Raw genomic sequence first — 72,089 nt, forward strand, 5'->3', positions numbered from 1 at the left:
AGAAAGATATGGGTGCCCGCTTTGAGGACATAGATAACACCACTGATAGCCTCAGCAACACTGTGCAGGCTCATGATCAAATACTCAATACCCACACTGTCATGCTGCAGCAACTCGCTTACCAACAAGACGACATCGAAAATAGAAATCGTCGCAATAATATACGCATTCGCGGGATCCCCGAAACGGTTGACCCCAAAAATCTGCCCACGGCTGTGACGGCGATTTTTAACCAATTGCTGCAGCGCCCCAAAGATGACCCCATTGAATTAGACCGTGTGCACAGAACCTCGGGGCCCCGGACCCCTGACCCCTCTTTTATACGGGACACATTATGCCGAGTTCACTTCTACAAGATCAAGGAGGAAATCATGAGAGCGGCTAGCTCACAGACCACTATCCTCTTCAACGATGCCCCTGTGATGCTTCTCCCGGATCTGTCTCGTCAGACCCTGACGATGAGGAAAGCCCTGAAGCCGCTTACACAGCTACTGCAAGCTAAACAGATAAAGTACCAATGGCGATTCCCCTTCCATCTCCGAGTACACCACAAGGGCAAAACCGCCATATTCCGCACCTTAGGAGATCTGCCTTCCTTCCTCAGCACACTGGAGCTTCCGCAGGTCCCTCTCCCAGATTGGCCATTTACTCCTACTACGCAGGGCCTCCCCTTTGCACCTCAATGGCAGAAACAGGGCCGCAAACGCAACCCCAAGCATACGCCTCAACACTCCGGATCCATGCCCCGGCAGGGCCCCAATGACTGAGTCCTGCTTTTCCGCACTGATTTCCCACTCCTACAGGGAACCCCCCTGTACTGCTGATGGCTAAGCATAAGTTGGATTCCTGATTTTTTACCCCCCCCCCCCCTTTTTTTTTTTTTCTCTTTCCTCTTTCCACATTTCCGTACGGGCTCTATTCCGGCCCTACGCAATAAATACTATACGCAATGGTTTCACAGTACTAACCCTCAGGCCAAATCCAAGGGGGTGTCCATTGGTTTTCATAAGTCCTTCAAACCTGAGATCTTAGATTCCTTTATCGATGTAGCTGGCCGTTTTATTTTTCTTAAGCTGAGACTAAATGATTTTCTCTTTACAGTGGCCAACATCTATGTACCTAACGTGGACCAGGCTCGGTTCCTCTCATCCATTCTCACCAGATTATCCTCGTTTGGGGGTCCCTGTCTTATCGTCGGTGGAGACTTCAACTTCGCTATGTCCCCATCTGCAGACACTTCCTCGGGTAAGTCTCCTGTTTCCTTCTCCTCTTTGACACGCATCAAATCCCTACTACATGCGTCTCGTCTGGTGGATGTTTGGCGTGTCCAGCATCCCACAGAGAGAGACTACAGTCACTACTCTGCAGCTCACAACTCTTACAGCAGGCTAGACCACTTCCTGATATCACAGTCTTTGTTAGATACTCCCCTCCAGGCCTCCCTAGGCCACCTACTAGGGTCTGACCATGCCCCGATCTATCTGACCTTAGCCCGCCCTCCAACATCTCGCGTCGGTACGCACTGGAGGCTCAATGACAATATACTGAGGGACACCGTCTGTGTGGCAGACATCTCCACAACCATTCGGAAATTCATCGCTGATCATTCCTCTGACTCTACTTCCCCCCTTATCCAATGGGATGCCCTGAAATGTGTGATCCGGGGAGTGCTCATACAGCACGGTTCCCGTCTCAAGCGGATGAGAACGGATGACATACGCCGTCTCCTCTCCACCATAGCGGACCTCGAATCCCTCCACAAACGGGACTTAGATCCCGCCGTGTTCGTACGACTCTCAAACGCGCGTAGGGATCTACTGCAACTCTTAGATACACATTCCTTGATAGCTCGGGACAGAGCGCGTAATCATTATTATTCTCTAGCCAACAAATGTAGCAAACACCTGGCAAAGATCCTCCATCCTAGACCGCCCCGAGGCTCCATCCCCTTCATTACCTGCCCTGATCAAACCAAGACGTTTAATACGAAAGGCATCTCCTCTGCCTTCAGGGATTACTACTCCCGGCTGTACAACCTCCCCCCCACAACCCCACCCGCCCGCACCACCCATTCTACTGACACTATGCAAGACTACATTAGGGAAACAGCATTGCCTACTATCCCCAAACTAAACTCCCTGGAACTAGACAAACCCCTGGCAGTGACCGAATTCCTAGGTGCCATTAAAGTCTTGAAAATAGGCAAGTGTCCAGGCCCAGATGGCTATACCCCCCGCTTTTACAAAACCTTTGCTCTCCAACTGGCGCCACTTTTAGCTAAGGCTTTTAACGCCATAGACGATCTCCATCTGCCTTCAAGAGATCTCCTATCCGCCAACATCTCTGTGATCCCTAAGCCAGGCAAGGATCCTTCCCAATGTACCAGCTATCGGCCGATATCCTTGCTCAATATTGACCTCAAACTGTTCGCCAAGGTGTTGGCCAATCGCTTGTCTCCTCTCCTCCCGAACGTGATTCATAATGACCAAGTGGGATTTGTCCCGGGCCGCGAGGCGCGAGACAACACCACTAAAACGATTCACCTTATATCCCTTGTCCAACGTACAAGCATGAAAGCCTGCCTCCTTTCCTTCGACGCCGAAAAAGCGTTCGACAGGGTCAATTGGGAGTTTCTTCAACTCTCACTGGAACAATTGGGGCTAGGTTCTACCTTTATCTCTAAAGTGCTGTCCTTGTACTCCCGGCCGTCTGCCTCGGTTCTGGTAAACGGCACAACCTCTGAGCCGTTTGACATTGCTAATGGCACCCGGCAGGGTTGCCCCCTCTCCCCTCTATTATTCGTTATTGTTATAGAACACTTGGCCTGTGCTATCCGGCAGAACGCCTCCATCCAGGGTATACAAACACCCTCCGCTCACCATAAGCTGTCCCTATATGCTGATGACCTCCTGGTTTATGTGCAACACCCCCATACCTCTCTACCATCCCTTGTCCATGAATTCCAAAGGTTTGGGTCTTTTAGTAACTTTAAGCTTAACGTCTCCAAGACCGAAGCTCTCAACATTTCTCTCCCTGCTCCTGTGATGTCCTCCCTACGGTCTAACTACTCATTCCAATGGAAGGCGAAGGGAGTGTCCTACTTGGGGGTTACAATACCCTCCAACCTTTCCAACCTGTTCTCCCTGAACTATATCCCTTTACTTTCTCGCATCCGGAAGGACTTGGAGGGATGGGGAGGTTCCCCCTTACCGTGGTTTGGAAGGATCAACACCCTTAAAATGGACACCCTCCCCAAATTATTATACCTCTTTCAGACGATCCCTGTTTTAGTCCCTAAAACCTTTTTTGCGGCCCTACGCTCACTAGCTATCAGATTTCTATGGAATAGGGGGATGCCCAGAGTGAGATACAAGTTACTCACACTCCCGAAGTCACAGGGTGGAGCAGGTCTACCCGACTTTGAGACTTATTACAAAGCCACTCATGTGGCACGCATTCTGGAATGGTTCCCCCGCCCTTTCCTAAAGGCTTCTGTCGCCATCGAACAAGACCTAACACCCGTGGATCTACGGGCCCTTCTCTGGGGATATGGGTCCAATTTTTCCCGCTTGCCGTCCCTCTCGCCATTGACGATTGCCTCTCTCAGACTATGGGTCCATAGGGGTCTATGCACCTCTTTGTCCTCCGACCCTTCCCCATTGTCCCCTTTGTTCGATAACCCCGTATTCCCCCAGGGCATAGGGGCGGCCACAATAGGGCCCTTTAGGCGTTCTGACTGGCCACAAGCACACTCTTTTGTGGACCCGCTGCGAGGGACTCCGGTCACATCGACGGGTCCCATAGACTGGCTTACCACCCTTCACCTCTCTACATTTGCACAGTGTCTACACAGTTCCTCCCAAATCCACCGCCCCTACACTGAATTTGAGCGACTGTGCTCCTTCTCTGAAACACCCAGACACCTTCTCTCTACCATATACTGTCTCCTTCAAGCTCTACTACATAGTGATTTGCCTCCTTACACGGGGAAGTGGTCTGCAGATCTGAAAGAAGACATATCCCGATCGGACTGGCAGACCTCGTTTCTGTTTACTCACAAATCAACGATATCCTGCTACTCCCAGGAAAAGAACTATAAGGTTTTGTCACGGTGGTACAGGGACCCCCTCACGTTACACAAATTGTTCCCGTCTACTCCAGCCACATGTTGGCGATGCACCTCTGCTACAGGGACCTATCTCCATATCTGGTGGGAATGCGAGAGGATCCGCCCCTTCTGGACTCAGGTATTTACTTGTTATAATAAAATTTATGATGACACATTGACACCCTCCCCCAAGATCGCCCTCCTTTCCATTCTCCCTGGGTCGGTTTCGTCTCAAAAGAAAAGTCTTCTCCGTTTCTTTATGTCCTCAGCGAGACAGCTCATTCCTTCATTTTGGAAAACGACTGTCACTCCCCCCTTGTCACGGTGGGTTTCAATCATGAACGATACCATGAGAATGGAGGAGATGCTGGCCCTTGACAATGACTCCTTTGATAAATTCAAGATGCTGTGGTCGACTTGGCTCCACTTCTCCGCCTCTGATACTCTCATTAACATGCTGCCACCCCCAACACGACCGCCCTGACCTATGACCCTATTTCTGGGCTGATCGAGGCGTATACCTCCGGATGTCCCTCCCCATTGCCCTCCTGTGACCCTACCCAGCAAATGTTTTCACAGCAGCCCTCGTGCCCTACCCCTACTGTTTCCTGCTCTTTTCTGCTCTTTCTTCTTTCCTTTTCTCTTTTTCCCTTTCCATGACCTCCTTTAGGTCGTTCGTTTCCTCTCTTTCTTCTTTTTTTATTTTACTTTGAATTTCTCATATGCTATCTGATCGGAAACAATGACACCCGCCTGATGGGAGTCGTTCTCTGCTCCTAAAGACGACCGATGACGTTCATTACTTCCTATAAGACATCAGGAGTTAAGCTGTGGGCGATAGCCATTGGGCTGACTCAAATTACATGTTTGATCACGATCGTCACTTTTATGTACCATTGATTATTGTTTCCTTTTGTATTATTCTTCTATTTTTATGTGTTGTTTATACGAAACCAATAAATACATTTTCAACTCTAAAACAGCCCGCTGAAATCCTGCCCGCTCGGACATGTTCGGTCGTCTGTACAGACCTACCGTACATGTCCGAGCGCCCGCCATCCCTCGCATGCGTCGAATGACTTCGACGCATGCGTGGAAGCATTGAACTGGCAGGGCGCGGACACGCCCCGCGTATTGTTTACGCGCGGATTTCTGTATGATGGTGAGTACAGCCACCATACAGAAATCCCCGGGCAGACATGTACGGTGAAAACGGTCCGGCTTCATCGTACATGTATGCTCGTCTGTACGCGGCCTTAGAATTAGAAAAAGGTTCCTGCAGTACTTTTGGTCCAACTTGCATTGACTTCTGTTAAAGAAGTCACATGCAAGTCGTGCCAAAGTTGCGCTGAGGTTCGTCTTCAACGTCACGTGGAAGTCGTAGTCAAAGTCACGTGTGAACCTGGGCTAAATCTCCCCGCGTGTCCAGGGTAGATTGATGCATGTCAAGTATCTACTGCATGTCCAATTACAAGCAAACAGCCGTGGGAACGGTCTGCTTTCTATAAGGCTTCCCACTCATATCTGTTCACATAACATGAAAGTGACACTTTAATAAAGTGGTCTCCAAACTGGCCCTTTGCTTGGTTTTATTCAGCCCTTGGGGTGCCATTTCATTCACTGAAAACCAACCATGGGGCATAATTCTCCCTACTAACGTCAATGAAGGGGGCACAATTCTTCCCAATGACACCAACAATGGGGCACGATTCCTCCTAATGACACCAATAATGGGGCACGATTACTCTCAGTGAAATAAACAATGGAGCATTTTTTCCCACCAACATCCAAACCTCCTAAAGTCTGAAAGACAGTAAACTGGCCCTTGCTTTAATACCATGTAGGATCAACTGATTGTGTCCCACGACTGACAGCTCAGTGTCATCTGATTGTGTCTCATGGGTGACAGCGCAGCATCCTTTTCCATTTGTCTATAGTCGTTCCTTCACAGACAAAAATATATACAGTAAAAGAAGTCAGGCAAATAAATGGCACCAGGACAGAAGAGGTTAAACAAAGTATATTCATTTAATTCTTCTCTGAAGAAAAGTGTGACACAAACAGTGAAATGGCTTTGCAATTATGAAGAAAGCAAAACAAAACATCACTATATAAATCTTCCAAACAAACACATTTTGCATAATTGCATTTTTTTTTCCTTTTACCGAAAATGTATTCCCTCCTTTTTTCTTTCCTGTGGAACCCCCAACCTGTCACCTTGATAATGCACTGCACATGAAAAGAGAAATGTGGACCATGTACCGTAGCTGTAGCGTTACAAATACATTTACATTAGTTTACTTTTTTTTTTTTTAAATGCCAACTTCAGGTTAGAATAAGGCAAGGCTTGGGCTGGACACCTGTATGACCCTTACTGTAGCTGTTAGTGACCCTGGCAAGGCTCTGCAATCCACCAGTCTCCTGTTCCCCACCAGCACAATAGTGGTCTCTATGTAGAAATGGGCAAACTAAGATGGCATTAAAGCTATGGATGGATCCAGGCATATATATTTTTGCATGGTCCACCATGGACCAATGTAAGTATGCATGTGTCATACCTGGTTGATCCCCATTGAAGCTGTAAATCATTGTACTAGACACCACTACTACAATGAATCCTGCTAGTGTCCGAGTCTAGTGGCAAGTGGCTTCTCTGCTGATTAGGTCCCTTTCACATTGGGGCTAAAGGTGCGGTGGCAGCATAGCGCCGCTATTCCGTCGGAATTGCGGCAGTATTCAGCCGCTAGCGGTGCGGTTTTAACCCCCCGCCAGCACCCGGAAAAGGGTCAATACCGCCGGCATTGCGCCTCTGCAGAGGCGCATTGCCGGCGGTATAGCCGCAGTTTCCTTTTGCTTTCAATGGGAAGGAGCGGTAAACACACCGCTCCAAAGATGCTGCTAGCAGGACTTTTGGAGCGGTCCTGCTAGCGCACCACTCCAGTGTGAAAGCCCTCGGGCTTTCGCACTGGAGAAACAGCAGCCTGCTGTTTGCAGGCGCTATTTTTAGCGCAATAGCGCCTGCAAACCGTCCAAGTGTGAAAGGGACCTTAGTGAACACAGGAGGTTGCTCGCTCGCTTGGCCCAGATGCCATTTAGAGAACACTTTGCATTCTCTTAGTTGTCGGATTGGTCAAGGTGAGAGGCAGGGTGGAAAAGTTATGGTGATGACAAATGCATACTTAAAATGATTTAAAAGCCAAACTTTTTTTTTCTTTCCCCTTAAAGCATTCCCTGCATTATGAGGGCTTTCACACTGCAGCACCGTGACGTTAGCGCTAAATCAATACTTGTTTTTGCGGCACATTAATGGTGTTTTAGCGGTGCTTTTTTGCCACTAGTGGGGTGGTTTTTACCTTAAGAAAAAAAAAAGGTAAAAAGTGAGGTTTCTACAGTGTTATATCCCCTTGTTTACCATCACCATGACAACACTCACTTCCAGACAGGCAGTAAGCCCCCATTCACATCTAGGCGTTTTTACGCCTGTAGTGCTACGCCGCTGCCGCCAGAGGGATGAGAACACATGTCCCTCTATGGAGATGGTTCACATCTCCACGCCGAACGCCTGACGCCTGAAAAAAGGTCCCAGACCTTTTTTTCAGGCGGCTTTCGGCGTTCGGCTAGGAGATGGGAAGCATCTCCATAGAGGGGGTCAATCTGGGGCACATCTAGGCGGACAATACCGGCGTTTTGTCGCCGCAAATCGCGGTACAAAACGCCGCTATTTGTACCGCGATTTGCGGCGACAAAACGCCGCAAATTTGTCTGCCTAGGTGTGAATGCAGCCTAAGGGGAACCAACAGCAACACAGAGGGAAATAAAACCGCTTTATTTTAAGAATAGGGGGGGGGGGGGCAAGCTATTTGTAAGGCCCTGTACACACGATCAGTCCAAACTGATGAAAACGGACTGAAGGTCCGTTTCATCGGTCCAAACTGATGGTGTGTAGGCGCCATCAGTCAGTTATCCTTCGGTCAAAAAAAATAGAACTTGCTTTAAAATTGAACTGATGGACTAATAACCGATGGTTAGTACGCAAAAGCATTGGTTAAAAACCTGCGCATGCTCAGAATCAAGTCGACACATGCTTGGAAGCATTGAACTTAGATTTTTTCAGCACGTCGTTGTGTTTTACGTCACCGCGTTGGACTCGATCGTTTTTTTAACTGATGGTGTGTAGGCACATCAGACAGCTTCATCGGTTAACCAATGAGAACGGTCCTTCAGTCCGTTTTCATCAGTTTGGATTGATCGTGTGTACAAGGCCTAAGAGTTCTATTTTTCCTTTGCTTGCTGTAGATTTTTTCCTTTTCCTCTAAGGAAGCTGTTTTTGCAGTAAAAACCTAACAGGGGTTTGTATGCTTCCCAAAACTATTCAAAACAAAAAACAGTTTTGGATGGACATTGCACATTAAAGCGGGGGTTCACCCTAAAAAAAAAAAATTCTTTATCTACCATCCCATCCAGCATACTAGCGTCAGCTACAGTATGCCTTTTTTTTGCGCTGTACTTACCGTTTAATCGTCCAGTTTCTTTTCAGACTCCGGCGGGGAAATAGGCGTTCCTATGAAGAGGGGAACATGATTGACGTCCGGCTATGGCACGTCACGCATTCCGAAAATAGCCGAAATAGGACTCGGATATATACGGCGCCTGCGCAGTCAGCTCCTAGTCTCTGCACGGCACCGTATAGCGCCGTGAAGAGCCGAGTCCTACTCTGTCTATTTTCGGAACGCGTGACGCGCCATAGCCGGACGTCAATCATGTTCCCCTCTTCATAGGAACGCCTACTCCCCGCGGGAGTCTGAAACGAAACTGAAGGATTAAACTGTAAGTACAGCGCAAAAAAATAAATAAAAAGGCATACTGTAGCTGACGCTAGTATGCTGGATGGAATGGTACAGTTGTTTTTTAGGGTGAACCTTCGCTTTAACAATAACAAAATAATAATAATAATAATAATGTGTTTGGCCAGCTGATGTCAGTTGTCACTTTAGAATCTGCAGAGAAATAAAAGTGATAGCTGCCATCAGAGGCTCCTGTGGACTGCACAGGCACTTCCTAAAACAACCATTGTGCAATATTCATAGCAGGCGGCAATTTATGAAGCTTCAGAAAGAAAACATTTGGATTCATCCCTTAAGGCAAAGACAGGAGAATATATTCATGAACCACCGATTGACCCGCTAATCTCAAGCATCGTACACACGACCGGTTTTCCCGTCAGGAAAACTGCCATGAGAGCTTTTGGCTGGGAAAACCAGCCGTGCGTATGCTCCATCGCAGTTTAAACGACAGGAAAACTGCCTCAAAAAAAAAAAAAGAGAACCAGCTCTCTATTTTCCCGCCGGTTTTTAACCCGGCAGTTTTTCTATGGGAAACACTGCGATGGAGCATACACACGGCCGGGATTCCCGACCAAAGCTCATATGGCAGTTTTACTGACATAAAACCTGGCCGTGTGTAGGGGGAAAAAGTTACCCAGCAGGTTCTCGGTTTTCCCCCTCTGGGTTCCCGGTGGTAAAAACCCGTACGTGTGTACGAGGCTTAAGGCTGGCCAATACGTTGTACAATTCTTCTTTATTTACCAAAACCATATAATATTCCACTACATAGTTGAAGGTAAATCTAGTAGAAAATTGAAGAAGAAAATTGTATAATGTATGGCCAGCTTAAAAGTGATGAGGTAAATCTGAATGTGCTGATCCCGTGTGCCATGGTGGGGATGGTGGACCTGGAGAATGCTGCGGTGCCGTTTCCCCAACTTTTCATGGTGGGCTGCTTGATGGAGATTCACTGGTGCAGTGTTAGGTCAGCTCGCTGGTGAGACAGAAAATAGAATTGATGATATCTAATTTCTATACAGAGCAATATGCAAAGTTCAGTAACCCCTGGCAACTACAGTTAAAGTGATATTAAAGGTTCATTTTTTAAAAACATTTTTAACTAACAAACGTATCATACTTGCCTCCGCTGTGCAGTTTGTTTTGCACAGAGTGGCCCCGATCCTCCTGTTCTGGGGTCCCTTAGCGGCTCCTCCCCGCAATAGATAATCCCCTCTGGGAAGCTCTCTCCCGAGGGGGTTACCTTGCGGGCGTGCTCCCGTGTCATACAATCGGCGTCCAATGAAGAGCCGAATAACGATGGGGAAAGTGACGTGGGATCTAGCCCATGGAAATTCCCGGCTCAGGTAAGTAAAACGGGGGCTCGGGGGGGCCGGACACAGCAAGGTGTTTTTTCACCTTCATGCATAGGATGTATGAAGGTGAAAAAACACTAGGGTTTACAACCCCTTTAAAGACCGACCTGTCCAATTTCAGGTTACTGTAGTCATATGTAAAAAGAGGAATTTTGATTTGTTATGATGGGTTACTAAAGTTTGCATATCACCCATTGCCCTTTGCTCCACTTTAATGATCAAGAGTTGTTAAAACTCAGAGTAAGGGTGAAGGCTGGTGGGTCCATTTTGTTTAGCGTTTTCACAGACACACAAAAAGGGTAGCACAGTAAGGTCGCATTCAAGCTTGCTGTGGTCTCTAGAGTCTGCAATCCACATTCGAATCGCTCTTCACCACCTGCTTTACCCCTTGAACGCTGCACTATGGTGCCTGAAGTAACAGGGGGGTATAACTTCTGCTGCTGCATGTGTACACTGCCGGAGTCTGCCTCAGCAGCTAATGGGGGCGTGCTCTAAAAAACGCAGTTCAACGATGAACAAACCCCAACACACAGGGTCTGCCATGCTGTCAGGTTAGCATAGCAGCACACGGCCCTAAACCTGTTGTGAACAGCATCTCACCTGGTGTTGTCACTGTAAACACCATACAAAGCCTTCATCAGAATTTGCTATGCAGAACTTGAGTAAACCCCGACTCCACCCTTACTAAAAACTATCCCCCCCCCCCCCCAACTTCACCCTTACCAAAAACTGCCCCCTGACTTCGCTCTCATCTAAAAACTGCCCCCTGACAATCATCAGAACTTATAGGGTTCCCTAATAAAATATTCTTTATTTATTAGCTACTTAACATTTTAAAGGCCACAATCCCTGATATGCAGTCAGTGTTTAGCTCTAAAATCATGTTGTGCAAGTATTTTCCATTAGCAACAATCCTCCACTGTGTGCCATAAATCTACATCAGGGGTAAAGGATCTGAACAAAGGAGCCAGAAGACCAATTAATTTGTGTAACAGTAATTAAGGAGCAACCCCAAGCTGTGGTGGGCTGTCCAGCAAACACAGAACCAATGGCAAACTTAGAAAGGTCATTTCATTTATCTTAATTTGGGTTCCATGTCATCTAACCAATCTAGATTCCGGGCCTACAACTTACATAATTCTGCACCATCTCATTCATTTCTGTGGTCAACTAAATCCTTGCCCAACCACTGCAAGCAAATCTGATATAAGTTCTGGCAAAGTTTAGGCAGTGTGTACACGCCAATAGAAAACATCAGAACAATCAGGCATGGGGACACAATCTCACTGGGGTTTCCCTGCACACCAAGCCATATTATAGGCTTACCTATAGGTAAATGTAAGCAGAGGAAGGTAAGTCCTCTTTAATATGTGTTAGTGCAGTAACTAGTTAATTTGGGCCATCTTGGCTCAGACAAACTATTTAAAAGGGATATTAAAAAGGTGGAGTTAGGCTTTAACACCATGGAGGAATTATAAAAAGGCAGCTACCATCAGGATCAGTTTCTTTTTTTATAGAGTACAGTGGAACCTCGGATTGCGAGTAACGCGGTTAACGAGCGTTTCACAAAAAGAGGACTTGCGAGTGTTGTCTCGTAAAACGAGCTGGATTCAGGCCAAAAGCGGTGTGCAGTACCGCGTTTGGCCTGAGGTGGGGGGGCGCCATTCGGAATTGCACGGAAAGGCCAAAGAGGACAGCTCGGCTGACCTCGGAGAGGCTTGGTAATGGAGTCTGAGTTTTGCCAAGGTCAGCCAAACTGTCCTCGGGCCTTTCCCGAGGCTCTCCGGCACCCCCCACCTCTGGCCACATGCGGTATTGCATGCCATTGAAGTCAATGCGGAACAAATTATTTTAATTTTTCATTGACTTCTATTGGGAAACTTGCTTCGATATGCGAGTGCTTTGGATTATGAGCATTCTCCTGGAAAGGATTATGCTCGTAATCCAAGGTTCCACTGTATATAGGTTTTCATGGTGGAGGGTTAATGGCATTTAAATTTAACTCACTTAGCATCCATTGCACCTGGTAGACCTACAAACAAAGTCCTTAAAGAAGCTGCTACTATTTGCTTACACTTCCCTGATTCTGACCACTCAAATGCATGCTAGCTATTAAAATACAGGTCAGTGTGCTCTCTCACTGCTTCCAACCCTACCTTCTGTTATCCTACTGTACCTTTCACCACATGCAGTTTGCATAGTGAATAGTCATGGCACAAAAGGCTGCAGTCCTACCCAGACGCACATCAAGATAAGCTAGATGGACCGACTTCAGCATGGTGGTAATGTTCTATGGATAGTATTTATTACATTGAACTGCAAGAGCCCTAATCGAGAGACTTTGTAAGGTAAGATTTAAAAACACCAATACCCTGCAAGATAGGAGGACCGTAATCTATACCAGTGTTTCTCAACTCCAGTTCTCGAAGCGCCCCAACAGGTCATGTTTTCCGCCTTGAGGACTGCAGTTGGGAGACACATGGATCTATACAGTAAACTCAAGCAGGCCGGGCATCCTACCTTGCCTTGACTCCAGCACCACGGCCTCTATGAAGGCATTTGCAGCATTCAACACTTCCAAGAGTGTAAGACTGGCCATACACCTATAGATTATCTGCAGATTTTCTATGGTCAGATGGAAAAAGTGGAACAGATTCTTCCATCCACACAGTTTAGCATAGATGGAGGAATCTCCCACTGGCCCAAGCTTCCATATCTTGCTAGTCGGCCCCACTGGCTCTTACAATACCTGAACATTCTGATTGGGTGCAAGCATTGTTTACGTTGAGAGCCAGCGGGGCCGACTAGCAAGATACTGAAGCTTGGCCCAGTGGGAGATTCCTCCATCCACACAGTTTAGCGTACATGGAGAAATCTGTTGCACTTTTTCCATCTAACCATAGAAAATCTGCAGATAATCTATAGGTGTATGGCCAGCTTTAGGTGCCTGCGTCCTCCCCTTTGTACCATGGCTCCATCCTCTATCCCATCTGTGACTACTAAATACTGTAGTGACATAGGGGTGTGAGGAAAGAGCCACAGGCATTAAACATTTTCAAGCGTGTTGGATGCCCGTCTCCTATCCTCTGTGCCTGGTTCAATCCTCCATCCCATCGGTCACTACTAAAGACTGTCATGACATAGGGGTGTTGGAGGAAAAAAACACAGGCAGCGGATACTTCTGGAAGTATAGAATGCTGAAGGAACTTAGAGGCAGCAGTGCCAGTAAGGAGGAACGGTAGAAGACATGCGCCGCTGTGTCTCCTAATGTAAACTACCAACATTTCTTTTTATACCTTTAGAAACATGCCAGGGTCCCTTTAGGTAAATTAGGATTAGGTGTACCAAAATCTCTTTCACAGCATCATCCTTGAAGAATGTGGATCTCTGAAGGTTTGAGTAAACTGAACTAGTAGTGTAGTAAACAAGACAAATATCTATGTTATAGGTTCACATACAGCTATTTTGTAACCAAGATGAATGAGGGAAACAAAAATATATTTAGTACGGAGTTTAGAAGTTTGTGCAAAAAAAAAAAAAAAACTCTGGATACTGAACATTACAATTCCAAAACTAAGAGCACAAAATTGAACAAAGGTACAAGTAAAATGGCGGTCACTGGCCGCTGCAAACTTCCATTCAGTGATACCATTTTGCAGAGCCGTATAAGAAAAATCACAACAGAAATTTTGCTTTTCTGCAAACAATTACACTTGGCAACCAAGCAGGCAATAAAATATACAAAATGTAAGTTTTCTCAACAAAAAAAACTAAATGTGAATCTGAACTTTTTAGGGCTCGTTCACATTAGATTCCTTTCTAAATGCATTGATCTCTGTGCAAAAACACATTGGGCTTTATACTCCTTTGCAGGAACTTCCTAGGCCAGTGGGCTGGGCTATGTCACAAGGTGTTAAGGAAATTGAAGCACAGCTCCAAGCAAGCAAGAAAAGCTCTCTATAACTAAGACCTAGTGGCCAGGGCGAAACGCGTCAGGACGTGGTTTGTTGAGTAGTGCTGGTTTGAGGCACCTTAACATAACTTCCTTGATGACTTAAAAGGGACACTAAAGTCAAAAAATGTTTGGTTTAAAAATAACAAACATGTTATACTTACCTCCGCTGTGCAGTTCGTTTTGCACAGAGTGGCCACGATCCGTGTCTTCTGGGGTCCCTCGGCGGCTGTCTCTGCTCCTCCTCGCAAAAGCTTTCCACATTCATGCGAGCTCCCTCGCATGGTGGAAAGCTTTTGCGAGCGCGCTCCCGTGATACAGCGGCGGCCATAGCCGCCGACTGTATCACTCGGCCCGCCCTCCGGCGCGCCGCGTTATCCGCTGTGATTGACAGCAGCGCCAGCCAATGGCTGCGCTGCTATCAATCCGCTCAGCCTAGCCAATCAACGACCAGGCTGGGAACCGAACAGGAGGACGAGAACGCGCACGGGACTTTCGAGGGGTGAGGTGAGTAAACCGGGGGCTTGGGGGGGGGGCGGTGCTGTCAGATGTTTTTTTACCTTAATGCATAGGATGCATCAAGGTAAAAAAACTTTTACCTTTACAACCCCTTTAAGCTGGCCATAGATGAATCGAAATTGGGGTGGTCCCTTCTGAACTGGCTGGATTTGCATCCATCAGTGGCTGTTCCCGCTCGACAGAAGTTGATCCAACCACAGACTTCTGTGAAACGGGAATATTTTTAAACTTTCATTCGATCAGCAGCTGCAGTACTGATTAATGTATTCTGGCACAGAAGTAGCTGACAGCTGATTAAAAAAAAAAAAAAATCAAATCATCTATGGCCCGCATTAGCCTCAGAGGTGCTTAGCAGATGAGTGTTACCAACTTTGTATGTGAAAGTGGACTTGAAAAGAGCCGTAGACAGAGGATCTGATTACATGGCCTATTTATGTCTATGGAGCGTGCACATGTGTTAGATAACGAGCTGGGGAGGGGGTTCGAGCAGTTTAGACAATGGATGAGCTACCTCTGAAAATCTCGGATATCAGTGCCCCGCCGTGTGCTGTTGAGTTCCATCCTTTGACCTATACGATCAACATGATCTGTAATAGTGCAGAGGTTGGAAGAAGCACAGGCACCACAAAGTCCAAAAAGTGTTGAATATTAAGGCTGGATTCACATATGAGCACGCATTGGCTCACAGTAGGAGTCCAGTGTGTCCTCATTCACCGTTTCAGGTCCGATTTTAGCCCGAATTTTGGGCTGGGCTGAAAGAGGACACAGGCCACCAAAAAGGTGGAAGGACGGCCCCCAGGGAGACAAGGAGAAGAGCTTTTCTATTGCATGGAACTGCCTTTTAGATTTTTTTTCTTTTTAGGCGACGAACATCATTACTTTAAAAATACAAATATATAGAGAATTTTTTTTTATTCTTCTCTTTCTAAAAATGCATCGGTGCTCAACATGTGGCCCTCCAGCTGTTGTGGAACTACAAGTCCCATGGTGCATTGCAAGGCTGACAGTTTCAAGCATGACTCCCAAAGGCTGAGGCACCATGGGACTTGCAGTTTCGCAACAGCTGGAGGGCCACAGGTTGAGCACCCTTGCTATGTCTGCCATGTTCGGTTAATGTAACCTGACATTTTTTACCTTTTTCTTGATTTAGAATCATTTTAATTGGGGATCAGAAACACAATTTGGATTTTAACTCTAAAGTGCAGAAAAATGCATCTAGTGTAGCTCTACTATGAACGAGCCCATGGGCGGGGGGCTGGTAGAAGTGGTGGTGGGGGGGGGGGGTCATAAGGATGTACAGTATAACATTTAAAATATAAAATGCAACAGGTTTATGTAAAGCTGCACATAAATACTGAGCACGTCAATGGATGCCGTTCCATGTGGCATAGCTCATTTCTTAACAGGCAAAAAATGTTTGGTCGCTCCAAGCTAAAAAGCTTATTACATGTCAAAATGACACGGGCAGCAAAATCTAGATTTATATTCCTAAAACAGTTATGATAGGCATATCAAACAAACAAACAAAAAAAAGGAAAAAATAGAACTAGTGGTCACCGTTGTTTGTTATTATAGACCTCCCTGCCTCACACAAAATAAGGTCTATGGATACAAAAAAAAGTGAAAAAAAAAAAGGGATAATTACGTCAGTAAAAATGTATTAAAATCTGAATTGTACAAGTTGTGTGCTGCCCACATCGCTTAAGTTGTATTTACAGCATAGTCCTGTCTGCAGTGTGGCTACTTTGGCACAGCATGCGATTTTGCTGCTCCTTCCCTGCAGAGACCATCGTGCGTCTTCTGTTATTGTACTCCGGAGCGTTCAGAAGAGAGGACTCCCAGGACTTTCACAGCAAAACTGGATGTCCACGTCTTTTCTTCTTTTCTATTCTACAGCCTATTTAAAAAGAAGAAAAAAATTAAAAATAAGACATTTTGATTTGCTAATTATTCAATTTAAAACAAAGCCCATTCAGAACGGAAAGCAACAGGTTTCCTTCAGTCCTCCCATTCCCAGCAGTATATCCTCAGTCTGTCCTTTGCTCCCCTGTTTAATGCAGAGAGCTGGGGAAAATGCTGGATGCTTCAAAAGCATAGAGAAGCATGTGACGTGGACAATCAGCGATGTCACATGGAAAAATCAACATACACTCCCAACAACTTTACACGGGGCTTTCCCTACACTTGAACAGAGGAGCGGAGGAGTGAAAAGTATGTATATGACTCTGTAGCTCCACAATACAGTGAACTTTTTTTAGTTGGAAGCCGGGTGCAATTTAAAGTGGATGTAAACCCAAAAATGTTTTTTTTTTTTTGATGTCACAATGTACATTATACGATTTCCTATCATCTGTGCCCAGTCTTGCCACACAGAGTTAATCCAGCTCTGAGCAATCCTCTTTTATTGTTCAGTGAAAATTAACAGACTTCCAGATAAAAACCTGTCTAAATAAAAAGTCCTTTCCGTCCCCTTGCTTCGAGTGACAGGGGTTTTTACATATCTCGTGCAGTAGCTTGGACACATGCACATTCCTGGATGTTTATCATAATATGGGGGGTGATCCACAGTTCATTGTGAAAGGTAATGTATGTCACTCAAAGCAAGGGGATGGAAAGGACTTTTTATTTGCGCATCGGTCTTTCAAATGCAATTTTTCTGAAAAAACAACGTTTTTTTTCCCCATAATGTGAAAGATTTTACGCCGCAAGAATCGTGTGAGAATCGTGATCTTTATTCTAAGCAAAAACAATTGTGATTCTCATTTTGGCCAGAATCGTGCAGCTCTAGTAGAAAGTAACAAATGTTTTTGTTTTTTTTTGCTTATAAACGCAAAAAAAAAAAAAACATCAAAAGAAAGCTCTACTTCTGGGGGGAAGGACAATTTTTCTGTGGGTACATCATCGAACAACCGTGCAATGGCCAGTTAAAGTAACACAGTGCCGTGTCGCAAACAATGGCCCGTCATTAGGGGGGGGGGGGGGGGTGTCAAGTGGTTAAGCCCTGAGGGGTGGGACAAAACGTGGTGGAGGCGTGGCTGCGATACATTGAACTTAGGCTGCTTCCTTTTTGTCTACAACACAGCCAGGTGAGGCAGTCAGGAATCTTTCATTTTGACTGTATATCTTAGGTCTAAGTGAAACTTTCCCCAGACTGCACCCTTCAAAAACAAGTGGCATCCTTCTTACTGGACTCCATAAGCCTGTGTGGGGACCCCTAAGCTTTAACCTTGGGTCAGAGCAAGAAAATAATGTGTTGAAATGTTACTTTTAGTTCCCAGGTCTGCACATCTACTATGACCTTTACAATGTGCATTAGACCGTGCCTCTTGGTGCATCGTTATAGAGAAGAATGGTGAATGAGGAAGCAAAGGTAAACTGAAAACACTGGCATAACAGAATTTGGCTTTTCAGTCTCCAAAAGTTAAAAGGCTTTTAGTGAGTAACACTACCTGTGAATATAGCTGCCGATAAAAGTCCCCACTGCAGTTCTCATGCCGCGTACACACGATCATTTTTCGGCTTGTAAAAAATTACATTTTTTAAAAATGTAATTTAAAAATGATCATGTGTGGGCTTCACATCATTTTTCGGGTTCTAAAAAAACGACAAAAAAAAAAATTCGAACATGCTGCATTTTTTAATGACGTTTTAAACAATGTCGTTTTTCGGGTTGTAAAAAAATTATCGTGTGTGGGCTAAAACAACGTGAAAAACCCGCGCATGCTCAGAAGCAAGTTATGAAACAGGAGGGCTCGTTCTGGTAAAATTACCGCTCGGAATGGAGTAAGCACATTCATCACGCTGTAACAGACAGAAAAGCGTGAATCGTCTTTTACTAACACGGAATCAGCTAAAGCAGCCCCAAGGGTGGCGTCATCCGCATGGAACTTCCCCTTTATAGTGCCGTTGTACGTGTTGTACGTCACCGTGCTTTGATAGAGCATTTTTTTTTTTTTTTTAATGATCGTGTGTGGGCAACGTCGTTTTAATGATGAAGTTGGAAAAAAAAATCGTTTTTTCTAGAGGCTGAAAAACATTGTTTTTTACAAGCCGAAAAATGATCGTGTGTACGCGGCATTAGATTAGCAGATGACCTTGATCAAGAGCACCAAAGTTGTCTGATCAGAACTCCCCCCAGCACTGCCACTCATCCCAACTCCCCCCCACCATGGAGTAAGAGAAGGAACAAGAAATTAGGATAGAGAGATAAAAGGGAAAGAAATTAGAACAGAGAGAGTGGTAAATCCTAAAATGTACCATGAAGGGTTTTAATACTGTACGAGTGGAAGGGACTCAGGGAGCGCTAAATGTCCGTGGGTTAGGAGCGCAAATTACTTGTTTTGCCTTGGGTGCTGACAACACTATGCTATGAAAATAATTTAACTGTTAGGGGTCCCCACAACTTCGGAAATTTTATCAAGGGGTCACGGCACTAGAAAGGTTGAGAACCACTGCACTAAGCGGTTATGAAAAATAGCTCATGTAAAAAATAAAAAAAAACTCTGTCAAAGTTTAATGTCGTCTGTCACAGTCACACCTGAGCATCGCATTTTGGAGTTTTGGTTTTTTTTTTTATTCATTTTTATTAGCCAATAGAGAAAAATAGCATCAGTTTCATCATTTGTTGCCATTTCAGCTTTTTCATCCACTTTTATTTATTAATTAATATAGTTTAACCTTTTTTTTGTTAGGGGGTTAATTTATTTTATTATTAATGTACCTATTATTTATTTACTTTAGGATTAGGGGTTAATACTTAAGGTTTAATTTATTTATGTATCATTATAATTAAATAACTTAATTATTGCATTTAGGAAAAAAATGCTCAAAAACACACATCAAAAAGCACAAAAAAAAATGCTCAATAATTTACAAATCGAGCATTTCCATGCATTTTTTTTTTTTTTTAAAGCAAACACACCAATCTGTGGATTTGAGCTACAAAAAAAAAAGCTCCAGAACTTTGAGCTTTAGGCGACTTGGGAGTCTCCATAGAGAGTAGTGGATTTTTCTCTCCTCCAGCTACAAAACGCTGAGGTGTGAATGGGGCCTTTGGGAGATTTGCTGCTCTATTTGTCCTGGTCACCACTTTCTCTAGATTTAGATTTTGAGCCATCACCAGAACAGAAATACAGTAGTACATTTCCAATGGTGACAATGATCTAAGAGGGGATCCCTGACTTTGTGTCTACAATTTTCGATTTAGGTATATTTTTAAAATTCAAATTTAAATAAATAAAAAAAAAACATATATGGGGAGAGAGAAGGTGATGATACAAGTAAGAATTTTATAGGCATTTACTTACTCGGCAATTCTCCTCCAATTTTGAAAGCCTGCGCTTGACGTGTTTTGGGGGCTCCCAATTGTCACTGTCATCAGATTCAATTTCTTCTTCGTCGTCGTCCAAATCATCAAACAGGTTTTCATCATCTTCCTCATCGTCTTCAAAGGGATCCAAACCTGCATCTTCTCTTTGCATCCGCACGGCAAACCACTCCCTCACCTGCTCATAACCCAACTGAGATTTTGAAACCAATTCATCCAAGTCCTCCTCAATGAGAAATTTATTCATTAAATAGTAGTCTTTCAGCAGTGCTTTTCCAGTCTTTTGCTTCACTGGTGGAGGTGGCCTCTCCCAACTGTTTGTCCTCTTTCTCTTTGGCCGACCTCTAGGCCTGCCTCGTCCTCTACCCCTGGGTCTGCCTCTCCCCCTTCTACGTGTATTACTCCGCCCGTTCATAACTCCCGAACTGGTCCTTTTGGATATTTGATACTCATAGACCCACCTCAGATTATTATGTTTAGCAGCATACCTGGTATCTCCAAACCACCCAATAATGTCACTTCTAGCCAGTCCAGTTTCCTGCGCGAGCTGGTCATATTCTACTCGAGTTGGCCATTGTGTACGAATAAAGGTATTTTTAAGTATTGCCAACTGCTCTGGGGTCTTTTTCGCCATTTTTGCTGCGACCAAAGCCTCATCCATTTCTTCTTTTATTTCTTGGTCTAGACTCTCATTTAAAGCACCTGGCTCCTCTTTTATTCCCATCGATTTTCTTTTTTCTGCAAACCAGGCATCAATTTCTCGCTTTGTAAGTTTAGTGACAACTCTTAACTTACTCAGCTCCTCGTCCGTCGGCACGGAGTTGCTAAGGAAGCTTTCCTCCAGAGTCTGCAATTGTTCCACAGTCTTTTCTTTGAATTTCTGGGGAGTAAAATCTGGAAATGGGTTCCAACTTGCCTGCCTTGGTTGAGAAGTTATTACTCCAGAGGTTGGGGATTCGCATATTTCATCACTAGAATCAATAATGATGGCACCACTAGGGTCACCGCTAAGATGCATACCATGACTGCCTTTGGCATTTCTTTGGTTATACCGAGTGTCACTAAACCACTTTTTAATCTCTCCTTTAGTTAAGCTTGTTAATCTAATAAGTCGTTCAATTTCACTATTGTGAGGATACTGGTTCCTCAGATAGCTCATTTTTAGAGCCGATAACTGTTCTTTTGACTTCTTTGTGCGTAGACCAAAAATATCGGCTATCAAGGTGGGCTCCTGCTTTGGGAGATGTGGACTTGGGATAGCGGCAATTCTTTTTGTTTCAGTCACCGGATGGGCCTGCGGAATTTGGCTTGCATGGAACTGCGCATTATTCGGGACACCAGCCACAGTCAGTGCTATTGGAGTAGATACCGGTAGTGCGTTTGTTCCTGTAACTTGGGTGAGAACAAGGCCAGGCTGTCCAACTATTTGGCACGCCTGCAGAATGGAAGGCAGGCCATTAGTGGCTGATGAAATCTGTGCAGGAATCACGGTTATAGTCTGAGGGACAGTATGCACCGTGCCATTAAACTGCTTCCTTCGTGCATCTTCTACTTCTTCTGGTGTCCAACTAACACCATGTTTTAGTCGCTGGGCTGAAAACCAGATTTTAATTTGCTCCTCTGTGCATTTCGTTTGAGCAGCAAGAAGTGATATCTCTGCAACGGTTGGGTATGGAAACTTGTTGTAGTTACTAAGCAAAAGAGAATTGTTGTCTAATGCTGCATTGTATGTTGGAATGCTGTTGACGGGTATTAAGACTTTTGAAAGAATATTTTGCTGCGCCTGGACAGCTGTGATAACCTGTGCCAGCCCAGGCTGAAGTACAGTAGCAGACGTTACAACCGGTTTTGGCAACTCCTGGGCTCTGGTAATTATTGTAGCATTTCTTTTTACAGGTTCTGTTAAAACTGGAGCAGTCTTGGGCTCTTCGGTTGGTTTCACCTTTGGCTCACTTTCTATATTTTCTTTCTCCTCTACTCGATCTTCTCCTGCATTCTGTGGTACACTGAATCTTTTCTTCTCAGATTTTTCCTTCATTATTTTCATTATTGGAGTTTTACTGATTGAAATCGCAGAAGAGTTAGACTCTGGCTGTTCCTGGTTCTTCTCTTGGACAAAACTGCCGTCAAAAGTCAGATCGTTAACAGTCTGTTCGAAAATCGTCTGGTTGTTGCGCTTAACCATGGTTAACTTAAAGTTCTCCTCCCCGGGATGGTGCTTCGTGTTGTGCTCTGAAAGCGAATCATACCGTTTAGTGAGAAAATTACACTCCACACAAAAATAGGAAGAATTTAGTACAACGTTGGGATGCTCAGAATCTACATGAAAGGTAAACATATTTAAGTCCGGAGTTCGAAATGAACAATATTTACATTCATAACCACCTTCAACTATTTTGCTTGGCTGATTGTCTGAATCATTAGGTTCAAGTGCCTCTCCATCCTTTGTCACCCCCTCAGGCACAGCGCTTTCCGGAGCGGGTTTTTCCACGCTTGCTACCAACGGCGGACCTTCCTCGGCATCGGAATTCATTTCTTCATCTGGGTCATGCTCACTTGCAAGCACCATGCAAGGAGTTGTTGATTTCCGTTTACTCGCCATCGTGCTGTAAAAAAACAATTACAAAGTCTTGTGTAGTTGTGGTGGTACAGCCGCCTGTAACCACCTCTTTGAAGTCCCAACGTTTCTCAAATCTTTTTTCTCCGAAGCATTTAATCAATGCTGTAGCATGTTGTTATTAAGTCATGTTCATAAAGGGCACCTGCAAAACATGATAAAACAAAAAGACAATTATTGAATGTAGGGAACCATCTGAACATTCAGTCAAATAGGTTGGAAAGTTACAAAAGGACAAGTCCACCTAAATGCGGTATTTCCGTTACAAGTAGCGTTTGGTTGGTCGAGTTACCCATGGGTCTTCCTATACCTCCCGAGGCTCGAACAGCGGAGCCTCCTCACTATAGTTCTCACTTCTGTTCCCCACCAATCTCTGGCGGCCCTCCCTTTTTTTTTTCCATTCTCAATAATGTAAAAAAAATAAAAAAAGAAGACTGGCATTCAGCGGAGGAGGCAGAAGAGCCAGCGAGGGCAGAAGAAGTCGGAAGAGACCCCCGGAGCTGCCTAATAAATTACTTTAAACAACGGTGCAGTGTGTTTTATTTTTGACACTTTTTTCCTAGGTGAATGGGTAGGGGTACCCATAGGGTGGGGGGCCGGGATCTGGGGGGGCTCCCAGATTCCGATAAGCCCCCCGCCCGCAGACCCAGACAACCAACGGCCAGGGTTGTCGGGAAGAGGCCCTTGTCCTCATCCACAAGGGGACAAGGTGCTTTGTGGTGGGGGGCACAATAGCCACCACTGCCCCAAAGCACCCACCCCCCATGTTAAGGGCATGCCGTCTGGTTTGGTTCAGGAGGGGAGAGGCGTTCCTAACCGTGCTCAGTTAAGGGTCTGGTATGGATTTTGGGAGGACCCCCACGCCGTTTTTTCAGTGTGGGTGTTCCCCTTAAAATCCATACCAGACCGAAGGGCCTGGTATACTCTTGAAGGGGGAACCCATGCCGATTTAAAAAAAAAAAAAAAAAGTGCAGGGACTACTTTGAAGTCGGTACGTCTTAAAGTTGTGCTAATATGAATGGTAGTCATTGAAAATCATGGAGAATGACTTGATATGCGATTTTGCAGTCCCAAATCGTGAGACAAGTGTGAAAAGGGCCTAAGGCTGGGTTCCCACTATTGCCAGATGTGGTTAGCAGCAGGAGTCCAGTGCGTCCCTGTTCTCCTTTTCAGGGACAAAATCAGGGCCAGATTTTTGCCTGAATTCGGCCCTGAAACAGAGCCAAAGACACACAGGACTTCTGTGCAAGCCGCTCTGCATCTGCAAAGGAGATATGTGATCCGGCTCCATAAAGAACCAATTCGCACTAGTGTGAAGCCAGCCTTAAATAAACATTATTATATAGCTTGGATAGAAGGACTGCTATGTGTAATGAGACAGAACCCCAGGGGGGCAATCAATGTACACAATAGCCAGACACAGAACAATGGAGCCGTCTGGAGCCTTAAGACAGGGCAGAAGACCCCCCCACTGTGTAACAGATTTCAAGGAGGAACACTTCCGCATTCCAAGGTCCATGACACTTCCCCTGGAAAACAGTCCAACAGCCACAGTGGGACGCTTACATTTTTTTTACAGGTTACCATTTTAGAGTTACAGAGGAGGTCTAGTGCTAGAATTGTTGCACATGCTCTAACGCACGCGGCGACACCTCACATGTGTGGTTTGAACGACGCTTACATACGTGGGCGGAACTTACGCGTGCTTTCACTTATAAGCGCGAGCTACCGGGGACAGGGGCGTTTTAATTTTTATTTTTTTACTTATTTATTTTTTACACTTACAACCCCCAAACCTTTACAACCCCTTTAAGGGATGTGATGGATTTTCTTTCCCTGCTTTGCAGGGAAAGAAAATCCATCACATTCCCTGCTGTAAGAATGGAGCTCTGTCTTGTTTACATAGGCAGAGCTCCATCCTGTGTTTCTTCTTGACAATCGGTGGGTGCCGGCTGACATCCACTGGTTGGCACCCACTGCTTGGCTTCTGCTGTGACAAATAGCAGCAGACGCAGCCCTGAAGTGCAGAATCACATATATACTTACCTCAGCCCAATCTCGATCCAGTGATGTGCACGAGAGCAGAAGCTCTCTCCATCTCCCAATTGGCTCCCACTGCTGTCAATCACAGCCATACCGGGCATTTTTAACCCTTTTTCGGCCACTAGCGGGGGTTAAAAGTGCCCTGCTAGCGGCCAAAAAGCGTCGCAAAAAAAAGACGGGAAAAATAGCAGCACTTTACCGCCAACGCCTAGCGCTGCTCAGTGTGAAAGCAGCCTAAAAGTCAGCAGCCATTGTTTTTGTAGTTGCGGACTTTAAATTTTTCAACAGTTCGTAGGATATTCTATTAACCGATTGCCGCCCGCAGATATACGTTTGCAGCATGGCAAGGACGTCCCCTTTAAAAAGCGTTTGTTGCGGGCGTGCGCCTGCCGCGATCTCCGTGAGTGTGCCCGCGGACTCGATTGCCGTAGGCATACCCGTGATCGTCTCACGGAGACATAGAAAGGGGAGATGTTAGTGTAGACGCAACATCTCCCCATTTTGCCTAACTGACACTGTCGCCGATCGTGTTCCCTGTCATCGGGAAAACGATCAATGACATGCCACAGCAAGCCACGCCCCCTCGCAGTCATGATAAAAATATCTGATCGTCACCATTACTAGTAAAAAAAAAAAAAATTATAAAAATGCTATAAAACTATCCCTGTTGTAGACGCTATAACTTTTGCGCAAACCGATCAATAAACGCTTATTGCGATTTTTTTTTACCAAAAATATGTAGAAGAATACGTATCGGCCTAAACTGAGGGAAAAAAATGTTTTTTTTTTTATATCTTTTTGGGGGATATTTATTATAGCAAAAAGTTAAAAATATAGATTTTTTTTCAAAATCGTCGCTCTATTTTTGTTTATAGCGCAAAAAATAAAAACCGCAGAGGTGATCACATCAAATACCACCAAAAGAAAGCTCTATTTGTGGGGAAAAAATAGACGTCAAATTTTATTTGGAAAACCACGTCACACGACTGCGCAATTGTCAGTTAAAGCGACGCAGTGCCGAATCGCAAAAAGTGGCCTGGTCATTTAGCAACAAAATGGTCAGGGGCTGAAGTGGTTAATAGTTTCCATTAACAAATGAGGGTATGCTTTGTGACAAACTATAATATAACAAATAACTACAAAAGGTCACAGTGACCCACCAAGGACTTGAGCGATCACATGATACCACAAGTGAATGCGTCTGTTGCTGGCTCCTGTGTTACAAGCATGGTAATTTCTTACAAAGTCTGCTCCAGATTACACTGATCACCGACTTCCGAAATCTTTTGGGTCCTCCAACAATAAAGTAGAACTGATGCAAAAAAATAAATTGTGAGCAGGCAGCTTTTTTTGTTGTTGCAGGGGACATGTTATGGGGTTGCTTTACTAAAACTGGAGAGTGCAAAATATGTTGCAGCTCTGCATGATAGCCACCCAGCATCTAACTTCAGCTTGTTCAATTGCATTAAAAAAAAAAAAACTGAAAGCTGATTGGTTTCTATGCAGAGCTGCACCGGATTTTGCACTCTCCAGGGTTATGAGCGGCTCACGCAGATATACTGCGGCAGAACGGCTCCCCTGGGCGAAATCCCGTATGGGTATGTCCATTCCTTTAGCGGCCACTAGAGGGCACGCGCCCGCTGCACAGTGGGGGACCCAATGTGCGTGGCTCGGCTGGCGCGATCGCGTAAACACACAAATCCCTGCGCTGTCAGGGAAGAGGAGCCATACTAAGTAGGAAAAACCATGGCCCGGATTCAGATAGCAGTTACGACGGCGTATCTCCGGATACGCCGTCGTAACTCTGAGTTGCGGGGTCGTATCTATGCGACTGATTCATAGAATCAGTTACGCATAGATTTCCCTAAGATCCGACCGGCGTAAGTCTCTTACGCCGTCGTATCTTAGTTGCATATTTACGCTGGCCGCTAGGTAGCGCTTTCGTCGATATACGCAAGGAATATGCAAATTAGGTAGATACGCCGATTCAGAAACGTACGTCCGCCCGGCGCATTTTTTTACATAGTTTACGTTAGGCTTTTTCCGGCGTAAAGTTACCCCTGATATATGAGAGGTATCCCATGTTAAGTATGGACGTCGGGCCAGCGTCGAATCTTACGTCGATTACGTCAGTCGTTTGCGGATAGGGCTGTACATAAGTTACGTTCACGTCTAAAGCAATGACGATTTGCAGTGTAATTTCGAGCATGCGCACTGGGATTCTTTCACGAACGTCGCATGCGCCGTTCGTAAAAAAACTTCAAATACGTGGGGTCACAATTAATTTAAATAAAACACGCCCACATCATCCACATTTGAATTCCGCGGGCTTACACTGGACCACATACGTTACGCCACCTTAACTTAGGGCGCAAGTTCTTTCTGAATACGGAACTTGCGCCCTAATTTACGGCGGCGTAGTGTATCTGAGATACGTTACGCCCACCGATAGATACACTATTGTATCTGAATCCGGGCCCATATGTCTGCTCTCCTAGTCAATCCTATCCCCCCACAGTTAGAACACACAATTAACCCCTTGATCGCCCCCTAGTGTTAACCCCTTTCCTGCCAGTGACATTGAAACAGTAATCAGTGCATTTTTATAGCACTGATCGCTGTATAAATGCCAATGGTCCCAAAAAGGTGCAAAAAAGGCATGGAAAGCCAAGACACCAGCTGAAATCCATCAGTAATTAGAAATCCTGTCCCTTGTCAGTGCAAATTAATATCAGCTGGTTCAGTCTCAACTGATGGCCTATAAAAAGGTGTCTCATTATCAAGGTGTCACACAAGAAACATCTCATGATTAGAGCTGGCCGATTTTCTCCAAAAAAAACAAAAAACAACCTTGATTCACGATTCGAAGCCGTGGCCTCGCCTAAAAACTCCTGAGCGCAGCTCCTCAGGGCCGATGCAGTGTCAGCGCCAGTCCTGTTAAAAAAATAATCGATTTGCTGAAAATCTGAATCGATTTGACATCTCAACTCGATGATGGCATTGGTTACAAAATTATTTCTAAACTTCTGAATATTCTAGTGAGCACTGTTGGGGCCATAATCCGGAAGTGAAAAGAACATAATTGAATCGAGATCACGATTGAATCGAGATCAGCTCTTCCTTGTGTAAGCTGGCGCCATCTGGTGGTGGCCGTTGGTATTACAAGTTAAGCATTACAAGTTAAACAGCAATTCTAATGTCATTTTTAACTATTTTCACTGCCATCTTCTTCCCTCTAATTAGAACCCCCAAACATTATATATATTTTTTATCCTAACACCCTAGAGAATAAAATGGCGATCGTTGCAATACTTTCTGTCGCGCCGTATTTGCGCAGCGGTCTTACAAGCGCACTTTTTTGGGAAAAAATTACACTTTTTTTAATTAAAAAAATAAGACAACAGTAAAATTATCCCCATTTTTTTGAATACTATGAAACATAATGTTACGCCGAGTAAATTCATACCCAACATGTCACGCTTCAAAACTGCGTCCGCTCGTGGAATGCCGACAAACTTTTACCCTTTAAAATCTTCATAGGCAACGTTTAAAAAATTCTACAGGTTGCATGTTTTGAGTTACAGAGGAGCTCTAGGGCTAGAATTATTGCTCTCGCTCTACCAATCGCGGCGATACCTCACATGTGTGGTTTGAACACCGTTTACATATGCGGGCGCTGCTCACGTATGTGTTCGCTTCTGCGCGCAAGCTCGTTGGGACGGGGTGCTGACTTTTAATAAATGGACACTTACCTGTCCTTGAGTCCAGCAATGTCGGCACCCGCAGCTGATGTTTCCTGTCAGGTGCTGCCGTCGCCATTGCTGGTAAGAGAACCCCGCAGTGCAGCATTACGGGTCCCTACTGTGCATGCGCGAGGCACTGCTGCACTCTCCTACTGGTCTGGCGGCAGGGAAAGGAGGAGTGAGCCGAGCTGCTGACGTAATTCACTGCAACCCAGTCTCCCAGAAGTGGGGACAGGATACCCATCAAAGACAGGTATGCCCCCCTCCGAAAGGTGCCAAATGTGGCATCGGAGTGGGGAAGGAGACAAATGAGCAGAAGTTCCACTTTAAAAGTAATAATGTGATTCATCAGACCAGGCCCCCTTCTTTCATTGCTTTGTGGTCCAGTTCTGATGCTCACATGCCCATTAAAGACGCTTTTAGCTGTAGACACGGGTCAGCATGAGCACCCTGACCGGTCTGCGGCTACACAGCCCCATACACATCAGACTGCGATTCTCTGTGTTCTGACACCTCCCTATCAGAACCAACATTAGCTTTTTTCAGCCATTTGAGCTCCAGTAGCTTTTCTATTGATTCAGACACAGGCCTTCACTCCCCACATAAATCAATGAGCCTTGGCTGCCCATGACTACCTCTCCGGTTTTCCTTCCTTTGACCGCTTGTGGTCGGTCCTGACTGGGAACTTCCCACAAGAGCTGCAGTTATGGAGTTGCTCTGACCCAGTTGTCTGGACATTACTATTGGGCCCTTGCGAGAGTCCCTCCAATCCTTATGCTTGCCCCTTTTTTCAACACATCAACTTCAGAGACAACGGCCCGGATTCACGTAGAATCGCGTATCTTTGTGCGGGGGTAACGTATCCTATTTACGTTACGCCTCCGCAACTTTGACAGGCAAGTGCCGTATTCTCAAACCAAAGTTGCGGCGGCGTAGCGTAAATAGGCCGGCGTAAGCCCGCCTAATTCAAATGTGGTAGATGTGGGCGTGTGTTATGTTAATTTAATGTGACCCCACGTAAATGAAGATTTTTACGAATGGTGCATGCGCCGTCCGTGAAAGTATCCCAGTGCGCATGCTCCAAATTAACCCGCAAGAAGCCAATGCTTTCGACCTGAACGTAAATGACGCCCAGCCCTATTCGCGAACGACTTACGCAAACAACGTAAAATTTTCTAAATTTGACGCGGGAACGACGTCCATACTTAACATTGGTACGCCGCATGTACGCCTCATATAGCAGGGGTAACTTTACGCACTTAGGGCTAGATTCACGTACATTTAGGCTGGCGTAGCGTATCTCCTATACGCTACGCTGCCGTAACTTTGAGATGCGAGTATGGTATTCTCAAAGATTTTGCGGCCAAAGTTACGGTGGCGTAGTGTATTAGGGCCGGCGTAAGCCCGACTAATTCAAATGTTGAAGCTGTGGGCGTGTTTTATGTATATTAAGTGTGACCCCACGTAAATGACGTTTCGATCACGTTGGCAAATCGTCAATGCTTTAGACGTGAACGTAACTTACGGCCAGCCCCATTCACGGACGAGTTACGCAAACAACGTAAAATTTGAAAAATTTGACGCGGTTCTGACGTCCATACTTAACATTGGCTGCACCATCTTTTTGGTGGTTTATCTTTACGCCTGAAAACCCTTTACGTAAATGGCGTATCTGTACTGCTTCAGCCGGGCGTACGTTCGTGAATTTGCGTATCTAGCTGATTTACATATTTCTAGGCGTAAATCAGCGTACACGCCCCTAGCGGCCAGCGTAAATATGCAGTTAAGATACGACGGTGTAAGAGACTTACGCCGGTCGGATCTAATACAAATCTATGCGTAACTGATTCCAAGAATCAGGCGCATAAATACGATGGCTCGGACTGGCGATACACCGGCGTAACTCGTACGTGAATCTGGGCCAACATGTTTAAAGGGGTTGTAAACTCTCACAGTTTTTCACCTTAATGCATTGAGGTGAAAAATCTCTTTTAGTGCACCAGGACCCCCCCTTACTTAGCTGTGCCCGATCGTTCTTGCGCCGGGGACGAGCACACGCGCTCCAGCCTGTGTTGTGTTTACCGATTGGATAGATTGATAGCAGCACAGCCATTGGCTCCCGCTACTGTCAATCAAATCCAATGACGTGCCAAGGGGTAGAGCGGAGTCCTGTTGTCTGTGTCAATGGACGCAGCAGCAGGACAAAGGAGTGCACGGGTGCCCCGAGGGAAAGCACTTTTCCAACAGGGCACTCGAAAAGAGGAGGAGCCAGGAGTGCCGCTGAGGGACCCCAGAAGGAGGAGGATGAGGGCCACTCTGTCCAAAACCAACTGCACAGAGGAGGCAAGTATGACATGTTTGTTTAAAGAAAAAAAACACACGGAACATTTACATATGCTTTAGCTTGCTGCACAATACATCCTACCCATTTTCAGATGCCATTGTCAATAGATAATCGATGTACGCACTGTACTTGTCAGTGGTCATAATGTTATGGCTGATTGTATAATTAAGGGGTATGTGTGAACACTAAAGTCACATTTTGTAGCTACTGCACAGTGAAATGGACCAGATGAATAGTGTCAGTAATTCACTTCTAAATAGGAGTAATCATTTCCATATTGCTTACAGACGCATGCAAACAGTTCTGCGTTTGCAGCAAAGGGACCAATCCTAATGAAGAGAACCAACATGGTTTCCATGGAAACGTGTCACATGCCGAATGCTGCCTTCTGGCAAAGCCAACAAAACTCTATCAGAGGGAAGTTTCTGTGGCCACCGAGCAGACAGAACACACACACACACACACACACACACCACACACACACACACACCACACACCACGTCAGCCTGAATTCACACCCGAGCAGACAGAACACACACACACACACCACACACACACCACACACACACCATACACACACCACGTCAGCCTGAATTCACACCCGAGCAGACAGAACACACACACACACACACACACACACACACCACACACACACACACACCACACACACACGTCAGCCTGAATTCACACCCGAGCAGACAGAACACACACACACACCACACACACACCACACACACACCACACACACACACACACACACACACACACCACACACACCACACACCACAGCCTGAATTCACACCTGAGCACAACATATTCCTGGGGATTTGAACTGTTTTTTTTCCCCAGATGCATTGCAGGCTATTTTGCACATATCAGGCTTTCTGGAGTCTATTTCCTGGGCTGGAAAAAGGGGGAGAGAAGCATTGCTTTACCAAAAAATGCCTATGTAGGTAAGGGGTGCCTGGAGAGAAAAGCAAACTGCGCAATTTATGCCTTGTACACACGGTTGGACTTTTGAGAAAAGTGCAAAAGTTTGCCGTGAGTCCGTCGGAAAAGAACAGGTTCTCTAAGGTTCGTTACACTCCCGAAATAAAAAGTCAGATGGAGGCTACACACGCAGGGCCGCCATCAGGGGGGTACAGGCATTACACCTGTATGGTCCCCAGGGCCCCTTACAGGCCCAGCCGCCCCACTCGCGTTTTTATTTTTTATTATCAATATAATTTTTGTTTAATTTTTTATTTATTTTTTGCATTACACCTGTAAGGGGCCCAATGGTCCCCACAGTCCCTTAAAGTTGTGTAAGGCCCTGTACACACAATAGGTTAACCAGAGGACAACGGTCTGATGGACCGTTTTCATCGGTCCAAACTGATCGTGTGTGGGCCCCATAGGTTATTTAAAGCAGTTGTAAACCCGCGATTATTATTTATTTATTTTCACCTGAAAGGCAAAAGCCATAATGAGCTAGTATGCACCGCATATTAGCTCATTATGAAATACTTACCTCGGAACGAGGTGAGAGGAACTTACCTGGTCCACGCCGAGCGAGATTTCATCTTGACTCGGCGTGTCTTCCGGGTATCGCCGCTCCAGCGCTGTGATTGGCTGGAGCGGCGATGACGTCACTCCCGCGCATGCGCCTTCAATTTGGCAGGGTCCGGCGGCTGCCGGTCCTTTATCCGAGGATCCCCGCTGCGCATGCGTCACTGCAATCAGCTGCGCATTGCGGGGGGAATATCTCCTAAACCGTACAGGTTTAGGAGATATTCTTTATACCTACAGGTAAGCCTTGTTATAGGCTTACCTGTAGGTAAAAGTCATAAAGTGGGGTTTACAACCACTTTAACCTTAGGTTAAAAAAAAGCCAACTTGCTTTAAATTTAACCGATGGATTCCTAACCGATGGGAAAAAAAACGATCGTTAGTAGGCACGACTATCGGTTAAAAATCCACACATGCTCAGAATCAAGTCGGCGCATGCTTGGAAGCATTGAACTTCGTTTTTTTTAGCACGTCGTCGTGTTTTACGTCACCGCGTTCTGACATGATCGTTTTTTTAACTGATGGTGTGTAGGCGCGACTGACCATCAGTCAGCTTCATAGGTTAACCTAAGACAACGGTCCTTCAGACCGTTCTCATCGGATGGACTGATCGTGTGTACAAGGCCTAAGGGGCCCCAAAATGTGTGATGGCTGCCCTGTACACACGGCCAGACTTTCCTAGAGAAAAAGCCTGTCAGACTTTTTCTCTCTGAGAATCTGTCCGGGTGTACAGGGCATTAGAGTGAGTCCCCTTTCACATCGGTGTGATTTGACAGATCAGATCATATTGCTGGCTGCTGTCATTTAGGTGACATTGTGGTATAGTTTACTTTTTCTAAAGCTGAACTAACCCTCTGAAGTTAAAAATAAAATAAAAAATGCGTCACTTTTTTTTACTTTAAAAAGAGCCGAGACAAAGAGTAAAAGTCACAGGGCCAGATTCATGAACAATGGTGCAGATTTGCACCGGCGTGGCGCATCATTTTTAGACTACACCGGTCCAGCGCGGAGAGGCAGTTAGGTGATTCAAGAAACTGTTTTTGTGTACGATGCCCCAGCGGGGCGGATTTTAGACGGCGTAAGGCCAACTGGGAGTCACCCTATGCTAATGAAGTGCCGACCGTGGCGCAGGGGTCACGCCGGGGCGCATCTTAGACCGCACATGCGCAGTGACATCCAGGGGTAAATGCCCCAATCTGCACATGCTCAGAACTGCGCCCCGGCGTGACCCCTGAGCTACGCCGGCCCACTACCAAAGCCCAGTCCATGAATCAGCCCAGACTTCCGCCCTGCAGGTGCAAATGTACTGAAGCTTTTTTTTTTCCAAGCTAGGTCGTTTGCATTGTGGTGGGGCAGTTATGACTGATGAGGAATCCTCAGGTGGGCGGATGACCAATTTCAGCCCAGAGGAGAGGGCTGTAATTATTGAGGGCCTCTCCCAACATGGGGACCGCCTCTATGGGCCACAGAGTGGCTGCCCCTGGCATGTTGGCACACAGATGTGTTGTCCAGCAAGTGTTGTTGCTCAGCTCGTCTGTAACGCTAGTGCTTTAGCTGCTCTCCAGCTGACCTCTGCAAGTTTGGTGCAAAGTTACCCCTGCTTTTATGAGGTGTAACTTGGCGCCGAAAATTTCAGCTCCGCGCACCGGGAGTAGCCTGCGGCGGTCAAGCTTAAGTTGATGAATCGTCCCAAAAACCTCATTTGCATATTTAAAACACAAAAACCATGGCCGCGCCAGATCCGACCAGCGTAAATCTGCGCCAACGCCGCGCCGGCGTGGAAAGGTTCTCTGGGTACAGCGCCGCGATCCGCCGGCGCAAATCTGCACTTACACCGCGCATCTACCAAAAAAACGGTGTAAGTGCTTCATGAATCTGGCCCACAGTGCTGAGAACAGTCCACGGGGCGGAAAACTCAAGACATCTACAACCAAAGCAGAAGTTGCAGCCATTATTTTCATGGTCAAAAATAAAGCGACATCGTGACGGAGGAGAGCAGAATTCATATTCTACATTCTGTGAACTCTGACAGATGAATATCATACACCTACTGTACTTTTAAATATTGCAAGTAAAAAGAAAAATACACGGTAGACTTCTTCACCCTGAAGCAAACCCACTTTTATCAACTTATCTCCTAAATTACTCAACCAGGTTAAACCATGTGATAAAATAACAGAGCGATCGACCTACAACTTCAACCCAGAACGACTATACAAATCTTCTACAATAATGGCCTTACCTATTAGCACTAGGCAACCAGTGGCCCATCTACTGTAGGAAAATACTTTAGCCTCTATATAAGTGGTTCTCAACCTGGGGGGGTCGAATGACGATTTGCCAGGGGTCACCGAATCCTGGGCTGTTCCTGAAGCCTGCACCGCTCTCCCAGCCTTTTTGCGGCCGCCCAGCAGGGCCGTTCCTGGAGCCCGCGGATGCCCACTCAGCCTCTTCACAGCCACCCATTCAGTTCACGGCATGGCTGGGGGGGAGGGGCTAGAGGTCAGCTGACTGGTGAGGAATGTGAAGTGGGAGGGGCTGACGGAGACCCCATCTCCTGATTTCGGCATAGGTATCACTGCTATGAGACACCACAAAGTCAGAGACACAGTGAAGCCGGAGACCTGTGATTATAGTTACCATTAAAAGTCCTCCCTACAGTTCACAGATCAGCAAATGACTTTGTTTAAGAGCACCTACGTTGGCTGATCAGAACTCCCCCTCAGCACTGCCACTTACCCCACCCCCCCACCCTCTTCACCAAGGAGTAAGAGAAGGAATAAAAATAGAGAATACATGGAAGGGAGAGGAAGGAGCGGGAGAAACAAAGAAAAAGGGAGAGAAAGAATAATGCCCCGTACACAATCGATCGGAAATTCCGACAAGCAAAGTCCGATGTGAGCTTTTGGTCGGAAATTTCGACCGTGTGTATGCTCCATCGGACTTTTGTTGTTGGAATTTCCGCCAACAAAAGATTGAGAGCAGGTTCTCCATTTTTCGACGGAAAAAGTTTATATCAGAAATTCCGATCGTCTGTAGCAATTCCAACACGCAAAATTCCTACGCATGCTCGGAAACAATCCAAACCATCCAAGGTTTTTCTGACGGAAATTCCATTCGTGTGTACACGGCATTAGAGAAAGAACAAGAAATACGGCTAGGGAGAGGGATGAGGGGAAAAATAACAGGGAAAGAAAGGAGAACAATGAGAGAGTGGTACATCCTAAAATGTATCATAAGGAGTTTTAATACTGTAGGAGTGGAAGGGACTCAGGGAGCGCTAAATGTCCGTGGGTTAGGGGGGGCAAATTACTTGTCTTGCGTTGGCTGCTGACAACCCACGCTACAAAAATAATTTTACTGTAAGGCCCCGTACACACGACCGGATCTATCCGCTGGGATTTATCCGCGGATCAGTTCCAGCAGATAGATCCGGTCGTGTGTACGGCCTAGCGGACATTTTCAGGCGGACATTTGTCCAGCCGACGGTTTTCACGCGGATAAAAATTTCTTAGCATGCTAAGAAATCTATCCACTTGAAACCTGTCCAGCGGACTTATCCGGTCGTCTGTACAGACTCACCGGATAAGTCCGTCCGATCCCATCCCTCGCATGCGTCGTAATGATTCGACGCATGCGTAGAAGTATTTACCTTCCAGGGTCGCGCACGTCGCCGCGTCATCGTCGCGGCCACGTCACCGCGGATGTATTCCGCGGGGATTTTGATATGATGGTGTGTACAGCCATCAGATCAAAATCCGCCAGAGGATTTATCCGGTGGAAACGGTCCGGCGGACCGTTTTCAGCGGACATCCTCTCGTGTGTACAAGGCCTTAGGGATCCCTACAACTTGGGAAATTTCATCAAGAGGTCACGGCACTGGAAAGGTTGAGAACCACTGCTCTATACTCTTTACACACTTAGGGGCAGATCCACATACATATGCGCCGGGCGAATCGTATGTCAGATACGCTACGCCGCTGTAACTTACTTGGCTTTGGTTTGAATCCTCAACGAATTTGCGCCGTAAGTTACGGCGGCGTAGTGTATCTCTCGCGGCGTAAGGGCGCAGAATTCAAAATCGGCGGGTAGGGGGCGCGTTAGTTAAATGAAGCGCGTCCCCGCGCCGAACGAACCGCCCATGCGCCGTCCGTAAAAACTCCCAGGGTGCATTGCTCCAAATGACGTTGCAAGGACGTCATTGTTTTCGACGTGAACGTAAATGGCGTCCAGCCCCATTCACGCAAACGACGTAAAATCTTCAAAATTATACGCGGGAACGACGGCCATACTTAACATTGAGTACGCCACCATATAGCAGCTTTTTTTAAATTTTTTTTTATTGTTTTTATTAAGGTATTTTCAGCGTTGTTGAAATACAAAACAGGGCCATAAGGGCATACCCCGGCCAAGCGTTGCACGTAGCAACGTGCATAAAAGTAACAATACAAAAGAACAGACAGAACACCATATAGCAGCTTTAACTATACGCCAGAAAAAGCCGAACGGAAACAACGTAACAAAATGCGACGGCCGCGCGTACGTTCGTGGATCGTCGGAAATAGCTAATTTGCATACTCGACGCGGAATACGACGGAAACTCCACCTAGCGGCCGTCGAAAAATTGCATCTAAGATCCGACGGCGTACGCCTGTCGGATCTAACCCAGATGCCGTCGTATCTTGTTTTGTGGATACCAAAACAAAGATACGACGCTGGAAATTTTAAATTACGCGGCGTATCAAGTAATTTCTTTGAGGATCTGCCCCTTAGTTGAAAAGAAACAATGTTGGATAAATCAGCAGTGTGGACTGGGAGACAAAGCTTGATATACAGAGTGATCAGTAGCGTGTACAGAGAAAGGATATAGAGGCTGAGAGATATCACTGGTGTAAATGCAAACACAGGTAGGCCCGACCAGTAGTGAGGAGATTGCAGGCTGCACACATCAGCAATGTAAAGGGAGAGGAGAGGCAGTTACATAGATAAGCAGTGAGAAGGGGGAGGAGACACAATGTTGGACATTGACAAGCACTTTGCAAATAGAGGAGCTCCAGGCTGGCTAGAGCCATACGGGTGTATAGGGACAGGCATACTGGTGTATAGGGACAGGCATACGGTTGTATAGGGACAGGCATTACGGGTGTATAGGGACAGGCATTACGGGTGTATAGGGACAGGCATTACGGGTGTATAGGGACAGGCATTACGGGTGTATAGGGACAGGCATTACGGGTGTATAGGGACAGGCATACGGGTGTACAGGGACAGGCATTACGGGTGTACAGGGACAGGCATTACGGGTGTACAGGGACAGGCATTACGGGTGTACAGGGACAGGCATTACGGGTGTACAGGGACAGGCATTACGGGTGTACAGGGACAGGCATTACGGGTGTACAGGGACAGGCATTACGGGTGTACAGGGACAGGCATTACGGGTGTATAGGCACAGGCATTACGGGTGTATAGGCACAGGCATTACGGGTGTATAAGGACAGGCATTACGGGTGTATAGGGACAGGCATACGGGTGTATAGGGACAGGCATACGGGTGTATAGGGACAGGCATTACGGGTGTATAGGGACAGGCATTACGGGTGTATAGGGACAGGCATTACGGGTGTATAGGGACAGGCATTACGGGTGTATAAGGACAGGCATTACGGGTGTATAGGGACAGGCATACGGGTGTATAGGGACAGGCATACGGGTGTATAGGGACAGGCATTACGGGTGTATAGGGACAGGCATTACGGGTGTATAGGGACAGGCATTACGGGTGTATAGGGACAGGCATTACGGGTGTATAGGGACAGACACAAGGTTGGATAGATATAGATTGCACATTGGGAGGAAGGGAACATGCAGGCTGGACAGACCACAACTGGGGAAGGGAGAGGAGATGAAGGATGGGCAGGTCAGCAGTGAGGAAGGGAAAGGAGGTGAGGGATGAAAAGTCCAGCACTGGGGACGGGAGAGGAGATGAAAGATGGAGCAATAGGGAATAGAAAGGAGAAGGATGGATAAGACAGCAGCAGGGAAGGAAGAGGAGATGAAAGATAAAACAGGTGAGTAGTGGGGAAGGGAGAAGAGATGGAGGATGGGGCGATGAAGAATAGAGAGAAGGATGAACAGGTCAGCAGTGGGGAAAGGAGAGGAAAAGGATGCACAGGATAGCAATGGGGAAGGGAGAGGAGCTGAAAGATAAAAAAAAACATGTGAGTAGTGGGGAAAGGAGAGGAGATGAAAGATAAAACACGTGAGTAGTGGGGAAGGGAGAGGAGATGGGGCGATGAAGAATAGAGAGAAGGATGAACAGGTCAGCAGTGGGGAAGGGAGAGGAGATGAAAGATAAACATGCGAGTAGTGGGGAAGGGAGAAGAGATGAGGGATGAACAGGTCAGCAGTGGGGAAAGGAGAGGAGAAGGATGGACAGGACAGCAATGGGGAAGGGAGAGGAGATGAAGGACGGATAAATCAACAGTGGGGAAGGGAGAGGAGATGGAGGACGGATAAATCAACAGTGGGGAAGGGAGAGGAGATGGAGGATGGGACGATGAGGAATAGAGATAAGGATGAACAGGTCAGCAGTGGGGAAGGGAGAGATGAAAGATGAACATGTGAGTAAATGGGGAACCTGTTTACCCCTCAGGTGAACAGGTCAGCAGTGGGGAAGGGAGAAGAGATGAGGATGGATAAATCAGCAGTGGGGGAGGAAGAGGAGATGAAGGATGGGGCAATGAGGAATAGAGAGAAGGATAAACAGGTGGGGAAAGGAGATGAGATGAAGGACAGAGCAGTGAGGAACAGAGAGAAACAGAGAGAAGAACGATGGACAGGACAGTGGTGGGGAGGGGAAAGGAGATAAAAGATGGACAGGCCAGCAGCTGGGAAGGAACAAGAGAGGCAGGAAGAATAGGTCAGCAGTCAGGAAGGGAGAGGAGATGAAGGATGGACAGGTAAGCAGTGAGGAGGGGAAAGGAGATGAGGGATGAAGAGATCAGCAATAGGGAAGGGAGAGGAGATGAAGAATGGATAAATCAGCAATGGGAAAGGGAGCGGAGATAAAGCAGTGAGGAATACAGAGGAGAAAAAGAAGGAAGAGAAGAGTAGGATGAACATGTGAGTAGCGGGGAAGGGAGAGGAGATGAGTGATGAACATGTGAGTAGTGGGGAAGGGAGAGGAGATGAGTGATGAACATGTTAGTAGTGGGGAAGGGAGAGGAGATGAGTGATGAACAGGTCAATGGTGAGTAAAGGAGAGGAGAAGCATGGACCGGACAGCAATTGGGAAGAGAGAGAAGATGAAGGATGGCTAAATCAGCAATGAGGGGAGAGGAGAGGAAGGATGGGGCAATGAGGAATAGAGAGACGGATGAACATGTCAGAAGTGGGGAAAGGAGATGAGATGAAGGATGGAGAAATGAGGAAAAAGTGAGGAACAGGGAGGAAGAGAAGAATGATGGACAGGACAGTGGTGGGGAAGGGAAAGGAGATGAAAGATGCACAAGCCACCCGTTTGGAAGAAACAAGAGATGCAGGAAGGACAGGTCAGCAGTGGGGAAGGGAGAGGAGATGAGGACTGGGCGGGTCAGCAGTGGGGAAGGGAGAGGAGGACTGGGCAGGTCAGCAGTGGGGAAGGGAGAGGAGGACTGGGCGGGTCAGCAGTGGGGAAGGGAGAGGAGGACTGGGAAGGTCAGCAGTGGGGAAGGGAGAGGAGATGTAGTGTGGACAGTTCAGATCAGCACTGTATACAGGGAGGTGATACAGCTCAGCAGCAGGAAGAAAGGAGGCACACTGCTGGACACAGCCAAGCAGAGGTGCTCCAGGCTGAATACAGAGAGGCAAGCTACAAAACACATGTGTAGGGTGTATGGGAGAGGAGGGAACACAAGGTTGCAGCAGTGGGGAAGGGAGAGGAGATACAGGTTGGATAGATCAGTAGTGAGAAAGGAGAGCATTTGAACAGACACAATATCAGTGTGTTCAGAAAAGAAACATTGGTTGCATACTAGAAGCTCAGTGAGGTCATAACAGAGATATGGATTGATTAGGTGGGAAGAGAAAAGAGATGCAGCCTGGACAGAAGAGCGGTGAGGAGGGAAATGTGACAGGTAGGTAGGTGTGCGTTTCTAGCAGAGATCCTGTTTGGACAGATCAGCGGTGTGAATAAACAGCAAAGGACAGATTGGAAAGAGATATAGCTAGATTCAGGTAGGGCGGCTTACTTTTGAGGCGGCGTAGCGTATCGCATATACGCTACGCCGCAAGTCAGAGAGGCAAGTGCTGTATTCACAAAGTACTTGCCTCCTAAGTTACGGCGGCGTAGCGTAAATGGGCCAGCCTAAGCGCGCCCAATTCAAATGTGGAACAGGGGGGCGTGTTTTATGTAAATGACTGGTGACCCGACGCGATTGACGTTTTTAACGAACGGTGCATGCGCCGTCCGTGGACATATCCCAGTGTGCATTGCTCCAAAGTACGCCGTTTCGACGTGAACGTAAATTACGTCCAGCCCGATTCGAGTACGACTTGCGCAAACGACGTAAAAAGATAGGCCTGTTCCGACGTCCATACCTTGCATGGGCTGCGCCACCTAGGGAGCAGCTTTATCTTTACGCTGGCGCATCTCTAACGTAAACGGCGTAACTAATTGCGACGGGCGCACGTACGTTTCTGAATCGGCGTATCTAGTCATTTGCATATTGTAGGCCGAACTCAACGGAAGCGCCACCTAGCGGCCAGCGTAAATATGCACCCTAAGATACGACGGCGTAGGAGACTTACGCCGCTCGTATCTTAGCCTAATTTAAGCGTATCTGGTTTCCAGAATACGCTTAAATTTGCGACGGCGTAGATTCAGAGTTACGACGGCGTATCTACTGATAGGCCGGCGTAACTCTCTGTGAATCTAGCTACTAGACTGCATACACACCAATAGATCGGTATGAGGAGAGGGGCTGAACAGATTAGCAGCAGGAATGAAGAGGAGTCACACTGTTGACCACTGGTGAGCATGGGGCAGGGAGAGGAGCTCCAGGCTGGATATAGCCATACAGGGTGTCAGGATACAGACAGATGAGTAGTGGATAAGGAAGGGGGACAGGAGGTGGGACAGATCAGAGGTGATAAAGATCACAGTGATTAGCAGCAGAAAGGAGGATGCCATTGTTAGTCACAGATGAGCAATGTATACAGAAAGGAGCTCCAGGTAGAAGAGCAGTGTACAGGAAGAGAGGACACAACTTTAAACAGATAAAGGGAATTAAAGTGTACACGGGTGAGCAGTGGGAAGGGAGAGGAGAGCAGAGTGTTGGTGTGTACAGGAAGGAGCGCCAGGCTGAGTACAGACAGATGAGCAGTGTGTGGGCAGAGACCACAAGGCAAGGGGTGATGTACAGTAGTAGGCTGCAATGATCAACAGCAGGAAGGAGAGGAGACTGTGTTGGCCACAGATGAGCAGTGTATACAGAGAGGAGCTCTAGGCAGGATATAGATGAACAGTGTATAAGGGGAAGGGGGAGGGGGGGCACAGGTGAGAGGAAATAAAGGTTGTACAGGTGAGTAGTGGGAAGGGAATCAGGCAGTTGCTCCAGACTACAAACAGATGAGGAAGGAAGGAAGGAAGGAAGGAAGGAAGGAAGGAAGGAAGGAAGGAGAGAAGGAAGGACAGAAGGAAGGAAGAAAGGACAGAAGGAAGGAAGAAAGGACAGAAGGAAGGAAGAAAGGACAGAAGGAAGGAAGAAAGGAGAGAAGGAAGGAAGAAAGGAGAGAAGGAAGGAAGAAAGGAGAGAAGGAAGGAAGGAAGAAAGGAGAGAAGGAAGGAAGGAAGGAAGGAAGGAGAGAAGGAAGGAAGGAAGGAAGGAAGGAGAGAAGGAAGGAAGGAGAGAAGGAAGGAAGGAGAGAAGGAAGGAAGGAAGGAAGGAAGGAAGGAAGGAAGGAAGGAAGGAAGGAAGGAAGGAAGGAAGGAGAGAAAGAAGGAAGGAAGGAGAGAAGGAAGGAAGGAAGGAGAGAAGGAAGGAAGGAAGGAGAGAAGGAAGGAAGGAAGGAAGGAAGGAAGGAAGGAAGGAAGGAAGGAAGGAAGGAGAGAAAGAAGGAAGGAAGGAGAGAAGGAAGGAAGGAGAGAAGGAAGGAAGGAAAGAAAGAGAGAAGGAAGGAAGGAGAGAAGGAAGGAAGGAAGGAAGGAAGGAAGGAAGGAGAGAAAGAAGGAAGGAAGGAGAGAAGGAAGGAAGGAGAGAAGGAAGGAAGGAAGGAGAGAGAGAAGGAAGGAAGGAGAGAAGGAAGGAAGGAAGGAGAGAAGGAAGGAAGGAAGGAAGGAAGGAAGGAAGGAAGGAAGGAAGGAAGGGGTGTATATATATATATATATATATATATATATATATATATATATATATATATCAGAGGTGATAAAGGGTTGCACAGATGAGTAGTGGGAAAGGAGCTCCAGGCTGGGTGTATATACTGAAGGAGGAGTAGTGTGTAGGTAGAGGAGACATAAGGATAATATAGATAAGTGGTGGGAAGGAGAGGAGAGCACACTGTCAGTATGTACAAGGAGGAACTCCAGGCTGGATATAGATACAGATAGATAATAGGGCTGGGAAAAAAAATAAAAAAATCGATTTGAATCGTGAATCGAGTTGCGAGGTCAAATCGATTCAGATTTTCAGAAAAATATTTTTTTTCCTCCCCTAAAAACCGGTGTGGTGTTCATCAAAAACACATTTGATTCGAATCGTAAATCACGTTTTTTATATTAAAAAAAAAATAAATAAGATTTTTTTTTTTAGAAAAAAAAAAAAATATATATATATATATATATATATATATATATATATATATATATATATATAATACAAAAATGGCACAGCTCTAATAGATCAGCAGTCTATAGACAGAGAGCACACAAAGTTATGCCGCGTACACACGAGTGGAAATTGCGACAAGAAAAGATCATACGTAGCTCCATCTGAATTTTTCTGTCGGAATTTCGGAAAACAAAAATTGGAGAGCTGCTTCTCAATTTTTCGGACAAGAAAAGTTCGGACACTTGTACCCCCTTCCTGCCAATATTCAGCGCCGTCGCATTTTGAATGACATTTGTGTGGTCGTGCTACACTGTACCCAAACAATTTTGTTATCATTTTGTTTTTGCGCAAAAAAAAAAAAAAAAAATGGTTTCTTTGTTTTTGTTACAAAATTTTGTAAACAAGTAGGTTTTTGTCCTTCACCAACAGGCACTGATGAGGGGGAGGGGGGTTGGGCAGACCCCCTGTCAGGAGAGGAGCCGAACGGCTCTCCTCTACTCGCGTCTGTCAGTGAGCAGTGTAGAGGTGAGAGGTTGCGGAGATGAGCAGTGTAGAGGTGAGAGGTTGCGGAGATGAGTAGTGTAGAGGTGAGAGGTTGCGGAGATGAGCAGTGTGTAGGAGATGAGTAGTGTAGAGGTGAGAGGTTGCGGAGATGAGTAGTGTAGAGGTGAGAGGTTGCGGAGATGAGCAGTGTAGAGGTGAGAGGTTGCGGAGATGAGCAGTGTGTAGGAGATGAGTAGTGTAGAGGTGAGAGGTTGCAGAGAGGAGATGAGAGGTTGTGGAGATGAGTAGTGTGTAGGTGAGAGGTTGTGGGGAGGAGAGGTGTGGAGGAAGGAGCCCCCACGCTGATCACACACATAGGATGTGATTTAGAGGCGGGTGGAGAGGAGATGAGTGTATGGACAGAGATGAGAGGTGATATAGAGGAGGTGGGGTGGAGAGGAGATGAGAGGTGATATTATAGAGGAGGGTGGGGTGGAGAGGAGAGGAGTGTATGGACAGAGATGAGAGGTGATATAGAGGAGGGAGGAGATGAGTGTATGGACAGAGGTGATATAGAGGAGGGTGGGGAGGAGAGGAGAGGAGTGTATGGACAGAGGTGATATAGAGGAGGGTGGGGAGGAGATGAGTGTATGGACAGAGGTGATAGAGGAGGGTGGGGAGGAGAGGAGTGTATGGACAGAGGTGATATAGAGGAGTGTATGGACAGAGGTGATAGAGAGGGTGGGGAGGAGAGGAGTGTATGGACAGAGGTGATATAGAGGAGGGTGGAGAGGAGAGGAGTGTATGGACAGAGGTGATAGAGGAGGGTGGGGAGGAGAGGAGTGTATGGACAGAGGTGATAGAGGAGGGTGGAGAGGAGAGGAGTGTGTGGACAGAGGTGATATAGAGGAGGGTGGGAGGAGAGGAGTGTATGGACAGAGGTGATAGAGGAGGGTGGAGAGGAGAGGAGTGTGTGGACAGAGGTGATATAGAGGAGGGTGGGGAGGAGAGGAGTGTATGGACAGAGGTGATAATAGAGGAGGGTGGGGAGGAGAGGAGTGTATGGACAGAGGTGATATAGAGGAGGGTGGGGAGGAGAGGAGTTGTATGGACAGAGGTGATATAGAGGAGGGTGGGGTGGAGAGGAGTACAGGAAGGAGCTCCAGGCTGGGTGACACAACACATGATCAGTGTACAGGGGGGGAGGGGGGCGCGGGCTGGGCATGGTGTCGCAGAGGATCGCAGTACATGGGGGGGGGGGGGTGTTCTGTCATAGAGGGTGTTGTGTCGCACAGTATGAGGGTAGAGGGGGACAGTCCGGTGGGTATTGGGGGGGTCACTCCGGGATGTGCGGCCTCCTCCTGTGTCTCCCCGGTGTGGCGGTACCCGGGGGGCGGGGTGCCTCCTTACCTTCTCCGGCCACTCCTCAGCTGTGGGCCCCGGCCGCCATCTTTCCCCAGACACAAGCCGACAGAGGAGGGGTCCCTGACCGCCAGCAGCAGCCGCCGAACAGACCCCGAAAGTCCCCGGGCCGTGTCCCGGACAGGCGGGATGGATGAGCCCCGGACTCCCCGGCTCTGCCACGATCGGATTTTTTCTAATTTTTTTTTTTTTGGCGGTAATTGTGGGCGGGGAAATGGAATCTGTGGTAAAATGTCTGTAACGTGGCCCCGCCCACCGTGCGATACCACGGGGAAAAGGGCAAAAAATACCCCGAGATAGTCCGAATTATCGCCCGGTATTTCCGGGGGGGCTGTGCCCGGTCATGAGGGGCACTCCACCGATGACTTCTGAGCGAATAAAGTTATTTTTCGGTGAAGTTCCCTCTAAGTGTACATACGAGGGGGTGTTCTAGAACATTCTGACAGGAAATAATACAAATATGGAGGACCCCCAACTATCCCCCCTCAGAAACGCATTTCCAGGTCAGAAAGTTGTCAGGAATGGAGGACTACAAGTCCCAACACAGTACATGAATGTCCACCACACAGGGGGCAATGGAAGTTCACATTTATTACGGCTCATTCACATCGCCATAGTTACATGGGCTGGCAGCAGATTCTCAGGTGTCCCCTTCAGAGTGTCCCCATCAGAGTCCCCCATGCATCAGGTGTCCCCATCAGAGTCCCCCATACATCAGGTGTCCCCATCAGAGTGTCCCCTTACATCAAGTGTCCCCATCAGAGTCCCCCATACATCAGGTGTCCCCATCAGAGTCCCCCATACATCAGGTGTCCCCATCAGAGTGTCCCCTTACATCAGGTGTCCCCATCAGAGTCTGCCATACATCAGGTGTCCCCTTACATCAAGTGGCCCAATCAGTGTCCCCTTACATCAGGTGTCCCCATCAGAGTCCCCCTTAGATCAGGTGTCCCCATCAGATTGCCCTCTTACATCAGGTGTCCCATCAGAGTGTCCCCTTACGTCAAGTGCCCCCATCTGAGTCCCCTAACACCAGGTGTCCCCATCAGAGTGCCCCCTTACATCAGGTGTTCCCATCAAAGTTCCCTCTTACACCAGGTGTCCCCATCAGAGTGCCCCTATTAGAGTGTCCCCTTATATCAAGTGTCATCAGGTGTCCCCTTACATCAGATGGCCCCTATCAGATTGTCCCCTTACATCAGGTGTCCCCTTACATCAAGTGTCCCCATCAGAGTCCCCCTTACATCAGGTGTCCCCTTACATCAAGTGTCCCCATCAGAGTCCCCCTTACATCAGGTGTCCCCATCAGAATTCCCTCTTACATCAGGTGTCCCATCAGGTGGGCCCCCTTACATCAAGTGTCACCTTACATCAAGTGTCCCTCTTACATCAGGTGTCCCCATCAGAGTGTCCCCTTACGCCAAGTGTCCCCTTACATCAAGTGCCCCCATTTGAGTCCCCTTACATCAGGTGTCCCCTTACATCAAGCATCCCCATCAGAGTGCCCCCTTACATCAGGTGTCCCCATCAGAGTGCCCCCATTAGAATGTCCCTTTATATAAAGTGTCCCCATCAGAGTCCCCCTTACATCAGGTGTCCCCATCAGAGTGTCCCCTTACATCAGGTGGCCCCTATCAGATTGTCCCCTTACATCAAGTGTCTCCTTACATCAAGTGCCACCATCAGTGTCCCCTTACATCAGGTGTCCCCACCAGAGTGTCCCCTTACATCAAGTGTCCCCATCAGAGTGTCCCCTTACATTAGGTGGCCCCATCAGATTATCCCCTTACATCAGGTGTCCGCTTACATCAGCTGTCCCCATCAGAGTCCCCCTTACATCAGGTGTCCTCATACATCAGGTGTCCCCATCAGAGTGTCCCCTTACATCAAGTGTCCCCATCAGAGTGCCCCCCTTACATCAGGTGTACCCATCAGAGTTCCCTCTTGCATCAAGTGCCCCCATCAGATTATCCCCTTACATCAGCTGTCCCCATCAGAGTCCCCCTTACATCAGGTGTCCCCATCAGATTGCCGCCTTACATCAAGTGCCCCCATCAGAGTGCCCCCTTACATCAGGTGTCCCCATCAGAGTGCCCACTTATATTGGGTGTTTTCATCAGTGTTGCCCTCTTACATCATGTCCCCAACAGAGTGTCTCCTTACATCAAGTGTCCCCATCAGATTATCCCCTTACATCAGGTGTCCCCATCAGAGTTCTCTCTTACATCAAGTGTCCCCATCAGAGTGTCCCCTTACATCAAGTGTCCCCATCAGAGTCCCCCTTACATCAGGTGTCCCCATCAGAGTGCCCACTTATATTGGGTGTTTTGATCAGTGTTCCCCTCTTACATCAGGTGTCCACATCAGAGTGTCCTCTAACATCAGTTGTCCCCATAAGAGTTCCCCCTTCCTTCAGGTGTCCCCATCAGAGTGTCCCCTTACATCAGGTGTCCCCATCAGAGTGTCCCCTTACATCAAGTGTCCCCACCAGAGTGTCCACATCGGAGTGTTTCCCATTACATAGTTCTACTTTAACCACTTCAATACCAGGCACTAATGCACCTTCCTGCCCAGGCCAATTTTCAGCTTTCAGGCTGGGTTCACACTTGTCCGACATACGCTCCGACATTGGGAGCTCATGTGGCATGACGTGTGAAAATCAATGTTTCCCTATGAAAGCCGCCTTAACTGGTCTGACACAAGTCGGTCCGACTTTGAAAATGCTCCCTGCACTACTTTGGTCCGACTTTGGTCCTACTTCACTCCATTGAATATCATTGAAGTTGGATCAAAGTCGGAACGCCGTCTTGCATGCTCCGACTTTGGCATGCGACTTGTGCTCTGCTTAACTTGAAGGGGAACTCCACGTCAAATTTTAAATAAAAAACTGGCATTGGTTCCCCCTCTAAGAGCATACCAGGCCCTTGGGTCTGGTACGGATTTAAAGGGGAAACCCTACGCCGAAAAAACGACGTGGGGGTCCCCTCCAAAATCCACACCAGACCCTTATCCGAGTATGCAGCCCGGCCGGTCAGGAAAAGGGGCGGGGACAAGCGAGCGGGCCCCCCCCTCCTGAACCGTACCAGGCCACATTGCCTTAACATGGGGGGGTTGAGTGCTTTGGGGCAAGGGGGCTCCCTGCGGCCCCCCCACCCCAAAGCACCCTGTCCCCATGTTGATGAGTACAGGGCCTCTTTCCGACAACCCTGGCCGTTGGTTGTCGGGGTCTGCCTGCAGGGGGCTTATCAGAATATGGGGGCCCCCAGATCCTGGCCCCCCCACACTATGTGAATGAGTATGGGGTACATCATACCCCTACCCATTCACCTGGGGGGAAAAAGTGTAAAAAAAAAAAAACACACACTAGACAGGTTTTAAAGTAATTTATTAGGCAGCTCCGGGGGTCTTCTTCCGACTTTGGGGGGGTCTCTTCCGACTTCTAGGGTCTTTTTCCAAATCCGGGGGTCTCTTCTGACTCTCCGCTTTCTTCTCCGCACTCTCCGGTGCTTTCTGCCGGGCCCCTCCGCTATCTTCTTGCAGCTCTTTTACTAGCGGGTGCCCGGTCTTCTCCGCCGTCTTCTTCCCTCTTCTCCTGTCACGATGTTGACTCGACGATCTCTCCCGCTGTAATGCCGTGTGAGCGAGGCGCAACCATTTATATAGGCATGGGGCGAGGTCACCGGGTGATGTCACCCGGTGACCCCATCGTATGACGCCATCATCCCCCGGGACTGTCAATAATCTGTATATCAAACATTATATATATTTTCTTAGCAGAGAATCTAGAGAATAAAATGGCGATTGTTGCAATATTTTATGTCACACAGTAGTTATGCAATTCAAACACATTCATGAATTGAAAAAAAAAAATGAAACAGTAAAATTAGCCCAATTTTTTTGTATAATGTGAAAGATGGTGTTACGCAGAGTAAATAGATACTAAACACGTCACACTTTGAAATTGTGCACACTCGTGGAATGGCGAAAAAAAACGGTACCTAAAAATCTCCAGAGGCTTTAAAAAAATAATAACGGCTACCAAATTAGAGTTAAAGAGGAGGTCTAGTGCTAGAATTATTGCTCTCTGATGATTGCAGCGATACCTCACATGCGTGATTTAAACACCGTTTACATATGCGGGCGTGACTTGCGTATGCGTTTTCTTTGCTGCGCGAGCTTGCTGGGACAGGGGTGCTTATTTACGCTGGCCGCTAGGGGCGCGTACACTGATTTACGCCTAGAAATATGTAAATCAGCTAGATACGCCTATTCACGAACGTACGCCCGGCCGTAGCAGAACAGATACGACGTTTACGTAAGGCTTTTTCCGGCGTAAAGTTACCCCTGCTAGATGAGGTGTACCAATGTTAGGTATGGACGTCGGAACAGCATCAAATTTTTCACGGTTTACGTAGTTTGCTTAAGTCGTTCGCGAATAGGGCTGGGACGTCATTTATGTTCACGTCGAAAGCATTGGCTTCTTGCGGGTTAATTTGGAGCATGCGCACTGGGATACTTTCACGGACGGCGCATGCGCCGTTCGTAAAAAGCGTCATTTACGTGGGGTCACAATAAATTTACATAACACACGCCCACATCTTCCACATTTGAATTAGGCGGGCTTACGCCGGCCTATTTACGCTACGCCGCCGCAACTTTGGTTTGTGAATACTGCACTTGCCTGTCTAAGTTGCGGAGGCTTAACGTAAATAGGATACGTTACGCCCACACAAAGATGCGCTCTTCTACGTGAATCCGGGCCATTTTTATGAGCACAATAATGAAAAATAAATTTGGGATGGAAACTCGACTTTAAATTGATTTTTTTCTTATTAATTTTTATTTTTTTACATTGTTTTAAAAATAAAATAAAAAATTTGATCACTTTTACTGCTGTCACAAGGAATATAAACATCCCTTGTGACAGTAACAGGTGGTGACAGGTACTCTTTATGGAGGGATCGGAGGTCTAAAAGACCTCCGATCCCTCCTTTGCACTTCAAAGTATTCAGATCGCCAAAAACTGCGATTCTGAATACTGTATTTTTTATAAACCCGGCGCCATTGGCAGCCGAGTAAACCGGAAGTGACGACGTGACGCTGCTTCTGTGTTTACATACAGCAGACTGGAATGAAGCCGTTTCCAAATTAGTGGATATTATTTAGTCTGTGTGAAAGTTATAGAGTTTATGGTATGGTGCCAATCACTGAAAATTGATCACATCGGATCACACCGGATGTACTGACAGCATATCTAATTTCTTGAGATACTAACAAGCCAGGAAAGTATACACACCCCCCAAAGGAGCCCTTTTTGGAAAGTATACCGTCCAACGTATTTAGTAAGAGGCATGGTGAGTTTTTTGAAGTTGTAATTTTTTCCCCCACAATTTTGGGGAAAATTAGGAAATTCATTTTTATTTCTTTACACAAACTTGTTACCGTATTTATCGCGGTATAACGCGCTCCCGCGTATACCGCGCACCCCTAAAGTTGCCCCCAATCCTGTGGAAAAAAAGTTTTTTTTGTACTTACAGTTTTGGTGTCTTGCGCGGCGTCCATCGGCGGCCTCGTCGGGTCCGGCGTCCGTCTGCGGCTTCGGGTGTCCTCTTCGTCTGGTACAGGTCCTTCTGCGGTTTCCAGGGGTCCTCTTCATCGGGTACGGGTCCTTCTGCGGCTTCCGGGTGTCCTCTTCGTCGGGTCCGGCATCCTTCTGCGGCGTCCTCCCCGCTCATTTCCCGCGACGAGTTTGAATACTGCGCCGACATATACCGAGCGCAGTACACTCGTGTATCGTCGGGCAGGCTCGGCAACTCTCGCGCTGATGTCCTGTAAACTCTCGCGCAGGACGTCAGCGCGAGAGGTGCCGAGACTGCCCGAAGATACACGAGTGTACTCGGTATATGCCGGCGCAGTATTCAAACTCATGGCGGGAAAGCGGGTATCGGCGTACACCGCGCACCCACGATTTTCAGGGCAAAATAGTGCGCGGTATACGCCGATAAATACGGTATATTAACAGGTTATTTCTAAAGCCCCGTGCACACGATTGAAATTTTCGATGGAAAAAGTCAGACGGAATTTTTCCATCGGAAATTCCGACCGTGTGTATGCCCCATCTGACTTTTTTCCGAGGAATTCCCTCAGAGTTTAGAGAACATGTTCTCTTTTACTTTGATGGAATTCCATCGGAATTCCGGATGTTAGTTTGGCCGGGCAAAAGCCGGATCGTGTGTATGGGGCAAATACATTCTGCTACTCATGCTATGCGATACCACATGTGTCAGACTTTTATACAGCCTAGCCACATACAGAGGCCCAACATCCAAGTAGCACCTCCAGGCGTTCTACGAGCATAAATTACACATATCATTTTCTGACTACCGATCACAATTTTGAAGGCCCTTCATATTTCTAAAACAGCATGTACATACCAAATAACAAAAGATTACCTGTGGTTTTAGTAGTGCAGTGGTCCACAGAGGAGAGCATCGGTCCAGGCAGCAGGCAGAGATGTGGTCAGCGACAGAAAAAGCAATCGTCCAGGCAGCAGGCAGGAATACTGTCCATAGTACAGGCAGAAATATTGTCAGCACAACCAAAGCATTGGATTTTGGCAATCTTAATACTTTTAAAGGAGTTGTAAAGGAAAAAAATGTTTTGCCTAAAATGTAATGTCTGCAAGGCAGAATAGTGTAATGAATCTGTTAAAAAACGAGTAAATACCTATTAAATTCCTTCATCTATATCACCTCCGACGTTCTAGTTTCTGTTCTCTCATTCACTTCCTGGTTTGCGGCGCTCGTTCATGTAAGAGCTACATTTCCCAGCACGCCCAGTAATTCACACCTCCTTGAAGTCTCTAACACGTAGAGAGCGTCCCGCCGCACAGATGTAGTTCCCAGGAGGGGGCGAGCACATCACTGACCACCGCAGTAAAGCCTCCCTTCACAGTGGTCAGTAACAATCAGACAAGCAGGAAGTGAACAGAACAGAGAAGAAAGAGAGCAACTTCTGAGCAAAAACTAACAATGAGGAAGTGAAAAGAGGAATGTCTGCAGGTAAAGGATGCTTATTATGAAAATATTTTTTTTCCTTTACAACCCCTTTAAGTGCAAAGGAGGAATTCCTTCTGACTGCAATAAAATTGATCAGAAAAAAATAAATAAAGGGACAGTTAAAAAAATTAAATACGAATAAAAAATATTATAATTTTTAAGCGCCCCCGTGCTTGCGTAGCCAAGAAACCGCATACGTAAATCACATCCACAAATGTAAACGGTGTTCAAATGAGTCAATCAGGTGAAAATAATCTATATAATCTAGCAATATACAAAGAAAATATGTATGTGTATATATATATATATATATTGTGACAGGAAGGCAGGTAAATCTGTGGGTGTTGTCACTGCCGGGACATACATTTCTGCCTTGTTTAGACGATACACAGATTATTATCGGGCGTCGGCTACAAACATAGACAGAGGAAGGCTAGAGGCCTTTAGAAAACTTCAGCTGTTCAGAATAAAGCAATCAAGGCCTTTATAAGTAGCCAGAGGGTTACCACTTGATTGCTGCATCACTCCTAAGGCTGTGTGAGTAGGAGAGCAGTGCCTGATGAGGTGAGGAGACCATTGTTTTTTTCTGTGTGATAACAAAATCAAAAGACTATTGTTTGCTGTATGAGCAGCACTGTCTATCCAGCGCTAGGCTGTGTTAGACTTCATAGATAGGTTCCTGTGTGGAAGGTAGACGCCCAGCGTGGCTAGGATTTATTTTATGTTTTGATTTTGTTTATGCTGTTTGGATACTTGCAATTGTTTTCCAGCAAGATGGAAAAATAAACCAGAAACTTTGTTTTCAACCGTTTTTGATTGCCAGTCTGTATAAGTTCAGTGTGTGGTGAACCCATCCAAGGGGTCACACACCCCGCTACCGAGCTAACCCCTCACATATGGTGGAGTGCCGCGGGCAACTAAAGTGAACCCAAAATGGAGGAGATACTGAAACAGCTGGCTTTAGCAAATGCAAATCAACAACAGGCAAATGCAAGTCAACAACAGACGAATGCAGCTTTGCAGCGGAGCATTGCAGCTCAACAACAGGCTCACCAAGAGAGCATTGCAGCTCAACAACAAGCTCACCAAGAAAGCATTGCAGGCTTGGAACAGAGACACCAGCAGCAAATGGAGGCCATCGTGAAACAACTTCAGAGACAGCAGACCGAGGCTGGGAGTCAGGCCAGTAACGTACCGACTTTTCAGGTGCGACACTTATTGCCAAAGATGACTGCAGATGAGGACCCTGAGATGTTTCTGACCACGTTTGAGAGAGCAGCGGAAAGAGAGAATTGGCCTAAAGACCGGTGGGCTGGACTAGTGGCTCCCCTATTATCTGGAGAAGCCCAAAAGGCATATTTCGATTTAGAGCTTGCAGACGCAAAGAACTATGATCGATTAAAAGAGGAAATATTGGCACGTTTTGGTGTAACCCTGGATGTCCGTGCCCAGCGGGTCCACAATTGGAGTTATCAGCAGAGGAAGCCACCTCGGTCACAGATGTATGATCTTATCCATTTGGCTAAGAAGTGGCTGCAGCCAGAAACTCTGTCCGGACCAAAAATTTTGGAGCGAGTAGTCATGGACAAATTTCTCAGGTCTCTTCCTAACACTCTGCAGAAATGGGTGAACCATGGTGGTCCGGATACTGCAGACAAACTTGTAGACCTGGTCGAAAGGTACCTAACAACGGAGAGTTTGTCCTCTTCCACCCGAGACGCACAGACTTTTCACCCCAAGACCAGACCGTTCCCACCTATAGGTAAGACTGCATCAAGGGACGGGGGTGGAGAGAGGTACCAAGGAGCAACTAGAGGAACTATCGGGACTACTGCTAATGTTTGGCGAGAGCGACCTGGAAGACCCATCCCACAGGAGAGGACCAGAAGGTTGATCTGTTACCGTTGCCATGAAGAGGGACATGTAGCAGCCGTTTGCCCAGCGGGTGATGAACCCATGCAATGTGACTTTCTTACCGAGAGACGACAGTCCCTTTTTGCAACCACATGCACTGCAGTAAAGGGAAATAAGAAACCGTTATATAGAATGTGCTTAGATGGTAAAAATGTTGTGGTATTGTTGGATTCAGGTAGCCTGGTCACCTTAGTGAAAAGTGACCTAGTGGTAGGAAAAACCTTACATCCGAGGAAAATGGCTGTAGTTTGTGTACATGGGGACACTCGAGAATATCCGGTGACTACCGTTTCCTTTGAAACCTCCCTCGGTAACTTGTGTCACCAGGTAGGTTTAGTTCCCAAACTGCCACATGACGCCATTGTGGGAAGGGATTTCCCAAAATTCTGGGAACTCTGGGACTGCCCAGATTCCTCAGTAGGTGGTTCTTCTGAGTCTGAACCATCTATTCCAGAAACCTCTAACTGTGAGGATTCTCCTGAGTTTCCATTCTCAGTATTAGCAGGGGAATCACCAGTCCCTAGGGAGGAGCCTGCTACCTCAGAAGAGGAACAGCGGCCGATAGGGTTTGATGATCTCGAGGTGCACAGAGAAAACTTTGTCACTGAGCAATTAAGGGACCCCACATTGCTAAGAGCCCGAGAGAATGCAGTGAAGGTAGATGGGGAGTTAGTTAATCCTGACGAGAGGGTTGCCCTCCCTTACTTTATTATTGAAAGGGACCTGTTATATAGAGTGTCACAGAGGATAGATGACACCATTGAGCAACTGGTAGTGCCTAAACCGTACCGCAAGATGGTTTTGGAACTGGCCCATGGGCATATTCTTGGGGGACATTTGGGAGCGGAAAAAACCCGGGAGAGGATCACCCAGAGGTTTTATTGGCCTGGGATCACTAAAGAAGTGGAATTGTACTGCTCTTCCTGTCCAGTGTGTCAGATTACTGCACCAATGCCACATTTCCGCAGTCCGTTGGTACCCCTGCCCATTATAGAGGTCCCTTTTGAGAGGATCGCCATGGACCTGGTTGGCCCCTTGTTGAAGTCCACTAGAGGGCACCAGCACATCTTGGTAATAATGGACTATGCCACCCGGTACCCAGAAGCGATTCCTCTCCGAAACACCTCTGCTAAAACAATTGCCAAAGAATTATTTCAGGTTTTCAGCCGTGTGGGTCTCCCTAAGGAAGTCCTAACTGACCAGGGCACCCCGTTTATGTCTAGGGTGACCAAAGAACTTTGTAAACTCCTGAAAGTGACCCAACTACGTACATCCGTATATCACCCTCAGACAGACGGGTTAGTGGAGAGGTTTAATAAAACCTTAAAACAAATGTTGAGGAGGGTGGTGGATAAAGACGGAAAGAATTGGGATTATCTGCTCCCTTATCTAATGTTTGCAATAAGAGAGGTTCCCCAATCGTCCACAGGGTTCTCTCCGTTTGAGCTACTGTATGGGAGGCACCCTCGGGGCCTACTGGACATTGCCAGGGAAACATGGGAGAGTGAGAGTTCACCCCATCGAAGTGTGATTGAACATGTGGCCCAAATGCAAGACAGAATTGCCCAAGTAATGCCGATTGTGAAGGAACATATAGCCCAAGCCCAATTGGCTCAACAAAGGGTTTACAATCGTGGGGCCCAGGTCCGTTCCTTTGCACCTGGTGATAGGGTGTTGGTGTTGGTCCCCACGGTCGAGAGTAAATTCCTAGCCAAATGGCAGGGTCCATATGAAGTGTTGGAAAAAGTGGGAGTGGTGAATTATAAAATTAGCCAACCGGGAAGACGAAAACCTGAGCAGCTCTATCACGTGAACTTGCTGAAACCATGGAAGGAGAGAGAGTCCTTGGTCGCTGAGACTGCCCGAGTTTATGCTCCATTTGACCGGACTGTCCCTGAAGTTGGGATAGCGGAGACTCTATCCAAAACGCAGAAACAGGAGGTTAAAGAATTTGTGTTCCGTAATAAGGAGAAGTTTTCAGACCTGCCAGGTTGGGTCTCCGGAGTTGAACATGACATTATCACCACCCCAGGGGATAAGGTCAAGTTGAAGCCCTATAGAATTCCAGAAGCCCGGCGAGAGGCAATTCGCCAGGAAGTAAAACAAATGCTTGAGCTGGGGGTGATAGAAGAGTCAAATAGTGATTGGTCAAGTCCCATTGTCTTAGTGCCCAAACCCGATGGAAATTGGCGGTTTTGTAATGACTTTCGCCGCCTTAATCAAATCACTAAGTTTGACACCTATCCCATGCCCCGCATAGATGAACTGATTGATCGCCTAGGCACTGCTCGGTACATGACAACGTTAGACCTTACCAAGGGTTATTGGCAAATTCCTCTCTCGATGTCGGCCAGGGAAAAAACAGCATTTGTAACTCCAGACGGATCTTTCCAATATCGGAGAATGCCTTTTGGGTTACAAAATGCTCCCGCCACATTCCAACGCGTCATGGATAAGACCCTTCGGCCTCATCGAGCCTATGCTGCTGCATACCTCGATGACGTTGTCATTCACAGTGAGGATTGGGAATCACACTTGCCAAAAGTTCAGGCTGTGTTGGATTCCATCTGGAAAGCCGGGTTTACAGCTAATCCAAAAAAATGTACCCTTGGGCTAGAAGAGGCAAAGTATCTGGGGTATACTATTGGAAGAGGTCTAATTAGGCCCCAAATAAACAAAGTTGAGGCTATTCAGGATTGGCCACGTCCCACCAACAAGAAACAGGTTCGTGCATTTTTGGGTATCGCAGGCTACTATCGCCGCTTTATCCCCCATTTTGCCTCACAGGCTGTTCCCCTGACCAATTTGACCAAGGGGAAGGAGTCTGTAATGACCAAATGGACTCCCGAAGCAGAAACGGCTTTTCAAGCTTTAAAACAGGCCTTATGTAGTCAGCCAGTTTTAAATTCGCCCGATTTCTCACGGGACTTTGTGGTTCAGACAGATGCGTCAAATGTGGGTTTAGGAGCTGTACTGTCTCAGGTTATCAAGGGGGAGGAACACCCTGTTATGTACCTCAGCCGAAAGTTGAAGGCCCATGAAGAGAATTATGCCACCATTGAGAAAGAATGTTTGGCGGTGAAATGGGCTTTGGATTCTCTCCGGTACTACCTCGTGGGTAGACAGTTTGAGCTGGTGACGGATCATGCCCCGTTGAAGTGGATGGCACAGAACAAAGAGACCAATAGGAGGATAAATAGGTGGTTCCTGGCCCTCCAAGAATTTAGTTTTGTGGTGACGCATCGCCCCGGTGCTGAAATGGGGAATGCAGATGGGTTGTCCCGAGTGCATGCCTGCCTGGCAACCTGTGTCCCAACCCTAGGGTTGAAACAAGAGGGGGGGGTATGTGACAGGAAGGCAGGTAAATCTGTGGGTGTTGTCACTGCCGGGACATACATTTCTGCCTTGTTTAGACGATACACAGATTATTATCGGGCGTCGGCTACAAACATAGACAGAGGAAGGCTAGAGGCCTTTAGAAAACTTCAGCTGTTCAGAATAAAGCAATCAAGGCCTTTATAAGTAGCCAGAGGGTTACCACTTGATTGCTGCATCACTCCTAAGGCTGTGTGAGTAGGAGAGCAGTGCCTGATGAGGTGAGGAGACCATTGTTTTTTTTCTGTGTGATAACAAAATCAAAAGACTATTGTTTGCTGTATGAGCAGCACTGTCTATCCAGCGCTAGGCTGTGTTAGACTTCATAGATAGGTTCCTGTGTGGAAGGTAGACGCCCAGCGTGGCTAGGATTTATTTTATGTTTTGATTTTGTTTATGCTGTTTGGATACTTGCAATTGTTTTCCAGCAAGATGGAAAAATAAACCAGAAACTTTGTTTTCAACCGTTTTTGATTGCCAGTCTGTATAAGTTCAGTGTGTGGTGAACCCATCCAAGGGGTCACACACCCCGCTACCGAGCTAACCCCTCACAATATATATATATATATATATATATATATATATATATATATATATATATATATATATATATATATATATAAAGTGACTGTTGCTAGTAGATGTAGATGTTCAAATCACACATGTGAGGTATCACCACAGTCATCAGAGCCAGAGCAATAATTCTAGAAAAAGACCTCCTCTGTAACTCTAAACTAGTAAACATTAACTTTGGTACTTAAAAATCTCTATAGGCGACGCTTACATTTTTTTTTACAGGTTACCAGTTTAGAGTTACAGAGGAGGTCTAGTGCTAAAATTGTTGCACACGCTCTAACGCACGCGGCAATACTGCACATGTGTGGTTTGAGCGGCGTTTACATATGTGGGCGGGACTTAGGTGTGTTTTCGCTTCTGACTGCGAGCTACCGGGGACAGGGGCATTTTAAATTTATTTTTTATTATTTTTTTGTACTTAATTTTTTAATTTTTACACTTTTTTTGATCACTTTGATTCCTATTACAAGGAATTTAAACATACCTTGTAATAGGAATCTATTGTGACAGGTCCTCTTTATGGAGAGATGCGGGTTCAATAAGACCCCACATCTCTCCTCCAGGCTGGAAAGCATAAGATTGAGAAAAAAAATCACTGATCTCATGCTGACAGTCGCGACTGCGACTTTGTTTCCATTCGGGATCCCGGGCGTGACGTCATAACGTCGCGCCCAGGCCTCTGACGGTCATAGAGATAACTGGTGACCATCTGGTCACTGGAAATCTCTATCGTCGTCATCGGGCACCGGCTGATTAGTTCTCCGTGCCCCCAATGGCACGGGAGAGCCCGGAGAAGCACCAGATGGCAGCGGGATAAGGATGCCTATAAGGACGATCAAGCGGCACGATTTTTCTTATCATGCACAGAATCGCCGGCTGCAAAAAGCCAGGATGTCATATGACGACCGGCGGTAGGGAAGTGGTTTTTAACCCCTTGATCGCCCCCTAGTGATAACCCCTTTCCTGCCAGTGACATTTATACAGTAATCAGTGGCGATTTATATCACTGATCGCTGTAGAAATGTCAATGTTTCAAAAAAGTGTCTGATCTGTCCGCTGCAATGTCGCAGTCACGATTAAAATTGGCTGAAATCCATGTCGTCTATGGAGGCCTGAACATTAATAGAGGTGGGTGGTCATAAAGTTATGGCCGACCAGTATATATCTTACAATGTTTGAAAAAAAATCTGCATCCTCTACAAAAAAACACAGTCTCAACTGATGTTACGATAGCTGAAATCAGACGTGATAAGGAGCACATTTCCGATTGCTGTCTTTTCAGTTTCTAGCATTTAAGAGAGAATAGGATTTTTTTGTACTCACCTTAAAATCCTTTTCTCTGTTGTCCATGGACGGAGACACAGCTTCCTTAAATCTTGACTTGTGGGTTATGTTCCTGTTCTATAGGAGAGGACTAGGCAGAACATGTTAGATATTTAATACGTTACTTTAAACAGAGTTGAACAGCCTCGTCCAGGGGGCGGTCCCTCCAGACATAACCCTTCGCCCTGCAGTCAGCAGCTCAGTTCGTAAAAAGCAGTACAAACTTAAAAAGGAGGGGTGGGTGCTGTGTCCGTCCATGGACGACAGAGAAAAGGATTTTACGGTGAGTACAAAAAATCCTATTTTCTCTTTTCGTCCATGGATGGACACAGCTTCCTTAAATCTTGACTTGTGCGACGTTCCCAAGCAGTGTAAAAAAAACGAGGGGTGGGAACAGCAATCAAAATCTAACTTCACCCCAAACAAACAGAGCTCCTCAACGGAGGAGTTGCAACTTTAAACAGCCGCCTGCACAACCTTGCGGCCGAAGGAAGCATCTGAAGATGCACTCACATCAACCTTGGAAAATGTGTGAATGGACGACCAAGTCGCCGCCTTACACACCTGTGAGATAGACACTCGATGTTGGAGGAGGCACCAATAGCTCTGGTAGAATGTGCCGTAACAGGAAAGGGAGGCACCCGCCCCTTAAGGGTGTAAGCCTGGATGACGGTCTGCCTGATCCACCGAGAAATGATGGCCGACGGGACCGCCAGGTCCTTTTGTGGACCAGACACTGACACAAACAGTGAGTCAGACCCCCGGAAAGGAGCCGTAGCAGACAGGTACACCCGCAGAGCGCGTACCACGTCCAAGGTATGTAACGCAGCCTCTTTGGGAAGCGACGGCCGAGGACACAAAGAAGGAAGTACAATGTCCTCATTTAGGTGAAAAGCTGAAACCACCTTCGGAAGAAAAGAAGGCTGCGGGCGTAGCAGCGCTTTATCCTTATGGAGTACCAAGTAAGGTGACCTGCAAGACAAGGCCGCCAGAAACTCGTCTGACAGATGAAATGGCCACCAGAAAAGCCACTTTCTGAGATAGTGTCAAGAGAGGAATTTCTCTTGGGTCGCCAAGGGTCATTGAAAGAAAACAGCCAAGTTTCTGATCCACTCCACGCTGTAAAAACAGCAGGACCCTGGAAACCGAATATGCCCGTGGACGCCACTCCATCTCCTCACACACAGAGATGTAGGCCTTCCAAGTGCGATGGTAGATCTTCCGAGAAGATGACTTTCGCGCCCTCAGCATGGTTAAGATGACCGAATCCAACAGACCTCGGTCCCTTAGTACCTGGCTTTCAATAGCCATGGCGTTAAAGCCAGCGACTGTAAAGCAGGATGAATTATGGGACCTTGAGACAGAAGGTCCTCCCCCATTGGCAACCGCCAGGGCGCATCCGTCACTAGGCGCACAAGGTCAGTGTACCAGGGACGCCGGGGCCAATCCGGAGCGATTATAATTATCGGGATCCCCTTAGGTCTCGACTCTCCGGAGCAGACGAGGAAGCAACTTCAATAGGAAAAGGCATAGTTTAGCCGATACTGACCCCACGGGGCCACTGATGCGTCTGCCCAGGGATCTCTGGACCTGGCCACGAACCTCGACGCCTTGCGATTGAGTCGAAAAGCCAGTAGATCCACGCCTGGCGTGCCCCACCTCTGGCAAAGGAGTTGAAACACCTCCGGATGCAACGACCATTCCCCTTGAAACAGGATGTCATGAATCCCAGGACCCTCATTACTTCTCTGATTGAAGTCCACTGATTGGACTGTAACTGGGCTACCGCCTGATTTACTTTGGTAACTTTTTCCTCGGGGAGATAAATTTTTCTCTTTACCGAAGATATCTTGTACCCTAGGTATACTACCTCCTGGGATGGCACCAACTGTGATTTGTCCCGGTTGATTATCCATCCGAGTGAGGAGAGAAACTCCTGCGCTACCAGTAAATCCCTCTCTAACTGTTGAGCCGATCTTGCTACGAACAGTAGATCGTCCAAATATGGGATTACTGTGATCGCTTGGTCCCTGAGAGGGGCAAGAGCCTCTGCCAGAACCTTGGTAAAAATTCTCGGTGACGAGGATAGCCCAAAGGGCAGGGCTTGGAACTGATAGTGCTGAACCCCTAGAGTTACCCTTACTGCCACCCTGAGGAATTTTTGGTAATCTGGATGTATAGGGATGTGCAGGTAAGCATCCCTGAGATCCAGGGTCGCCATGTAACACCCCGGGAACAGACATCTTGATACCGTAAAGATCGACTCCATTCTGAACCTTTTGTATTTTACAAATTTGTTCAGGGGCCGGAGGTTCAGGATCATCCTGAACTTCCCTGATGGTTTCTTTACGATAAAAATATGGGAATATACTCCCTGTCCCTGCTCCTCCAGGGGTACCGGAATTAGGACTCTCTGATCCACCAATTCTCCTAGAGACAGCATGAGAGCCTCTGCCTTTGCTTTTTCCCTGGGTGGCTGAGTCACCATGAAGTTCAAGTGAGGCAGTGACGCAAACTCCAGCTTGTATCCGTTCTTTATTAGATCTAGAATGAACGGGCTTGAGGTTGCCTTGGTCCATTGTGGGAGGAACTGCCCCAACCTTCCTCCCACGGGGACACAGGAGTCACTGCGGTTTTGGGGCGGGTTGAGGAGGATTGAATAGGATTCCTCCTCTACCACGACCCTTGTGACCTGCCCAGTGCTTCTTGGGTTGGCCTTCTTTCTTCTGGTTTTGCCAAAAGCTTGATCCCTTGAAGCCACGAAAAAAACTCTTTCCTTCTGTTTTTTTCTTCTTCTCAGGAAAGGCCTTCTTCCTGTCCTGAGTACGCTCCAAAGCCTCTTGGAGGCCGGATCCGAAAAGGTGGTCTCCTGAAAACGGAAGACCACACAATTTCAATTTTGAGGCGGCATCGCCCGTCCAGGTTTTCAGCCATACCGATCTTCTGGCTGCATTGACAAGAGCTGCTGACCTGGCAGCCAACTTTACTGACTCCTCTGAGGCGTCAGCTAGAAATCCTACTGCCTTGAATAGGAGTGGAAAGGATTTTAGAAGCTCCTGTCTGGAGGTACCGGCCAAGATGTGTGCCTGCAACTGGGTGAGCCAACACTCCAAGTTCCTTGCTACACAAGTAGCTGCTAGAGCTGGCTTTAAACTAATCGCAGAGGAGTCCCAAGCTCTTTTCAATAGCAGGATCGCTCGGTACAGAGCGGGGACCGGGAGCTGTGTGTGTAAACACACAGCTCTCGTTCCTGTCAGCAGGGGAAATGCTGATCTTCGGTTCATACAATGTATGAACCGAGGATCAGTGTTTCCCCTAGTGAGGCCACCCCCCCTACAGTAAGAACACACCCAGGCATACTTAACCCCTTCCCCGCCCCCTAGTGTTAACCCCTTCACTGCCAGTGGCATTTTTATAGTAATCCAATGCATTTTTATAGCACTGATCGCTATAAAAATGCCAATGGTCCCAAAAATGTGTCAAAAATGTCCGAAGTGTCCGCCATAATGTCGCAATACCGAAAACAAATCGCTGATCCCCGCCATTACTAGTAAAAAAAAATATTAATAAAAATGCCATAAAAATACCCCCTATTTTGTAAACGCTATAACTTTTGCGCAAACCAATCAATAAACGCTTATTGCGATTTTTTTTTACGAAAAATATGTAGAAGAATACGCATCGGCCTAAACTGAGGAAAAAAAATGTTTTTTTTATATATTTTTGGGGGATATTTATTACAGCAAAAAGTAAAAAATATTATTTTTTTTTCAAAATTGTCGTTCCATTTTTGTTTATAGCGCAAAAAATAAAAAACGCAGAGGTGATCAAATACCACCAAAAGAAAGCTCTATTTGTGGGAAAAAAGGACGCCAATTTTGTTTGGGAGCCACGTCGCACGACCGCGCAATTGTCTGTTAAAGCGACGCAGTCCCGAATCGCAAAAAGTACTCTGGTCTTTGGGCAGCAATATGGTCCGGGGGGTAAGTGGTTAACCAAGCTATTGACACAATCAGGACATAAAGGCTTATCCCAGTTAGAACTTAGCTTTGTCCCACACACGGCACATTTCTTCCTAGGAGGCTGGTTCTTATCATGGGCCTTAACCTGTTAAAGACAAACAACACAGTGGACCACATTACAACCAGCTAGACCTGCATTCACCACTGTGAAAAGGTTCCTAGAAGGTGCCAAACCCTCCACCAGACAGGCTCACCACCTAGGGGGGGTATTTGGGGTAACAATACCCTACCTAACAGAATAAGCCATGTGCCATCACCAGGCCTTAAAAAAGACACGTTCCACGATTGCATCTCCTCCCGTCCGGCAGGAAACACAAAAAAACTGAGAAGGCCTGGAGGACCGCCTTTTGTAATTGGGGGTGATTGTGTTTCCTGTCCCGGAGGGAGGAGCTACATCTACAGGGCTGTCCTGGAAGACGAAAGGGTAAAATGCAATAAAACTATCCCCTATTTTGTAAACGCTATAGATTTTGCGCAAACCAATCGATAAACGCTAATTGCGATTTTTTTAACCAAAAATAGGTAGAATACGTATCGGCCTAAACTGAGGAAATTTTTTTTTTTATATATATTTTTGGGGGATATTTATTATAGCAAAAAGTTAAAAAATATTGAATTTTTTTCAAAATTTACGCTCTATTTTTGTTTATAGCGCAAAAAATAAAAACCACAGAGGTGATAAAATACCACCAAAAGAAAGCTCTATTTGTGGGGGGGAAAAGAACACCAATTTTGTTTGGGAGCCACGTCGCACGACCACGCAATTGTCAGTTAAAGCGACACAGTGCCGAATCGCAAAAACTGGCCAGGTCCTTTAGCTGCCTAAAGGTCCGGGTCTTAAGTGGTTAACCAAAAAACGTGGAAAACCACTAAAATACGCTATTGAAAAACTCACTGCAAAGCTACTGGCATTTTTATAACGTTGTTTTAACGTCCAGCGTGCATGAGGCCTAAGGGTTGTGGTTCCGGTCTACATGGCAGGGACAATTCTTGTTTCTGTGCTTTTTTTTTTTTTTTTTCCTACAACGCCAAAATCCAGAACCCTCACAATTTTCCATTGCTGTGCTGGCACAACACTTCCCCCTTTTTTGAACAATGTACACTCACTGGCCACTTTATTATGTACACCTTGCTAGTACCGGGTTGGGACCCCTTTTGCCTTCATTCTTCGTGGCATAGATATAACAAGGATTTGGAAATATTCCTCAGAGATTTTGGTCCATAGTGACATGATAGCATCGCACAGTTTCTGCAGATTTCTTGGCTGCACATCCATGATGAAAATCTCATGTTCCACCACATCCCAAAGGTGCTCTATTGAACGAGATCTGGTGACTATGGTAGACATTGGAGTGACCTCATTGTCCAGTAGTGAGATGATTGGAGCTGTGTGACATCAGAAGATGGGTACACTGTAGTCATAAAGGGATGGTCGGCAACAAAACTCAGGTAGGTTGTAATGTTTAAATAATGCTCAATTGGTACTAAGGGGCCAAGAAAACACCCCCCACACCATTACACCGATTAGAGATTTTATCTCTTGCAAAAACACCTTCAAACCAAGAGAGTCCAAATGATATTTTTATTACATTTCGTAATTATGGAGAGCATACAATAAAAGGGCTGTCAAAGTATGCTCTGGTCTTATAGAAATTGATAACACTTTTTATAGCATTCTCCTATCAAAGGCAACACAAGTAACACATTAAAAGGGGTTGTAAAGGAATTTTTTTCCCCCCTAAATAGCTTCCTTTACCTTAGTGCAGTCCTCCTTCACTTACCTCATCCTTCTATTTTGCTTTTAAAATGTCCCAATTTCTTCTGAGAAATGTTCACTTACAGTTCTTCTGTCTGTAACTACACACAGTAATGCATGGTGTGGAGAAAGCCTCTTAAGGGGGGGGGGGGAGGCAAGTCAGGACACTCTCTACTTTGCAGATAAAGAAAGGAGCTGTGTGTTAGTGGGCGTCCTGACACTCCTGCTCGCCTCCTCAAGAGGCTTTCTCCACACCAGGGAGAAAGCCTCCCATTACTGTGTGTAGTTACAGACAGAAGAACAGGAAGTGAGGATTTCTCAGAAGAAATAAGGACATTTAAAAGCAAAATATAAGGATGAGGTAAGTGAAGGAGCACTGCACTAAGGTAAAGGAAGCTATTTAGGGAAAAAATGTTTTTTCCTTTACAACCCCTTAACATGCTGTAACATGTCCCCTAGCATACAACCTTGCGGTACTTTCAATACCCCTTTCACACTGGAGCAGCAGGTTAAAAAGGGTTTTACAAGCACTGCCCATTCATTCCAATTGGTAGGGCGTTTTAAGAGCGCTAAATACAGCGTTCCCAACCATTATTTTTTGCAGAGACCAGAGAATAAAACGGCAAAAGTCGCAAGTTTATTTTTTTTTGGTCACAGTATTTGCGCAGCAGCTTTTCGAACGCAATTTTTGTGGGGGCAAAATATACACTTATGAATTTTTGGTAAAACATAAAATGGGACACGACCCCTTCCGCTGCTTTTGAAAGCGATCCAGTGGCCACTCGAACCGCTTTCATAAGAAAGCCAATTGCACAGCTGATACAAAACAAAAAATACAAGGGTAAGCCGATAGGGCAAGACTGAAGCTACCCAATTTGTGTAGGGCTTTACAACTTAAAACAAGTGTTTATTGAAAGCAGTTGCGATTTCACAATTTTGAAAAAGGTAGTGAGGCTCATTTATATAAAAATCTATTTCGGTTTTTCAAACTGCAGGGGTGAAAAGATAAAAATCGATGTTTGTATGGCTAGTCTTACAGTGACTTCCCTCTTATGAAAGAACATTCACACTATTGATATCAGTCGTTTTAATTGACATTTATGAATAACAACACTTCCAGTGAGGGGGGAAAAAAAATAAAAAAAATATGATAGTTGTGCAACAGTGAACACAAAAGACATTCATAAAAAATACAGATGCTTATATACACTTCTAGATTAAAACAGAAAACTGAAGTTTGTTGCCACTTGGTGCAATAAATCTGCCAGCAGTACACACAAAGTATATACTGAGGAGAGCAAAGCAATCTTAATACAGCTTTAATGAATACTATGAATTACAGTGTCACAGAACGACACCACCGATGAAAAGCAAGCACCTAAGATTCAGGCTGGGTTCACATATCTCCGCTGCGGCTCCGGTGTGCATTTGCACAGGAGTCCTGTGCGTCTTTTGGTCCGAATTCAAGAAAATCAGACCTGAAACAGCGAATAAGGATGCACCGGACTCATTCTGTGAGCCGCATGCAAAGATAGTGTGAACCCAGCCTTATAGCCCCCCGCCGACTTTGGAGTAGAGCAACACTCAATTTAAAGAACAATTATTGGCCATTGTTGAAAACATGGCAATGAAAAATAAATAAATACGTATTTTAACTAGCCTTTTAAAGCCTACCCCAAATCTCATTTAAATGTCCTCTCTGGCTGAAGTGGCATGTGCATGCCCAATACATGTTTGTAAGGTACACAGAAAGCAGATTTTTTTTATATTTAATTTTTATCAATATATTTAAAAAAAAATAATAATTTGGCTTTGGATATAGAGGGGAAAAATAATGTCAGATGTCCTCATTCACAAAAATAACACGAATCAATAAAATTACAGATTTTGGTGACTAGATGGAACCGATGATCATCTAGTGACCATATTGCAGTATTTTCCTGATTAATGCAATTCTTAGAAAAAGATGAACAGCTGACCTGGAGAGAAAATAGCCCAACATCATTCGATTTTGCCCCAGCATTCACACAGAACTAAAGTACATGCCCCTTTTTGCGATTCGCCACTTTAACCGACAATTGCATGGTCGTGCGACGCGCCTCCCAAACAAAATTGGCGTCCTTTTTTTTTTACCACAAATAAAGCTTTCTTTTGGTGGCATTTGATCACCTCTGCAGTTTTTATTTTTTGCGCTATAAAAAAAAAAAGAGCGACAATTTTGAAAAAAATGCAATTTTTTTTACTTTTTGCTATAATAAATATACCCCAAAAAAGATAATTTTTTTTCCTCAGTTTAGGCCAATATGTATTCTTCTACATATTTTTGGTGTAAAAAAAAAAATTGCAATAAGTGTTTATCAATTGGTTTGCGCAAAATTTATAGCATTTACAAAATAGGGGATAGTTTTATGGCATTTTTATTAATATTTTTTTTTTACTACTAATGGCGGCGATTAGCGATTTTTTTTCGTGACTGCAACATTATGGCGGACACATCGGCCAATTTTTGGGACCATTGTAATTTTCACAGCGAAAAGTGCTATAAAAATGCACCATTACTGTGAATGACAATGGCAGTTTAGGAGTTAACCACTAGGGGTTACGCATGACCTCATGTGTGTTTCTTACAGAAGGGAGTGGGGCTGGACATGTGACATCAGTGATCATCGTTCCCTATATCAGGGAACAGACGATCACTGACATTGCCACAGTGAAGAACGGGGAAGGTTTACACACACCTCTGCCCGTTCTTCAGCTCCTGTGACCGATCGCGGGACACCGGTGACGATTGGGTCAGCAGCGTGCGACCCACAGCTGGGCTCTTAAAGGGGACGTGTGTGTGTGTGTATATATATATATATATATATATATGTCCATGTGCCATTCTGCTGACGTATATCGTCATGCGGCAGTCCTTAAGTGGTTAACAAATATGAAAAATAGGATTTTTGTACTCACCGTAAAATCCATTTCTCTGAGTTCATAGACGGACACAGCCTTCTTTGACATTAGGGTTATGCTTCTTCCTACCAGGAGAGTTTAGGCAGAATTTAACAGCACTTAAAGTGTTAAAACCTTTCCTTCATGCCGCTCCCCCAGGCATAACCCACACCCTGCTCTAGGAGCCTCAGTCCGTAACAAGCAGTACAAACCAAGGAGGGGTGGGTGCTGTGTCCGTCTATGAACTCAGAGACATGGATATTACGGTGAGTACAAAAATCCTATTTTCTCTTTCGTTCATAGACGGACACAGCCTTCTTTGACATTAGGGACGTCCCCAAGCAGTGTCAAAAAAATAAATAAAAAAATTCGAGGGGTGGGAAAATAACACAGCAAACCAGGTTACACCCCAAACAAAAACCGGAGTTGCTCAACGGAGAAACTCCAACCATAAACTGCCACCCGTAACACCTGCGGCTGAAGGAGGCATCAAAAGATGCACACACATCCACCTCGTAAACCTTTGAAAAAGCGTGGAATGACGACCAGGATGCATCCTAACACCGCTGTAACACAGAGGCATGATGCCGGAAAGCCCAAGAGGCCCTGGTTGAATGCGCCATAACCCGAATGGGGGGGCGCACGCCCCTTTAGGGCATAGGCCTGAAGCACAATCCGTCAGAACCACCTAGGAACAGTGGCCGACGAGACTGCCGGGCCCTCTTGTAGGGCCAGCCACCAACATGAACAGTGAGTCCGACTTCCGTAACAGATAAGTACACTCGTAGGGCCCGAACCACATCCAGAGGATGCAAAGTGGCCTCCTCCTGGCATTTCGGCAGAGGACATAAGGATGGAAGAACAATGTCCACCTCAATGTGAAAAGCCGAAACGACCTTGGGGAGAAAAACGGCTGCGGCCGCAGCACCACCTCATCCTTACGGATGACCAATTAGGGAGCCTTGCAAGACAAGGCCGCCAGATCAGACAGACACACGTCTGATCGAGGTAATGGCTACCAGAAATAAAATCACCGTTTGTGACAATAAACAAAAAACCTCCCGAATGTCCTCAAAGGGAGCATCCCGAAGCACCGAAAGGACTAAATTCAAGTCCCATGGGGGTAATGGAGGGCGCACCGGAGGGGCCACCTACCAAACCCCCTGACCCAACGTACGCACCCAGGAGTGCGATGCCAAGGGTCGCTGCAAGTAAAAACAGCCAGAGCAGAAATCCAGCTCCTAACCATACTTAAGGCGAGAGCCTGAACCACTCCCTGCTGCAAAGACAGCAGAACCCTGTACACCACGTATGTACGAGGGTGCCAGTTCATCTCCCCACACACAGAGATGTAGGCCTTCCATGATGAGAAATCCTACGTGAGGTAGACTTCCGTGCACGCAGCACGGTAGAGACCACCGAGCCCAATAGGCCTCGGTCCTTCAGCCCCTGGCTCACAACAGCCACGCCGCTAAAGCCGGTGGCTGTGGAAGATCGGACCCTGTAACAGAAGATCAACCCCCAGGGGAAGACGCTAGGGGGTGTCTGCCACCAGACGCACCAGGTCCGCCGCGGCCAATCTGGGGCGATCAGGATTGATAGAATCCCTACAGCTTCCACTCTGCGCAGCAGGCAAGGAAAAAGCTTCCGAGGAGGGAAGGTGTAAATCAGGCGATAGTGACCCCAAGGAGCGCCTGACGCGTCCGCCCACGGGCCCTTAAACCTGGCCACGTACCGTGACACCTACCGATAGAGACGGGACGCTAGAAGGTCCACGTCCGGAGTGCCCCACTTTTGGCACAGACCCCGAAACACCTGCGGCTGGAGAGACCACTCTCCTTGGCCCAGTGTAGTGCGACTTAGGAGGTCGGCTAGCCAATTCCGTACTCCCGGAATGTACCCGCCGACAGAGCCGGACCGGACCCTTCGGCCCACCGAAAGGATGTGCGCGACCCCCCGTCGCTGCAACAGAACTCCGTGTGCCTCCCTGATGATCAACCTACGCCACAGGCCGGGGCGATGTCAGACAGGATCCTGACAGGTCGGCTCTGTAGATCAAGGGACCACACGGCAAGGCAAAGCTTGATTGCTCGGAGCTCCAGAACGTTGATCAGTAGGCAGGACGCCACCTGAGTCCGGTGCCCCAAGAGCCCCTCCCCAACCGGAGAGGCTGGCATCTGTCGTGACCACGGTCCAGTGGCCTGCAGAAAACGACTTCCCGGCCCGAAGCACCGGAAACGACAGCCACCACACCAGGGGAGACATGATCAGATGACTCAATTGAATCTGGTAATCCAGAGATGACGGAAGCTAGTCCCAACGTGACAGCAGTTCCCTCCGTAGTACCCTGGCGTGGAATTGGGCATACGGAACCGCCTCGAAAGAGGCCCCAACGGACCCAGAACCTTCCTGCAGAATCGCAGATGACCGCTACTGGGTCGGCAACTGCTGCACAGCAGATAGCAGAGTCTGAAGTTTTTCCGTTAGGAGAAACACTCCCGCCCCGGCGGAATCCAGGACTAGTTCCAGGTATTCCAGTCCCTGAGACGGAATCAACCCCGATTTCAGAAATATTGTTTATTGAAACAAACCCAGCATGGGTAGTTGCATCAACACTAGATAATTACATTGGATAAAAGTACATAAACAGTACAAAAAATAAAAAATTACAATGATTACAAAACACTTTTAAACCAAAAACTGGTCCAAAGAAGGCATCAACAGAGTGATGACTATCATATATATTAATATTCAAGGCAAGCTCTACATGTTTCGCGGGAAGATCCGCTTCATCAGGAGCTATTGGTAGTTCATCCACAGTAATGGAGATGGTTTGGGATTGAACTCATTAAGAAATGATAAAGTGTATAATAAAGTTGCGTAATTTTCTTTCATCAAGCGGTTTTGATGTTGAAGACGGCTGGTGGATTGTCCAAAAACGATCAGTAAGTAGGTGCGTAGGTTATAGTGTAAATAACTGAATATTACAAGCAACAAAGGCAAGTAAAATCAGATAAGAGGGGGACATTTGTCCCATAAGTGTCAGAAAAAAAAAATCTGAACAGACAAAAACCATGAGGCATTTGGGAAACTGAGCAATGGACACACCAGCCGGACCGCCGAATCGATATTACAGCAGTATATAGGAGAGTGTTTCATTGTAATTTATGTGATTTTTTATTTTTTGTACTGTTTATGTACTTTTATCCAATGTAATTATCTAGTGTTGATGCAACTACCCATGCTGGGTTTGTTTCCATAAACAATATTTCCACAACGATTAGTGCCTAGAAAGTCCATCTTATTGTCCCTCCAACAACAACCTCTCTTGCTTTAGTCAAGGACGTGGCACTGTGCTATTCTGAGACACCCACAGCCCATCCTGTGGTTTGTGGACTCTTTTTATTTCAAATTTAACCCCGATTTCAGGACAATCCAGAAACCAGCCGAAATCTTGGAGAGCCTGACACGTGATAGACACGGCTCCACCAATTCAGAGCTCGAAGAAGCTTGTAGGAGAATGTCGTCCAGACATCCCATGATAACAAACCCCCGCTGTCACAGCCGGGCCAGTATCGGGACAAGCACCTTGGCAAAAACCCGCCGAATAGGAAGGACACCAATTGAAAATGGTACCGCCCCCCCCGACCGCAAAGCACAGAATCTCTGGGACTTTGAGGATATGGGCACATGCAGGTGCAGGTACACGTTCACGACATCCAAGGATGCCAGAAAAAACCCCTGATGGAGTGCCGCTATTACCAAGCGAATCGACACCACCTGAAAGTTTGCACCTTGACAAAACAAACGAGGGACTTGAGGCCCAGGATTGACCGGGCCCCATCCTCCGTGGGGACACAAACAGAATGGAGTAAAACCCCTGAGACCGTTCCAACGAGGGAACTGGCACAATCACCCCCCTGACCAGAAGATCCTGGACAGCCCCTGACAGAGCCAACCGGAGGAGGTCAGAGGCCGGAGGGAAAAAACCTGTTTGGCAGACAAGAGAAAAA

At 46.6% G+C, this 72,089-nt stretch overlaps 1 protein-coding gene across 3 annotated transcripts; it reads right to left on the reverse strand.

The window, feature by feature from the left end:
- Positions 1-14,827: 14,827 nt before the first annotated feature.
- On the reverse strand, positions 14,828-45,309 carry ZHX1 (zinc fingers and homeoboxes 1). Of its 3 annotated transcripts, XM_040354920.1 has the most exons (4): positions 45,101-45,308; positions 22,487-22,863; positions 20,082-22,333; positions 14,828-16,672 (listed from the first exon to the last, which is right to left on the reverse strand). In XM_040354920.1, the coding sequence occupies exons 2-4, from the start codon at positions 22,701-22,703 to the stop codon at positions 16,661-16,663; spliced, it is 2,481 nt and encodes an 826-aa protein (XP_040210854.1). In that variant the 5' UTR covers positions 22,704-22,863; positions 45,101-45,308; the 3' UTR covers positions 14,828-16,660. The 3 variants fall into 3 exon arrangements, with proteins under 3 accessions (XP_040210854.1, XP_040210853.1, XP_040210855.1); XM_040354919.1 differs by having other exon boundaries at positions 20,082-22,863; positions 45,101-45,309; XM_040354921.1 differs by lacking the exon at positions 45,101-45,308 and having other exon boundaries at positions 22,475-22,567.
- Positions 45,310-72,089: the final 26,780 nt, after the last annotated feature.

The sequence above is a fragment of the Rana temporaria genome, chromosome 5 (genome assembly GCF_905171775.1).
Source record: "Rana temporaria chromosome 5, aRanTem1.1, whole genome shotgun sequence".
Lineage (NCBI taxonomy): Eukaryota > Metazoa > Chordata > Amphibia > Anura > Ranidae > Rana > Rana temporaria.

Coding starts and splice junctions, on each gene's coding strand:
- ZHX1 (XM_040354919.1), bottom strand. CDS start 22,703: ATGGCGAGTAAACGGAAATCAACAACTCCTTGCATGGTGCTTGCAAGT.